This window comes from Nannobrachium achirus (assembly GCF_963921795.1).
Source record: "Nannobrachium achirus genome assembly, chromosome: 2".
Classification (NCBI taxonomy): domain Eukaryota; kingdom Metazoa; phylum Chordata; class Actinopteri; order Myctophiformes; family Myctophidae; genus Nannobrachium; species Nannobrachium achirus.
In genome coordinates this window covers 31,604,574-31,663,203 of record NC_137811.1, presented here as the reverse complement: position 1 = coordinate 31,663,203, position 58,630 = coordinate 31,604,574, and the positions used below count along the sequence as shown (strand labels likewise).

The following is a 58,630-nucleotide window of genomic DNA, read 5'->3' as shown; positions in this document are numbered from 1 at the left end:
TAAATATGCAGTTTTTTCCAAAATGCTAAATAGTGTAAATGGCAATCAATCCATCCATCCATCCATCCATCCATCCACATCCATCCATCCATCCACATCCATCCACATCCATCCATCCACATCCATCCATCCATCCATCCATCCATCCACATCCATCCATCCATCCACATCCATCCATCCATCCATCCATCCATCCACATCCATCCACATCCATCCATCATCCATCCACATCCATCCATCCATCCACATCCATCCATCCATACATCCATCCATCCATCCATCCATCCACATCCATCCATCCACATCCATCCATCCATCCACATCCATCCATCCACATCCATCCACATCCATCCATCCATCCATCCATCCACATCCATCCATCCATCCATCCACATCCATCCATCCACATCCATCCATCCACATCCATCCATCCATCCATCCATCCATCCATCCATCCATCCACATCCATCCATCCATATCCATCCATCCACATCCATCCATCCACATCCATCCATCCATCCATCCATCCATCCACATCCATCCATCCATCCACATCCATCCATCCATCCATCCATCCATCCATCCATCCATCCATCCATCCACATCCATCCATCCACATCCATCCATCCATCCACATCCATCCATCCATCCACATCCATCCATCCATCCATCCATCCATCCATCCATCCATTCATACTCTACTGTACCTTACTGTAATCTACTTTACCTTACTGTACTGTACTTTTCTGTACTGTACTGTACCTTGCTGTACTGTACTGTACCTTACTGTACTTTACTGTACCCCCCCCCCCCTCTCTCTCTCTCTCTCTCTCTCTCTCTCTCTCTCTCTCTGTGTGTGTGTGTGTGCATCTGACCCCCCCCCCTTCCCTCTTGTAACCTGAGACGTTGGTGATGATAATGACACTCCACTCCCAACTAAGGATTGCGCAATATATGCCGCCTACAGGCCAAAATGTGGGGAAAAATTGTAAACATTTTGGGATTATGAGAAGTAGAGACACATCTGAATGTGATAAAGTTGATGTTGGGCAAGGTACATGCGTTATTGATTTTTGTATTATGTTTTTTAGACAAACTGCTGAACGTGGAGTTACAGATGGAAACACACACACACACACACACACACACACACACACACACACACACACACACACACACACAAACACACACTATTTTTTGGTGCAGTTCTGATTATGTAGTGGGATTATATTATATTTATATTATATGAAACATTTGGGGTAGAGGTTCTGCTCTGGACACACACACACACACACACACACACACACACACACACACACACACACACACACACACACACACACACACACACACACACACGAAAATCCAGGGAGTGCGTTTGCACAGCCAGGGTGCAAAACGTCTCGGCCATGCCTTTCGGCCTGGTGGAGACAATCAGGAGTCTCCTGCTAAAAATCTATCTAGCCTGACTGGCCTTGCTGGAAATAGTATTTTACATCACTTTCTCAATGACTATGATCCATTCCCTTATTTTTTATTATTTTCCTCTACACATAAGGATAGACTTGAGACATATCACTAATTCAGGGAAATTATATAGGCTTCTAGAAATTATGTATTTATTTTACATTTCTTGTATGTGACATAAAATATGTATAATAAATTATGATTATTATAATTATTATTATAATATCATTAAGACAACATGCATCCATTAATGCATCCATCCATTCATTATAAAGAAAACTCCCTTCCTGGATGAAGCCAAAGCAGAACTTAGAACAATAGAAGAAAAAGGAAAAGAAAAAAAGCAGTCACACAGTGACAGAATCATAGGACAGAAGAATGCATTGGAGAGCATTCTGTGCGAGCTGCGTTGCTGTGGTTACAGACAGAACAGATCTAAAGATCTACAACGCTGCGCAATTCGACGCGTTGTGAGCTTGTAGATCTGTTCTTTTTTTGCACGCGACACGCCCGGTGCATTCTAGGTTGCTTATCCGAGAGGAGGCGCCAAGATTCGCTCGCGCTGCTCTGCTGTCTCTAGTCATTGTTAACAGAGTTGTGATGTTGCGTTGCGCTGCTGGATGCAATAAACACAGCAATAAACCGGATTCAGAGAAGATAGAAGAAAGGAGAACAGAAGCGGACATCTTAAGGTGAGTTTTGACACACAGAAATACTATTAATATAGCCCTGAAACATGACGGTCAGTCAGTGCAGAACCCCTTTTTTCGCTAGCATAAAGCGCTAGCGCGATGCTAACGGGAGTTCGTAAAAGGGGCTACAATGCTGGACCTATAGACCCCTTTCTGGGCCCGCCCCTTTCCCCCCTCCCCCTGAGCGGCAGCCATGATGGAGTTACTGCTGCAGCAGTGTGTGTCTATGTCTATGTCTATGGAGATGGGACTTTTAATGAAATTAGTCATTACCAGTCCCATCTCCATGATATTTAGATCTAATTCCTTCGCCAGTTCCATCCGCATGATTTGTAGATCTAATTCTATGAGTCCCATCCACATGATTTGTAGGTCTAATACCATCGCCAGTCCCATCCTTATGATTCGTAGATCTAATTCTATCTGTTCCATCTCAATTATGTTTAGGTGTAATTCCATCGCCAGTTCCATCCAAATGATTTGTAAATCTAATTCTATGAGTCCCATCTCCATGATTTGTAGGTCTAATTCCATCGCCAGTCCCATCCTTATGATTTGTAGATCTAATTCTGTCTGTTCCATCTCAATTATGTTTAGGTCTAATTCCATCGCCAGTTCTATCTGCATGATTTGTTGATCTAATTTTATCAGATCCATCCCAATGACTTTTAGATCTAATTTCACCACCAGTTCTATCCTTATGATTTGTAGATCTAATTCCATCAGTCCCATCTCAATTATGTGTAGGTCTAATTCCATCGCCAGTTCCATCCACATGATTTGTTGATCTAATTCTATATAGTTCCATCCTCATGATTTGTAGATCTAATTCCATCGCCAGTCCCATCCTTATGATTTGTAGATCTAATTCTATCAGTCCCATCTCAATTATGTGAAGGTCAAATTCTATAGCTAATTCGATACAGTCCCATCTCCATATTCTTTAGATCTAATTCCCATGATTTGTAGATCTAATTCCATCACCAGTTCCATCCCCATAATGTGTAGGTACAATTCCATCACCAGTTTCGCCAGTTTCATCCGCATGATTTGTAGATCTAATTCTATGAGTCCCATCCACATGATTTGTAGGTCTAATACCATCACCAGTCCCATCCTTATGATTTGTAGATCTAATTCTATTAGTCCCATCTCAATTATTTGTAGGTCTAACTCCATAGCAAGTTCCATCCGCATGATTTGTAGATCTAATTCCATAGGGTCACATCCCCATGATTTGTAGATCTAATTCCATCACCAGTTCCATCCCCATAAAGTGTAGGTCTAATTCCATCACCAGTTCCATCTGCATGATTTGTAGATCTAATTCTATCTGTCCCATCCCCATCATGTGTAGGTCTAATTCCATCACCAGTTCCATCTGCATGATTTGTAGATCTAATTCTATGTATCCCATCCCCATGATTTGTTGGTCTAATTCCATAGCCAGTCCCATCCTTATGATTTGTAGATCTAATTCCATCACCAGTCCCATCCCTATCATTTGTATGTCTAATTCTATTGCTAGTTCCATCCACATGATTTGTAGATCTAATTCATGTGCCGAATCTGAAGCCGGTGGGACGAACGTTTCTCGAGATAAGTGGATTACATACATACATACATACTCACAGAGATTTGTCACATTTATTGTAAGCAGATGAATTATGTGGATGGGACTGTATCGAATTAGACCTACAAATCATGGGGATGGAACTGGCGATGGAATTAGATCTAAACATAATTGAGATGTGACTGATAGAATTAGATCTACAAATCATGCGGATGAAACTGGCGATAGAATTGGACCTACACATCATGGGGATGGGACTGGTGATGGAATTAGATCTACAAATCATGACGATGGAACTATATAGAATTAGATCTACAAATCATGCGGATAGAACTGGCGATGGAATTAGACCTAAACATAATTGAGATGGAACAGATAGAATTAGATCTACAAATCATAAGGATGGGACTGGCGATGGAATTAGACCTACAAATCATGGAGATGGGACTCATAGAATTAGATTTACAAATCATTTGGATGGAACTGGCGATGGAATTACACCTAAACATAATTGAGATGGAACAGATAGAATTAGATCTATGAATCATAAGGATGGGACTGGCGATGGTATTAGACCTACAAATCATGTGGGTGGGACTCATAAAATTAGATCTACAAATCATGCGGATAGAACTGGCGATGGAATTAGACCTAAACATAATTGAGATGGAACAGACAGAATTAGATCTACAAATCATAAGGATGGGACTGGCGATGGAATTAGACCTACAAATCATGGAGATGGGACTCATAGAATTAGATTTACAAATCATTTGGATGGAACTGGCGATGGAATTACACCTAAACATAATTGAGATGGAACAGATAGAATTAGATCTACGAATCATAAGGATGGGACTGGCGATGGTATTAGACCTACAAATCATGTGGATGGGACTCATAGAATTAGATCTACAAATCATGCGGATGGAACTGGCGAAGGAATTAGATCTAAATATCATGGAGATGGGACTGGTAATGACTAATTTCATTAAAAGTCCCATCTCCATAGACATAGACATAGACACACACTGCTGCAGCAGTAACTCCATCATGGCTGCCGCTCAGGGGGAGGGGGGAAAGGGGCGGGCCCAGAAAGGGGTCTATAGTATAAATAAACTCAAGACAATATTGTCTTGAGTTTATTTATACAATAGGTCTACTTTGAATTACGTGTGTGTGTGTGTGTGTGTGTGTGTGTGTGTGTGTGTGTGTGTGTGTGTGAGAGTGTGTGTGTGAGAGTGAGAGAGAGTGAGAGATACTGCATTTCATCGTGTGGCTTTGATAGCTTGCTCATAATAATAATACACCCATTCTGTTGTGTTTGTTTAGGTCAGGGGTCTTCAACAGGGGGTCCGCGACCCCTAGGGGGTCCGCGGAGGTACTGCAGGGCCAGGGGGTCCGCGAAATTATTGCTTTAAAAAAAAAAAAAAAAAAGATTTAATTTTTTTTTTTTTTTTTTACAATAAATCATGACTATCCATTTTGAATAGCTTGAATACATGACTACTATGCATTTGACAGATTGTTGATATTATTGACATTGGTTCTCAGTATGTTTAGAAATGGTAGTGGTACGGCCCACCCTGCTCGCTGTAACTTGTACATGTTTAAAATAAAATAAAAAATATGGCTCCCTGCTCCATCTCCCCATCAGTTTGGGGGTCCCCGGCCTGAAAACGTTGAAGACCCCTGGTTTAGGTAATACATTATTTGTTTTGTGTTCTTAACTAGGCTATTTAACTGTGTAAAATGACTTGAGTTTCCATAATAAGCCATTTTGTCATGTGTCTGTTTCAGCTAAGTGCCAAGTTTGTCATCCATAAAGTGTCAGTCACGATAGTTTACTTATTTCTAAAAATTCTATTTCATTTCTGATCCACATAGGGTGTGGTGGTGTGGGTTGCATACAAAATATTCCCTCTTTGTCAAGGAGCAAGCGGTGAAATTTTTGGGACAGCTGTCCTGAAAACCACAGGATTTGCTGAAAAACATCAGCTTTCACCCCAACGCAACTGAAACTGAGAGGTATGTTTGGTGAAAAAGTCAGCATTATGATGTTGTCTCGGCTGCACAATATTTCAACCAGAAATACACATTTGCTGCCGAGCCAAACAAACAAAGCTATGACAAAACCGAACGGCAAACGGGTCACAGTGTCACCTTAAAAAAAATAACTACAGCCATGCATAGAAGCCTGTTATTAGTTTGATTAATAATCAGCAGCCGCATAACAGCGTTCTCTCAAGGGCCACGGCATGTAAACACGGTGGTGATTCGGCTCGGAACGAGTCAACGACCATTGAAAATACTAATATGATAAACACCAAATACGAAGAAAGTAACTACCCTAAAATCTAAAGAACTGTCTGACTTGTGACTTGAAGTTGTGAGAGAGAACCAGATAACAGACACCACAGTGAGTGTAACTGCAGGTGGTCTGCTGACGAAGTGTCTGCTCTCTGGCTGCAAGTACAGCGAAACCACGGCCCACTGATACAAATCTATATAAAACAAACATTAATATTAATTAGATATGCCTACATCACGCCACACAAGTAGAATGGAGTGAGCACATATGCAATGAGTGGCTTTCTTTTCTACACAGAAACTGGAAGTACACAGAAATAGTTACAGAAACAGCAGAAAGCTTTGAATCCACAAGCCTATGGGCAAACCATATCATTGCTCCCTTTGCCATGTTTCTATTGTATTATACTTTGGAATGAAGTGAGTGGACGGATGGATGGATGGATGGATGGATGAGGGGTTTCTGTTGCTATTCTTACAGAACGCCTTTGTTGTTTAGAGCAGTGGTTCTCAACCTGTGGGTCGGGACCACCATAATTATTTTGGGGGGGTCCCCAGATGATTAAATTAATGTATATTTCTAATGTGACAATTTAAGGACTTTTTAATACCTCTGAAATTACAAATTAAACATTGGTCAAATTGTAAAATATAAGAGGCTGAAATTTTCTCTGCTATTTTCACATACAAAATGTAATTCCTCAACTCTTAGTGCTTGTCAGGATGAGGGGTCCCCAGGTAAATTATATGATTATTTGGGGGTCGCGGCCTGAAAAGTTTGGGAACCACTGGTTTAGAGGGCTCCTTTGATAAAACAATCACGTTGCTCTGTGTGCGTGCGCGCACGCACGCACGCACGCACGCACGCACGCACGCACGCACACACACACACACACACACACACACACACACAGTATATGTTGTAGCTTGAAATGAAAGCGCTGATTCTCTCTGCTTAGGAACTTTAAGACCCAGGACGGGGCCCTTATCGATGGAGGCAGGAGTCAGAGATGGTTGGAGGAGGAGGTTCCACCCAAGAAACCACAGGTGAGAAGAATGGAACAGAAACTTTACTTGTGAACACTTGGCTTTCGCTTCACATTGGAAGAATAAGTGAAATAAAAATAGACAATAAAACGCAACATGACCATGGACAAAAACATTGCTAACCATCCAGTATATATTCTAGCCCATAAATACTATACAGAACGTCAAAATCACCCCCAGTGTGAAGTGCGTTAATTTCATTAAGCGTCCCGCGAACCTTGGCCAATTTGACCTTGGCCATACAAACGGACACCAATTGACCAATGACAGTCCGGACAGACACAGGACAAACAGACAAAGCCATGTGTACTAAAGCGTATTTAAAACCCCTGCCAGATGGAAGACAGGCCTCTGCTGCCCAGCATGGATGGAGGAGAGAGTGGACGCTGCAGCAAGGCAAGGCTGCTGACCTCTTCCTCACCCGACCTCAGGCCGACCTGGACTCAGATTGTCTGGGTGTCAATGTCAAAGGACCAGGTATGGCTTATTGTTTTGACTGCTTCTTTTGTGTGTGTGTGTGTGTGTGTGTGTGTGTGTGTGTGTGTGTGTGTGTGTGTGAGTGTGAGTGAGTGTGAGACTGTGAGTGTGTGATTCATATTTTATTGGATTTTTGAACAACACAACATAACCAAATACCTACACAAGAGTCCAAAACAAAAACAGCTAAAAATAAAAAGGGAAGGAGGATTTCTATGCTATGCTATCCATACAAATAGAAACACTTGTCATTACAATCCATTAACATGGAGAAGAAATCTTTCCCACATCAGGTGGAACTGGTCTATTCTGCCCCCTTTTTTTATTTCTTCTTCACTGTTGTTCTTCTCTCGGTCTAATACGGCCATTTACAAAAGAATACACATTTAGTAAGGATATTGTCAGCACTTTGGATGTTGGTTGGTTTTAATACAGTTGGCTCAATCGCCATGAACTTGAATTTGTTTTTGGATAGTTCATTTTATTGTAAATTTGGGTGTCCGACACACTGACTAAAGCAAGGGGTAAACTACATGCCTCTCAGCACTCCCACCTTGCTGGTTGGGGCACCAGTTCAGAGAGGAGTAGAATCATGAGGGATAGCATCCGTTATGCACACCTCACTGACAGGTGAAAATAAACGATCAGTGACTCCATGTGCATCGGAGGATGCATGTAGTTGTATACGTGCTCCGCAAGACCAACAGTAGGGGTTAGAAGCAACAGGGAGTGTGTAGTGCATACATGGAAAACCAGCGACACATTTTAAATTAAATCAAAGTGTTACAGCTCAAAATGTGTTGCAGCACGACGCGTTTTGAGCTTGTAGATCGGCTATTTTTGCTTCTTTTGTATGAGATACTAGAATGACAAAGTAGGACGTAGCAATATGCAATGTGGCCCTCTGGAGTGACAGTGGAAATATAGTGGCCCTCTCAATCATCAAAGTTGCCCACCCCTGGTGTAGTGCATAGTTCAAAGGGAACTGGGAGAATGACTCCCAATTCGTCAATTGGGGAGAACAGAATAGTTTACATTTTGAAGGTTTGGAAATAAATAGAAAATGTACTGTAAAGCTGGTTGCACACTGCTGCGTTTTTTCTTTGCGAAATACTTTTTTTCAGGGCAAAGACAGAGAGAGAGAGCAAGGGACCCTGTGGTCGAAAAATAAATACGAATTGGGCGGGAGTGTGCAATCGTGATTAACATAACGTGAGGTTGATTTCTTTAAGTGCTCTGAAATTCGCTCCTATATTCGGCAGAAAAAACACAGCAGTGTGTAACGACCTTAACTCCTCCAGATGAACCCCGGCTGAACCATGTATCCCTCTGTTATCCTCTCCCCCAGACAGCATCATCCCGCTGATGCTGGCGTCTCTGCGTACCGGAGGAAGCTCAGAGTGCGGCCTGCACGGCGAGGAGGAGAGCGGAGGCGACGAGCCGGGCCCCAGCATCATCTCGGACCTCATCACCCAGAGTGCCACGCTGGCGGTGCAGACCGACCACACGGGAGAGCGCAGATGCCGCCAAGAGGCTGCTGGACCACATGGGCAGAACCCCGCTGCACGTCGCCGTGTCCGCCGACGCATGCAGGGAGTCTTCCAGGTGAGAGAATAGCATAGGAATTCCATGTTGAACTAACATCGTGATTACAGTTTTATTATGCAAAACCGCTTATGCTTACTAGATCAGGGGTCTTCAACGTTTTCAGGCCAAGGGCCCCTTAGTTGAGGGAGAGATGAAGCAGGGACCCCCCCAAACCTTTTCATAGATTCCATATAGTTTCATAATTTGACAGCACAATCATCAGTGTATTTTGGATTCATGTAAAACATTTTTTTTTTTTAGATATTTAACCACTTGAGCCTGCTATTGTAGATATGCTATTTTTGCTTCTTTTGAATTGGAATCGTGAAATGTAACACTTTGATTTAGTTTAAAATGTGTTTAGTTATACTCATGTTAACTTAACGAAGTTAAATACAAATATGTTGGACATTAAAAAAAACTACACTTTTTCATGGGCAGATGTGACTTATAGACCTACAAACGCTTGCACTTTTTCAGACCTGTAATTAATTTGCTCTGTGATCTCTTCCTTTGGGTACATTGGGCACACTGTGCGTGTACTGCTACCTGTGAATTGCAAACTAGTTTATTATTTAGTGTACACTTTGTATTTTTGGAGTTTTTAGGTATCTGTTTGTGTATCATGGATGTTCTATTTTTGTTGTGATGTCTTGTAAGTTGTATGTAAGCAAGGATTGTGTAATTTTTTATTTCTGCCTCTTGGCCAGGTCACACTCGAAAAAGAGATCATGTCTCAATGTGTTTTTATCTGGTTAAATAAAATAAAAAATAAAATAAAAATAGGTGCTGGTGTAAATAGTAACAAAGAAATTGACAGCTTATTGTGTCTAAAATTACATATTTAGCCACTTGTACGCACTAAAATCGATAAAACAATAGAGGTAAATGAAAACATTTTAATACTCATCTTTTCTTTCCTCTAATTATATATTTTTTTGTTGGTGGGGATTGTTGTTTGTTTTCTTTCAGACTGATTCCAGTGGTAGCTGCAGGAGAAGACCATTAATGCAGAAGATCTTACAAGAGGAAGACGGCTATGGGGAGATTCATTTCAGAAAAAAGGACATCTAAAGAAAGGACAATAGACAAAAGATGTAGAGGCGCTGCAGATATCTCACCCTGGACAATGGCAATGGTTGCGTTATCACCGCAAAGTTCAATGAACTACAGAGAGAATGCAGACTGCAGCAGGCCTGGGCCAGAACTATCCACCCACAAACACAACTGGGCCGCAACTATCCACACACAAACTCATGTATGTGACTTAACGCTCATAGCTACTTCTATGAATGCAAAATGCTACAGATCCATGGGAAAAAAAGGGAGAGTCCTCATTTACTTGCTGTGGAAGTAACTCCCGATGGAATAATCATTGGTCATAACTGCTCATGTACTGCTGGGTAGTAACTTAAAGGAGTAGTTTAAAGATAAAACGACAAATGTATGTGAAGATGCTGCTCCATAAAGCTTTAACCCATTCAGGCCGGGTACACATTTTAGTGTATGGGAGGGGCTTACAGTACATGTACAGTATGTTGCAACATATTTGTTTTTGTAGGCTAATTTCTGATTTAGGAGGTTAGGCCTAAATGGGTTAAACCAAATTAGGTATGAAATTTGACGAGCACAACTGTTCTCACAGATCTTGAAGTTTATGTATTTATTTGTTATTTATTTATGAATGTTGTTTTTGAGGTTCTTTGTAAGCTGTGTTAAATAAATGTATGTATGTATGAAATTGATATATGATTTTGCTCACTTTTATATACTGTTTTTATATGGCATGTGCTGTGAGAACCTGGCTGAAATTCACCATGACCATGCATCCTTTCCAGGCAAAGTTAATGTACCTACCAGCTTAAACCAGCCTAGACCAGCTACCAGCTAATAATACCAGTTTAAACCATCTACCAGCATAGACCAGCTAAACCTGAACCATCTTAGACCAGCTAATAATACCAGCTATACCAGCTACCAGCTTTAACCAGCTTTGACCAGCTAAACCTAAACCAGCTTTGACCAGCTAATAATACCAGCTTAAACCAGCTACCAGCTAAACCAAAACCAGCTAATAACACCAGCTTAAACCAGCATAGACCAGCTAAACCTACCAGCATAAAGCTGGTCAAAAAGCAAGATGGCGGTGAAAACCTACCCTTAAGCTGGTCCAGCTAAGACCAGCAAAAAGTAGCTGGTTTTAGCTGGACCAGCTTAAGCTGGTCTTAGCTGGTTTTTTCAGCAGGGAGAGCAGTGATTCTCAAACGTTTTCATTAAGGACCCCCATTTGAAAAGATATGCCAGGGCCCCCCATAATAAGAGATGTTTTTTTTTTTTTTTTACGGTTCTAGCAGTTATTCCCAACCATTTTATTTCAAGGACCCCCAGTTTGACATGGTATTAGGCTGCTACGTACCCCCATTTAATTGTATTTCTATCTCTGCGACCCAATTTATAGCCTAATTAATGTATGTTACCAAATGGACCCATTTCCACCTGGTTCCATTTGTACACTCTCTCTGAGTTACAGACCTATGAGGGTTCATTTCCAAACTATCATTTAACCCCCTCATTGAACTCCAAGAAAGAACCCCTGGGGGTCCCCGGCCGGAGAGTGTGGCTGTGGCAGTATGTTGGTTGCCTGGCGGGGCCCGACGTTATCTGTGTTCATTCCTTCCACAGTATATTGTTATTATACTGTGGAAGGAATGAGTGAGTGAACGCAGATGACGTCGGGCCCCGCCAGGCTAGTATGTTGGGACTACAACTCCCACCACAACAAGGTGCTATAGTTTAGACTCTTCTACCCAGCATGCACTTTGGGTTTAGAACATGAAGCAAGATGGCGGCTAAAACAACCAGAGAAACCGCTCCACCTTTTGATTGCCCATCATGGTGAGCAAATCAAACATGCACGTCATCCCAAGTTGTGTTATGCCGAATGCATTCAGCGTCATTTACCGCAAGCAAATGGTCGTTAAGGTTACTTGTTGATATGGACTGACCGAGGAGCCATTGTTGCACTAGTCTTCTTGTAGGCAGAGAGACGTGCAGCTAGCTATAGCCAAGCCCACTAGCCGTTAACCCAGTAACCTAGTGATATCCCTGGCTGTAACTGATACTACCAAATGTAACGCAAAATGCAACACAACCATTTGATTTTTTTTTTTTTTTTTTTTTCATATTATAATGTTCCGTCCTGATCTGATCGCATCAGGATCCACCCAGCAGTAACTAAGACGACGCTGACGCTACTGTAGTAACTGTACGCTTCTCTGTGCAAGCATTCACTCAAAGGCCAGATAGACACCACCAGTGGTGGAAAAAGTGTCTCAGATGTTTTACTTAAGACAGTAAAAAGTATCAATATGCTGCAATGAAGAAATAGGCCTACTCTGTTGCAAGTGAAAGTCAGGAATTCTAAATTGACTTGGGAAAAAGTACAAAAGTATTGGTATCAAAATGTACTTAAAGTACCAAAAGTAGAAAATACTTATTATGCATAATGTCTACATTTCACAAGTTTTCAAATAAATAAAATGTATAAAAGATATTCTGAAAATAGCAGATCTACAAGCTCACTTTTGAGCTTGTAGATCTGCTATTTTCAAATGGTCAAAATGTAGGCTGAACTGGTTAATGTATGTTTCGAAATAATAGTCATAATATACAAAATAACTAGTAACTAATGTCAAATAATTGTAGTGGAGTAAAAGTACGGTACAATATTTCTCTGAGATGTAGTGGAGTGGAAGTAAAAGTTCTGGAAATTGAAAATACCAAGTTAAACGAATGCCTCAACATTTTAAGTACAGTACTTAAAGTAAATGTAATTAGTTACTTTACACCACTGCCAGACACGCAGACTAAAACGAGACATTTTACACTGATGTTAGTATAAGAAATAATGTAATCGTGAACCCGCTATCCATAGAGCTTGTGGCTGACATTCAGGTTGATGATGTTTTTTCCGTGTGGAAAGGGTTCAGTTATGGTTGCTTTGTTTTCAGGGCAGGCAAGCCGCCCCCAGGGCTCCATTTAGACGTGATGAAGGGGGATAAGCTCATAGAGGTAAGTAAAACATTTTACTCTGCTATTACAGACTGGCATTTTATAGTATTTGTGTAGAACTGCTCAAAGGTCATGTAAGTTACATATTTTTGTTATAAATAAGTGTTAAATGCGTCTATATTCTGATAGCAATCATTTAGAGTAGATGTTTGTTCTGTAGCCAATTAACCGGGGTCTCACTGTGTCTCCAGCTCTTTGAGTAAACAGAAAAGGTCAGGATACCAATTTCATATCAGGAGAGGGAACTCATATAGGATACAGGATAAACAAGTGATTTGGAAGAGAACAGAATTAGAATTGTAACACTGTCAATTTTAAGCTGATAAATGGTCACTGTCCTGATTGCCTGAAAATTGGCATCCCACCTGAAAATGTTGTTTTCTCTTTTTAACCCATTTAGGCCTAACCTATAGAATAGGGCTAAATCAGAAACTAGCCTACAAAACAAATATGTTGCTACATACTGTACATGTACTGTAAAGCCCCTCCCAAACAGCAAAATGTGTTCCCGGCCTGAGAGCTGGAGAGAGACGGGAAGATGTTACTATCAAAATATAGAGCTTTATTTTAAACAATGTGCCAGGTAGATTCGTATGGAACAAGTCATTGTGTGAGCCGCACCAGATACTCACCTGACAGTCCTCATTCCCAGTGCGGGGATGAGCTCTATGGCTGTCCAGGTTTCCAAAGGGTGCCACAACAAAGTCAGCCCTGATCTTTAAGCTTTTCAGTGGGAAGCGACACTGTTGAGTTATGACTCAGAGGCACAGAGAAACAGTTGCATATCGTCACTGTCTAGTGTCTGGTAGAAATCTACAAGCTCACAAGGTGTGAGCTTGTCTGCAATTCTACTATTTTTAAAGAGATTTTCAAGTGAAAGTGGTTAGTGGGACTGTCTGTTTTAATATTGAACCAATGAAACAAGAGGTTGTGAGTAATTGATAACTAAATTGGATCCATCTGAGAAAAATACATCCATTTCCTAAACAGTTTTAGACATAAAAGTTTTCCACACGACAGTGACGATATTTTAATGCCATATTTTCTGAATTGTTTGAAGAATTGAACTCTCTCTCTCTCTTTCTGTGTAGAAACTTATCATAGACGAGAAGAAATACTACCTGATTGGTAGGAACCCAGATTGGTGTGACTTTACCATTGACCATCAGTCATGCTCTCGCGCCCATGCTGCCCTGGTCTACCACAAGCACCTGAAGAGGCTGTTCCTCATAGACCTCAACAGTAGTAAGAAAGCATTCAAAATTCCATTGTAACTCAGCTGTTGATATGCCGCTTTTAAAGGGATATTTCACTTTCAAACAAGTTTCAGCTTTTTTAAGTTGCTTGATTCAGTATTTAATATTTGATATTCATTTGATCAGACACGCCCCCCTCCTATACAAACCCATTGTAACTTCAAACTCTATTTTAACCATGTTTTTTATCATACTTTTATCATAACTTTTTTTTTATATTTTTTGGAAAATGAAAGAAATTAATGAAATAAGATAAGATCAATTAAAAGGAAAACAAGAAAAACACACTCCGGAAATAAGGACAGAGGGTTTTCGATGAATCTTACATGGCTAATATTGAGTTTGAAGTTAACAATGGTTTTGATAAAATGAATATCAAATATCTAGTAAATACTGAATCAAGCAACATACAAACTGTCTGGGGTAATCATAATAAAGGCCCAAACAGATGTTAAAATCACCCCAAACATGTTTGAAAGTGAAATATCTCTTTAAATCTATGCCCATCTTGAATACAGATTCATTCAATACAATATTCTAAGCACTGTATGACAAATAAAACTGCTGTTGTTGCCACCTGCAGACAGTGTCAGAAATCAGTGAAGAAACCTGTCCAGACATTATTTAAATAATTTATTTATTGTGCCCATCTTAGCACATGGCACCTTCCTTGGACATATTCGCCTGGAGGCCCACAAGCCTCAGCAGGTTCCCATAGACTCCACCATATCTTTTGGGGCCTCGACACGGACCTACACCATCAGAGAGAAACCCCAGACCCAGGGATCAACCACAGCAGGAGACAGTAAAACAGGAGAAGATGAGGAGCTGAAAGGATTGCTGGGGCTCCCAGAGGAAGAGACAGAGTTAGAAGTACGTTTGTTGGAGTTACTTGTGAAATACCACTATTAGTCAAATGGTAGCCTGGGATGATGGGATCACTTCCAATTTCGGGTTTCTGATCGGGTCGGGAGCAGAAACAGCCTACGTCATTTTGTAGTCATCATATGGACTACACTTTGGCTGGAACTACCAAACTGGAGTCAGTTTTAAGCCCAAATAATTCCACGTGCTCTCATGCAGCATAGTTTTGCATATTCTTTGAAAAGTTTGTTTGGTATATCCATCTTTTAGTCCAACATATAGCGACTGGCAAGACTACACTTCTCGAGCATTTAAATAGGGATTGGGAAAAAAAAAAGGGGGGACCAAAACACGCTGCTTCTTCTGCCTGTTGCCGCTTTAGGCCATCGCCCGTTTAAAACAAATACCAGCCTTTCCTCCAATGTGGAAAGTCTGGTGACGCGAGGTTAGTACAATGGTAAATGGTACATTTATACTTGGAGCACCTTTCTCCAAATTGCTTTGCTTTGCTTTGTGTTTGATTGGCTTGGCAGCAGATTTGAACGGGAAGTACAAATGACACCTTCATGTTTGTTTCCTGTCAAGCCAATAATATTTGGTACAAATGTAACCGCATGGAACAGGTCCCGCACACGGGTATGCCACCTTCTGGAAACCCGGGACTACAGCTATGCACAGAGCCTTATTGTATCCAGAAAGGTTGACAATGACCACGTTAATGTTATTTCACCCCTACATTGTGTCTACATTCGAACAGAATCTGACAGAGTTCAACACAGCCCACAACAAACGCATCTCCACTCTGACCATCGAGGAGGGAAACCTAGAGATCGTGAGGCCCAAGAGGAAGAGGAAGAACTCCAGGGTGACCTTCAGCGAGGACGATGACATCATCAACCCAGGTATGGCACGCTTAAGTGACCGTTTCCCACCTCTACCCAGCCACAAAACTCTCTATGCTTGTAACAATTAATGGAAATTTTTTCTGGGACTGGTTTGTATTCCGATTGAGGTATTTACGCAATGTATTTTTATTTTCAGTGGGCTTTCATTCTGATCATTAGTGGAATATTAGGGTCACATGTAAATGCAGTCATTGAGACATATTGAAGCCCATGCAAAATGTCAAACATGAGTAAACTGTAAATGATGTGACTGGTAGTTGATATATTTTGGTGTATAACTTTACAAATTCAACAGGTCAACATTTAACTTGAATAACATATGGATTGAAATGTATATATGTTTGTCATAGCTTCCTATCAAGAATTGTCTGGTGAACACATTTCTCCAGATGTGCATTTGGTAAGGATGACATCACGGCAAAAACATTGATTATTTTCTTCTTTTTTTTCCTCTTCACATTAAAATGATTACAGAGGATGTGGACCCCTCCGTTGGTCGCTTCAGGAATATGGTGCAGACTGCTGTTGTCCCTATCAAGGTAGGAGTTGATTCTCTTATATGCTTAGTTTAACGTAAAGCTGCATTGTTCTATATGTGATGTGACCCCTTCCAAAAACAAGGCGAATGGCATTTACTCTACCGTACAGTACTCTCTACTTATTTGTGTAATATGAAATAACTTTGTTACTTTGTTACTACAAGCAGTTTGCCTATGTGGCAATGCCCTATGTGGTATGCGCCTGGACCTGTAGGCCAGCGGGCGCCCCAGCATTCGGTGAAATTAACTGTTTAGATGACCTACGTGATTCATGCAGATAGATGAGATGAGAAAAGAGTTTGTCTTGTTTCCTTTTTTTTGGTGGGGGGTACTGAAAGCAAAAGAGTTATGTGTGCCTACTGAAAGTGAAAGAGTGTTGCTTTACATAAGTAAAGGAAGGAACTAACTTTATGCTTTCTTTTGTGTCAACTGCTTTGGGTGGTCGTTTTGAGTTTGGCCAAAACATAATTTCTTATTTAAAACGTTTTGGGCGAAATAGTAATGCATACCTATTGACCAGATAAAATGTATACCTTAATCTAAAATGCATACTAATTGGCTGATACGTTTATGGTCGAATGAGCATGTAAAGTAGACCACATTTTATGAATCTATATCCTTCAAACCTAATAATATAATAGATATTAAATATAATATACTTTCATCTATGACATTTAGTAAGCTAATACATTTACTGAGAAATGTAGACCGTATGAATGTATGGCTGTTTCATCTTTCTTGTCGTCTTCAGAAACGGAGAGTCGAGGGACAAAACACCTTAGGACTCGACGACGTCGCCTCAAAACGCATGCACTATGGCCTGAACAGCGGTTTGTACGGCGACCTGCCCCCCACCAGCCACGAGAACCAGCCCACCGGAGCCCCCTCGGGGGCCACCATCCTGGGAGGGCTCCCGCACCTCTTCCCCAACCCGGCCCCGGAGGTGGACATTGCCCCAGGGGCCCCCCAGCCACCCGTCAAGCTCAACCCCACGCCCGTCATGGGCCCCTACCTCCCCGACAGCCACAACAACGAGCCACGCAAGAAGAAGTACGCCAAAGAGGCGTGGCCGGGCAAGAAACCCACCCCCTCCCTACTTATCTGATCCCTCCCACTCCCCCCCCCCACACCCACACAGGGGGCTGACTCAGGTTACCAGCTGTGACATCAGGGACTGTGACCTGATGAGAGGTGGAGTCATTCACCTCTCAGATTTTCTTTTATATAGTTCTCTCTTTGTTCGGTTGTGTGTGTTTGTTTTTTTGTTTCGTTACTCCATCATCACAATAAATAAATATACATTGTTCAAAAGGCATTCCACCAGACCAGAACGTTGTGGAATCTTGTCCATGGCGTTGGGAGAAACTTCTAAGAGTTGGCAGGCAGCAAGCATTTGTGTCCCGGAGCATTGGTTTGGCGTACTCGCCATTGTCAAGCGTCATGAATATAGTGTCACTCACAGAGTTACAAATCCTTTTATACTGTATGGTTTTGTTTTGTTTTTTTCCAACTAAACTTTTCTTTTTTTTTTTTCTTCACTCACTACCTTTTATTTTGATGTATTTTGATAAACTATTGAGCAAGGATAAAACACTTTTATACGAGATGTAGGAATTGTCAACGACTGAAGCATCTGGATATGAAATGAGTTCAGTTTTAATCAAAAGAGGAACTTTATTTTGTTATCAAGACGTTATAAGAAATAATGTGGGCATCATCTTGGTTTTCAATGTTAGGCCAGTGTTAGGCCAACATGTCCTAATTTAGGAAGTGGGTATATTGGAGTTTATCCTGCTAGCCACTAGATGGTGACTTGTGCACAGAAACGAAAGATAGAAATGTTTTCTGTTGAAACAAGCTACAGTATGTATTCTCATCCAAATTGTGTGCGCGCTTCCTGCTAGTAAGCTGTGTTGGTATACTGAATGTGAAATAGTTATGTAGGCATTCAAAACAGCATTTTGCTGTGCACTACATAATACTGTACATTTAACATTAAGTTTGTACCGTATGTGTACAAAGGCTAATTTGGATATAAAAGTTTATGAAGAGATTGAAGACCCACTGACAGTTTGTCAGTTTTGGAAATTGACACAAATGGTACTCCTTTCTGGGAATCAAAGGGTTTTCATCTTCTGCAAGAGATGCTATGGTCTCTGAAAGCCAAATTAAAAAGAGGGGGTTTTACTTTGTCAATAAAACTTATTGTATTTGTAACAGCTTTGCATTGATGTTGTGCCCCAAACGTTAGGCCTACAATTGGACGAGTGGATTTTGTAATAACTGACTGTAAATAATTTTAAAAAAATGAAACTTTGACTCGTAGCTCCTTGACTTTGAATATTTTCATTCCTGGTTAAAGTGAGACTTTCAGATGTATTGATTCACTGTGTGGGACAGACCCTGACAGAAAGCCTATATTTCTAAGTCCTTGTTTTATAGTTATATTTTCACTCAGTTTATTCCACTGACACCTTTGACCTTCTAAAGGTTTTCAAGTAGTGTTGCAACACTGGTGAAGAATACAATGCTGCTAATGGAGATCAGTGGTAAACATTGACAGGTGTCTTGTGAGGACTTTGGAAGTCTGTTTTTAAGTGTTGGTGCTTCTCTGGGGTAAAGGCAAAGCAATGACAAACCAATCGGTAAATCACCACCACCATGACTCTACCAGGAAAACCTGTTGGTGGTCTGACATTGTTGGCAGCTGGTGTTTGAGTTCCATGGAGATGAGTGATGATAACACATCGTCACTGTCGGGCAGAAACCTCGTATCTCCAATTTCAAATTTTGTATGTTTTTTCGCAAAGTAAAGCCCTGCTTCCTCATACGAGGCTGTTGCACAAAAGTAATGAAAACAGCAGATCTACAAGCACACGGCGTTGTGTGCTTGTAGATCGGCTGTTTTCTCTAGTTTAAATCATTTTTTAAATGATAAATACAAAACAAACGTTTTTGGACATACAAGGTCTCCACCCGACAATGACGACATAAACGAACAGCTTCACTGTTTAAACAAGCAACAAGTTGCTCCTCCTGAAACACGGTTGGCAGGATAAATCATAGATTCACTGAAGAATAAGTCTAACAAAAAGCTTTTAATCAAGTCAAAATTATATTAATAATGTGCAAGTATAACCCATCAAAAACATACAGTGTAAGTCAAGACAGAATATAGTGTTAAATTCCATTTCAATTATTGTATTTCTCTAAAAGAACCTTGGCACTATGTGTTATTACAATAATAAAATAGACTTGATCATAATCCACATAAGCACATGGCAAATATTTAAACCTAACACATTTCTCGGATGGCCAAGCACAATTTTAAGAGTGACTTCAAACTAAATATAAACAATCATCAGCTAAAATAATATATGTATTTTATGTCTATGTCAGATATGGTTATCTCTGCCACCCGAGCATCCCTATATGACTGGTTAGTTGAATTTCCCATAAAGGTGCTACTGCGAGGGCCCCGGCTCCATGGGGCCCCCGGAAGCTGTTTTTGATTTTACATTTTCATTATTAGATTTTTTTTCAATGATGATGTACCGACTAAAAAAATAAAATAAAAATTAAAGAATTGCCAGTAGCATATGGGAAAATACGCTCAATGGATCTGAGCTTGAATTACTTATTTTACCAACTTATGCGCAGCTAGTAAAGTTCTTGTCTATCAGCGTGGAGACCTGGGTTTGAATCCTCCATGGCGCTGGGACACAGCGTGCATCGCCTGTCACTCCAATCAGCGTTGATACCGAACCATTCGCCAATCCTTGCATGTAGATTGTAGAGCAAAATGTGCCATCCTTGATTTGTATGGCAAGCCGTTTTCTTTCCTGTGACTTCAGAACAAGCTTGTCTTGCGGCTTGCTTGGCTCAATTGAGTGTCAATTTGTCCATGATAGGATATCTGCTACACTACTTTACTGGAAACAGTCATGAATTCTGAAATGAAATCAGAAGGGTCCCTTGCTCTCTGCCCCCTGGTTACACAGGTTTGATCCTAATGTGGATGCCGTTGAGAGAGCGAAGCACAAGTCTCGGGAGAATTTTGGGCTTCTGGGTGGGGTCTTCTATCAGCTCATACCTCCGCAGGGTCTGTGCCACCACCACTTTCATCTCATTCATGGCAAAATTCTGTCCAATGCAGTTCCTATGGAAAGAAGAACAAATAAAAGGAATGAGAACAATGTGAGCTGCTAAATAATATTTCCTACTATCAGTAATGAAAAGCAATAATACTGGTGGTATTTATTGCTTCACTCAATAGCACACAGCCTTGAGAGAAGCAAAGTATTTATGGACAAGTGTGGGCATGCAAATGGGAATAGGAACAGAAACAACTGAGTTTGTAGGGCCGGACTCACGCAGATGTGCGATGTGTCGGATACAGGGTGGGGCGCTTCTGTTTAAATTAATTTCCTATGGAAGTCACATGGTTTTCAACCGTACGACGTGCCCCGGGTGGGGGGAGGTGGATGGTGTGTAGTGTATGGGGAAAACCCTTGCTGCACGCGACTGTGTGAGTCCGGTATTTGAATGATAAGCACAGGCTTCATTCTGTAAGACCTTGTTTAACCTGTAACACAATCACCATAATTACTGCCCTCTGGGTACAGATTGTTCATACCTGTCCTCACTGGGAACGGGGTCCCCTATTTTGTGTGGAAGTTTTCTTCCCTTTCTTTTTCCTTCAACAGTTTTAAGTTCCCATAACTTTTTTAAAGCAGTTTTTCTTTGCCTAATTCTTTTTGAAAAACATTTATAATAAATTAGAGAAATTGTGAAAATATTTGAAATGTTTAACCTACAATGACCCAAATATAGATGCCAGGGTTGAAAATAGTTAATGCTACTGACATGATTAGGAGGTATTTCCTGACTGTAATCTTTATATTTTTAAAGGTATACCTTAATTTACTCTCTAGTGAAAAAATTGTTTTATTTATTTTTATTTTTGGATCACTGTTTTCACATACTTCATAACTTGCATTGTTTATGATAACCTGTAATGGAAACCAAACAACTTCTTTGTTGTTTAGCGTCATTGAAGAAGGGACAGCATCTTGGCACATGGACTCCATCAAGGTAAATGAATAGCCAGTCAATGCTGAAGTTAGTAATATGAGAACCTGTCTGTCCAGCCAAACCACAAGTTACTCTAATATAGTATATGAGTTACAGGGTGTTGTGGAGACAAACCTCGGGCCAGCAGAGAAGGGCACAAAGGCATGCGGTGACCTTTTGGAGGTGTTCTCGGGCAGGAAACGGAGTGGGTCAAACACCTTTGAGAATGCAAGATAAGGGAAAAGTGGTCAACAGTGTACACAATTAACTCATTGAGTGCCTATCCCGAATTAGTTCGGGATATATTATCGCATCCCAGAGTGCCTATCCCGAACTAGTTCGGGATATTAAAAAAAAATAATTTTGAAACATTTTTTTTTGAATTTTTTTTTTGGACCCCATCAAATCTAGTGAACATGATTTCAATCGCGATTTTGCATGTTCCACCCCCATACAACCCCATCTAACATACAGGGCAGCCATGTTTGTTTACATAACATGTAAAACATAATGGCGATTATCTCAAGAATGCCTGAACGGATTTCCAATCGGATTTTTTTGTTTGAAAGCTGTGAACAAACTGCACAAATCCACTCCAATGCAATCCAGGATTGCATTGGATTTTTTAGAGCTCATTCTTCTCTGTTTTTTTCCCATGCATGAGGTGTGCAAGGTTTAATCATGGCTAAGTTGACGAAAATAAGGCTTCTAAAATGCTTGGTAGCCAATAGCTAACTTCAAGCTAACTTCATCCTCTTCCTGTACATGCACAAAGGAAAGTGTTCAGGCAAGTCATGGCTGCAGGGCTTCTGCATATACCAGCATATCTCTATGGGATTTTCTATGGCCACTGGGCGCCCTCTAGTGGTGACTAGGGTGGCACTAAATGAGTTAAATGTATGAATGTAACCCCAAAGAGTGTACAAGAGTTAGAACGGCTTGCTGTTTGTCTTAAAACAGTGTAAAATAAGATGACATTTTGGTGAACTGGTCATAAAAGAAAACAAAGGAGAGGGTGCGCTTACATGAGGGTTTTCCCAGACAGTTGGATTCCTACATATTCCATAGACACTGGTGCCGACGAGACAACCTATAAAAGAAAGGAAAAAAAGTTACTACAGGGGGTCCTCCAAATCTTTGTGTGATAGATGCATGTTTTTCTCCTTTTCTATTTATAACCACTTGAGCGTCCATATTCTGAGAACTTTAGCCAAAAATAGCAGATCTACAAGCTCACAACGCCTTGCGCTTGCGAGGCGTTGTGAGCTTGTAGATCGGTAATTTTCGACAAATAGCTTTGGTGTAGAGGGGAAAAAGAGCAGACTAAGTACAGAGTGAAAGGTTAAGTTTATTAAGTATTGACGGTTCATAAATATATGAAAACACAAATTGACATAAATCCCAAATACATTGATGATTGTGCTGTCAAACAATGAAACTATAAGGAATCTATGATAAGGTTGTGGGGGTCCCTGCTTCATCTCTCGCTCAACTAAGGGGTCCTTGGCCTGTTGAAGACCCCTGGAATAAAGGATATTATGTTTGGCGAGCAAACAATGAACTGTAAAATATGAACCTCCCTGCTGCATGGTATGTTGGCTAACTTGTCATTACAGTACACACTGATATATACTGATATTTTAATGTAATTATTGCAATATTTAAATTATGCAATATTGCAATGGAATTGCTAGTAGTTTGCTTGTATGTAGTACAAAACTGACATGGTGCAATACAATGAAAACTAGGTCATTGAACCATAATGTGGCACCGCCAACAGAGAAAACAAATACAAGTTAATATTTAATCTTAAGAACTTATACAATAGGTGAGCTAAGAGATAAGTAACAGAGGTTAGCAAGCAGTATGACAAAGACCATACTTTTAATTGGCTCCAGCAAACAGCAATCTGGACTGACTCATTACATTCTGCGTGTTCATTAGTTTGTAATTTGCCGCAAACACTCCACTTACCTTCCGGCACACTCCTTCCATCAAAGAAGGTCATAGGCTTGGTTAGCTTTCGTGCCATTCCCGGTACAGGAGGGTAAAGACGGAGGGATTCTTTTATGCACATGGTGGTGTACGGGATTTTACTGAGATCCTCCCTGAGAACAAGGCAGATACCTATTATAAAAGTGCCAGAGACCACTTTTGCTATCCACAAGAAAGTGAAAATAACAATCTATGCCTGGTGCACCTAGTCTCGTAAAGCCAGAGAAACATAGATCTCTGAAGTTGCCCAGTGATGCATCTGGTATCAATAGCTGGAGCAGTGGTGGAAAAAGTACTCACATTCTTTACTCAAGTAAAAGTACTCAAGTATCAAAATGTACTTAAATTACCAACCAAAGGTTGGCATGTAGCCTCGTAACATCACTGCTTAACAGCTGTCATACTGGTAAACCTGGACATTTGTTGTTACAGCGACAACTCACCAATACTAGACATGGCTATGCCACCATACAGACTTTGGGTGTTCACTTTATTGCCTTCAGCTCAATCTAGAGCAATTCACTTATGGCCTACTCTGGTCATTGCATGTATTTTAACTTCTGTTAAATTGTATTGCTTTATGTTCTTTTAATTGTGCTGTATTTGTATGAGGTATTGCTTTTATGTTTCTTTTACTATGTTGTATTGTATGAGGTCTTTGAGTATCTGTGCGTGGACGCATGTGATTTCTTCATTTGACCACCTGAGAGTAATGTGCTTAAGTAATCATTTATAGAATCTTAGTGGAGTTATGAAAAGACATAAACCTTCAATAATTTGTGTTGTTTTGTTTTGCTTTAGCTATGTAATTGTGGAATTCCATTTGAGTGTTAAGTTGATTGTTTGATTGTGAATGGGTATCCGTAATGGGGATCCGTAATAAACAATCTGGTGATATGTAAAATTCAATGCATGGGCTAAAACTGGTTGCGAACACAATTTGGAAATTCAAGTTACAACTAAATTGCCGAACCAATGAAAAAACTAGCTCGGTACATCATCCATTCTCGCCATTCTCGCCGCTGTTCTAGACACTACTGATTTCCCCTGACATATCAGTAGGCGCCGGTGGAGATAACTGAACATCTGGCTAAGCGAGACTGGGTGCAAATGAGGTTATCTGCAAAAATATCCGATAATCAGATGATCATTGACTTCCACAATCTGGTGACAGTCTTAACACAGTGACCATACCACTCTACTGTGTCCTTGCCATCCAGGGCATGTGTGATCTCGTCCCTGCAGATCTGCTGGTGCTCCGGGTTGCAGGCCAGGCAGTAGAGGGTGAAAGAGATGCCACTGGCTGTGGTGTCGTGGCCCTCGAACATGAAGGTGTCAACCTCTGCCCGGAGGTCCTCATCCGACAGACCCTGCTGTGCCTCATCCTGTGAAAAAGATGGGAAGAACGTAGGTTGAAATAGTGCCTGACGTTAGGCGGTTATAGGAAGTTATATATTTGTATAAAATGTCATATGGCTTGTGGTTCTTTGCTGATACACATACAAATCCTGGCTGATAGTTTAACTCGGTTCATGAATGAATGTGTACTGTATAATAGAGTTTAATGTGTTGTAAAATCAAAGGGACTGAGGATGTGACATACTCTGGCACACAGAAGGATATCCAGAAAGTCCTTGTGTTTCTTGGTTTGGGTTCTGCCCTGGTTCTTTTCATCCTGAAGAGCTTCTTTCCTCTTTCGTATGACTTCCTCTGCAACGCAATGAATCATGAGAGTGTTATTAGAAATGTGCTTATCTCAGGTGTGCATTAGTTGGACATGATTGGGTGAAGTCACACATGTGGTGAAATACACAAGTAAACGGTTGCTTTTACATTTTGCTGATTGTGCCTTCCTGTTTAGACTTGTTCTGTGTTTCTTACTTCTCTATTACTGTATCTCTTCACTATTCTTTGTATCTATTTTGTATCTACTGTATTCTAACTATTCCTGTAACTGCAATGTTGAGAGCCTGCACAACAAAACAATAATCCCACTCTTTTACACCTGTAATTGTGTGATGTGGCAAAAAAGGTGATTGGTAGTAAAGAAGTAAAGCTGATTCTTTGCATCAGTGCACTGAAAATATCCACACTGTAAAAAGAATTACTTCCTTTTGCATTAATTTGAAACAAACTAAAATTAAAAACAACATCCCATTTATTACAGAAATGTAGAAAGATGGAATTCAGGGAACAGCTCACCCCCCCAAATTGAAGTGCATCATTATGGAAAACAAGTCCTCATCGGATGGAGATCAGCCTACCTGTATGACTATGAGCCACCTTGCAAGCTTTCCTATATCTGAAGCCATGTGGGCTGAGGTGGAAAATAATGTCGATGTGGTATGGAAAGGTCCGGAAACGCAGATTCACCAGGTGGCTGAGCTCATACACCGCCTTGATGTATGCATTTGTTCCACTGTAACCATGTTAGAAACACAAGTCAATTTTTTCTCCATCGTGCAATAAACCATCTTATAAGCATCAAAACTGTATATCAAAAGTTAAGTGTGGAAAATATCACAGTGTTCAAGTTGGAGACAAATTGAGAAATGTTTTCCGTGTAGGAAACAAAATACATCCTTGCAGGAGTAAAAAAAAAAGTACAGAAAACATCAGCCACATTACATGAAGATATTAAGCACTTAAACCTGACACAGCATCATTCTGCGAATAACGGAAAGAAAAACAACCTACAAGCACACAATGTGTCGGTATTCGATGTGACGGGAGCTTGTAGATTAGCTATTTTTGTGGGTTTTTCTTTTAAATGTATAATTTAACTGTGTTAAGTTTTTATTTTTATTTGTATGTGTCCAAAATAGGGACACCAGGTTTAATGTAGTTATCGGTTAACCACATAAACTCTCCAGTCCTAGAGAACCGGACTTGTGTTACAACTGTGCTTTGAACGCTTTCGTCCGTCTACAACACCAAATCTCTTCGCCTAAAAATAGCCGATCTACAAGCTCACTTGTCGCAATTGTGAGTATTTTTGGCGAATGTTCCTGTCACGGGCAGGTTCCATACAGAGATTCCAGAGTAATATCCAGGGTTTCCTGCAGCACTTTATAGGCCAGGGGGGCCCCCTGGCCTAAAATCTGTCCCCCCTGGCCAAGAGACAAGAGTCAACCTCTCCTTTTATGTTGAGGGCAAAAATAAGAATTAGTCTAAAATAAGGGAATTAATTTAGTTGTGTTTTCCGTCATCATGGGCACATTTATGCGTTTTTTATAGGGCAAAATTAAGAATGAATATTACAAATTAAGTGAATTAATTACTTGAATTAATTAATTAATTATCAAAAAATGTCTCGCCATGAGATCCCCCCTGGTCAAGACTTTTTCCTGCAGGAAACCCTGATATCTATGCAGTGATATTAGTTTGGCCATGCCAGGCTATGTTTGTCTTGCAAGTACTATTTTCATATGCCTATTTTTGGACAGTCCAGCACTGTAAATATTATTGCACTGACATGTTTTTTTTCCGAGAGTTTTCGTTGTTGTACTAATTCTTGGAGCCTTGGCCGTTGCTTAAGCGTTACAGTTCCCAAGTGGTTAAAGATGCATGAAGTCAACAATAAGGTCAGAACATGACCACAGAAGTGTCTTCACCGACTGACTGACCTCTCTGTTTGACAGTTGCTTTCACAGCTGAAGGCACACTTCATTATGCTGTCCAGTGTCATGAGACTGACATGTTCAAACAACTCAAACGACTCGTTGGTCATGGCGTAACCCTCCCACTTGTCCTGGAAGGGGGAAAGAAACAGATGTCATCTCTACAGGAGCTGGACAAAAGGGCATACATTAACATAAACAAATGCCTCTTATCCCACATGTAGTTATTCAGCCACTCAACTCCACCCAAAGTGTGTAAGAAATTCTGTTCTGTAATAAATTAAATAAATATTATTTATGAACTAGTTAATAAGTTATTATTAAATATTACAATAATTACAATTATATTTTTTCACGCATGTTACATAATGTATGCACATACAATATACTATTATGTCTTTTCTTTATTTTTACTGTTAGATAATAATCTAAAAGAAACAGGAGAAAAATGTAATGTGTGAATGTTGCTATTATTTATATTTCCATTTATAGATTACATGATTGATTTCATCTTTGATCTGGAGCTTTGACTGTAACCATACCAGCATTGTTATGGTAGAATCTGACATCAGCTTTACATATGGCTTCAGAACATCATAATGGAAGCCTGGAGTCAGCAGCCTTCTGTGGCGAAACCACTTCTGACCTTGGGACACCAGTAAACCCTCTCCTGGACAGCAAGAAACATGAAGAAGTGTCCAGCTCACATACAGTCAAACCCTCAATGTTAACCACTTATGCCCTATCTTATACTTCGTTGTAGTGGTACAATTTCTTTTTTTTTTTTTTTGTTCCTGGTGTCCAGGTTGAAAGCAGTTACTTTGGATTTTACAGTGCACTCATAAAATAACACACGTCGTCAAGTCCAAGGCAAAACATTGCATAAAAGGCACATCATTACAGTGTGTGACTATCATTCAGATTCCCAGTCAAGCTCTGATAGTTGTGGAAATATGTGGAGAAGGTGAGATTTTCTTACCGATCCATGGGAGAAGAAACTTATATGCAATATCATCTTTGGGCTCTATTGAGAAAATAAATAAAAACAACATTCTTTTCAGCTATAAAAAATGTGATTAATGTATTGCATTGGACACTGGTTTGATCAAATATCATAGGGTGTGTAATAACGAAGAACATTAAAACAATGTATCTCTCTCTCTCTCTCACACACACACACACACACACACACACACACACACACACACACACACACACACACACACACACACAGACAGACAGACAGACAGACAGACAGACGCACGCACGCACCTGTTGTTGCTAGTATGGTTTTCACATAATCTGGATGATGGATATTGAGGAAGGCAACAAAGGGACCAAACCACATGGGGAAGGCAAAGGGATACTCTTTCCCCCACACCTCCAGCTTCTCCATGTCTGTCCCATCTTGTTTAAACTGCAAGAGAAGCAAGGAAATGTAATGTACCCAATTTAAATGAGCCTGCTCTAATATTAGCACTGATATTATTGTCACTTGTTAGGGTAATGTTGATAAAGAATCAATTATTTTAGAATGTTACCCTCTCTTTGTGATTTAATATATATATGCCACAGCACAGCCTACCCATCCTCTGCCAGGAGAGATATTGAGCTGAGCTCCAGGCAGGCAGTACCACTTGTCCACCAGTAGGTGACCGGTGAACCCTAGCCAACCAAACAGCATGATGTGATGCCAAGTTCTCAATGGAAGAGTAGGGAAACCAAACCACGTACCACCCCACTGCAGATGTGCATTATTTAGTAATAACATAGGCTACACTACAATAAAGATTGGTTAAAAATAAAGCTATTCATCAGGATTGCATCTTTGACATTCACAGCTGCAAATTCGACATCTGTGTATTCATGAAGTTCTACAGACTCTCTCGCTCTCTCAGAGTGATACAATATTTCCATTTGAGGGGCATTGGCTATGATAAACTCCGTGACGCATCTTTCCTGCACCGCACACTCTGTGTCAGTGAAAGTCATTGAAGTCAACATCCCTTATTGGACCAGAAACAACCTCGCCTCTAGCAACCATCCATGTGTTTCCGCTGTTCTGTGAGTGAGTTATATTATATTTACCTCCTTCACGTGCCCGAGCAGCCAGTGTCCAGGCGGTCCGGGGAAAGGTTCCAAATGGCGAACCCACTGTCTTTTCTTGATGATCAGTTGCGTGAGTTTGAAAGCGATGACAGCCAGAGAAACTAGTGCAAACAGATGATGCAAACGAGGCAATTCCAACTGAAACCATGCCGCTCTGTTGACATTCTCAATCAGTCCCATTTCTGCTTTGATGAAAAGTGCACGCACAAAACCTGGCTCACAGTCTGCTAGTGTGAAAGTTGTTTGCAAAGTAAAAGGTCGCCTTGAAAGCAACAGGCTGCAGGACAATGCACCAGTGACACCAGTAGGCGAGAATCACGTCATGCTGCTGGATACTGTGGGTGGAGCCTGTGTGACCATGGACTCCAGTCAAGAATTAGTCCAGTAAAAATAAAGCTGAGGTTGGAAAAAATTGGGTTATTTAGTTTTTCAACTGATTCTGACAGGAAATTAGGTCTACTAGCCAGGATAGAAAATCTACCATAATCTGCTCACTGCAAATACCCACAGTGGCCAAATCAAGTTGGGCTCCCATCGACTTTCTATACAGGATGAAAATACCCAGAAAAAGAATCTGCTTTAAGTAGGATGTGAGGGGTCTAACTAGGGGTTTGTCATGATGCTGAATCCATTGCAAGCATTTGTTTTGCACAAAAAACATTCATTGGCCCCAGAAAACGCCCAAAAAACTGATGAAAAGTGACGACTCATCACTTTTCATCACTAAACCATCATTTTCTGGGGCCATTTTTAGCCCAGGGAATGTTTTTTGTGCAAAACAAATGCTTGCAATGGATTCAGCATCATGACAAACCCCTAGTTAGACCCCTCACATCCTACTTAAAGCAGATTTTTTTCTGGGTATTTTCCTCCAGTATAGAAAGTCGATGGGAGCCCAACTTGATTTGGCCACTGTGGGTATTTGCAGTGAGCAGATTATGGTAGATTTTTTATCCTGGCTAGTAGACCTAATTTCCTGTCAGAATCAGTTGAGAAACTAAATAACACAATTTTTTCCAACCTGAGTGGATTTTTTTCCTAGAATTACTAGACTAAATCTTTATCTTGGGCTATGCTATCTGACAAACGTAATGGCAAATATTATTTCCTATTATACACATAGACATAACCTATAACACCCATGAATTAATCATACAAAATAAATTAAAGGTAGTGAATTTTGTTTTGTTAAAACAAAAAGTATTTTGTTATTTTTAGGTGGGTTTGCTTCAAAAAAATACAAATATGGAGTGCAGTTTTCAATTTTGCCTGCTGGGAAATGCACTCTCTTTCTAAGACCAGGTGAGTGCTACTACATTGTATTAAAGGGATAGTTCACCCCAAATGACTTTTTTCTAATGATATAGGCTACTCACCCCTTGGAGACTTGAATTGATCAATATCTTTTTTGTTTTTGTCACATTCCTATTAGCCAGTAATTTGAGGTAGACTAAGTAGGAACTGTATTATATATTATATTTGACCCCAGTGCCTGAGCAAAGGTTGGGGGTGCATTTTATGATGAGTTGTTTTTATACAATGTCACTGTTGTTGAATTAGGAGGAGTTGCTCATCTGATGTTGATTTGGTTCTCTTGTCTTCATCTGTGGTCCATTTCAGTGGTTTCCAGTCATGCTGCAGTCTTTGTCTACGACAAGTCTCTTCAGGACAGGACGACAATATCTTCTGGCAGAGGGGATCCTGGTCATTTTATCGTCTAATCAGGCTTTTGGGAACACCCTGAACAGATTTTAATTTGCTTGATTCAATATTTAGACATTTGATGTAAATGTTATCAGGCCCTCCCCGTCCAGGGCCTCTCCCGATACACAACCAACTTCAAACTTCATTGTAACCATGATAGATTCACCATATTTCTTCTGGTGACTCATACTACCCTCCTAATAAGTGAGCTGTCCTAGTTTTTTCGATAACTTTTTTCATTTCTTTTTAATAATTCTTTGGGAAAATGGAAACATTTTAATACAATAAGAAATTATTAAAAATGAATGCCTAGAATATCTTAAAAGTCATTGTAAAGAAATCTAAGTCAATACGGTTTCCTACATCATCGAAAGGCATATAGATGTAGGAAACTCTGACAGGAAGAGGTTTAACAGACCCAAAGCCACAACGAGTTCTGAGAATCAGCCTCTTCATTGGTTGTGTGACACTTATGTCAAGCATGGATCCAGAGTCCAGAGATCCACAGTGACTGGGACCCTGAATCAAATGGGCTATTTGGAGTGCCTAGCAATACCCTCAGAGGTTCATTCTACATCAAGATAATGACCCAAAACATGCCTCCAAACTATGGCAGAAAGACCTTAGAAGGAAAGGAATGAGACAATAGACTTCAAATCATTAAATGTCCAGACCAGTCTCATACCTGACACCCATGGAGCTGGTTTGGGATGCGCTAGGAAGATGGGTGAAAGCAAATCAACCTACAACAATATTTGTGGAATATTTGGTTTCCATAGAAGTGTTTTGGTTGTTATACAGTTACAGTAGTTCCACACATTTTTTTGTAATCTCCACTTGTTTATTGTCCCACACTTTAATTTCAGACATTGAGACATTCAATTAAATATAATAAAATCTTTTGACATTTAGGATAAATGAACAAAAACATCATAATGTGGTGTCTTGTTATTGTTTCCAGTGTTTTACGTAATCTACAAGTTCACAGAAATTAGGCATTTTCTTTTGAAAGTGGAAGAACATTCTGTACAAGACCTTTTCACACTTGACAACATTAGTATTCTAAATGGGTCCAAGTTTATTTCCTGTTGCAGTGTTTGTGTGAATGTCTGTAGCTGAAATAAACTTGGACACAAACTGTTCCCTAGTAACGCGACAGTATTCCACTGAGAAGGTCTATTGAAATTAAGAAGTTACACATTTAGCCAATGAGAGCACTTTATGCTCAACGTAAGACATCTAAAAGATAGAAATATATTGTATGCGAGTCTTCCACCATGGCCTGAAGACTCACCTATTCAGACTACACCTAGGCCCAGCACTTACCGTGGCACTCGCCTTCCCCCAATGACCTTAAATGAAAGCTAGATAGCATTTTTTTTTTTTTTTTTTAGGTTTTTATATTAAGCTTTTTTATTGATTAGGTGCTCGGTCTACCTACATTATTTTTCCTAGATTGATATTCCTATGTACCGTATTTGATGTTGATGCTTATTGTTTTGATGTATTACCTTACTTATTGTAAATTGCTCTGGATTAAGAGTGCTAAATGCCTAATTGTAAATTGTATGCATTGTTCTTACTAAGCATTAATGGCCTGCGTGGGTTCTCCATGTCAGGGAAAAAAAGAAGTGAAGGACCGCTTGCTATCTATCTATCTATACCGTCTCGAAGCTCCCCAAATATTTATTATAAACAGTCAGCGGAATAAAACACAACGTTTCGGCCTACATTGGCCTTCTTCAGGTGTAAAACTGAACAGTGAATCATTCTCCATGTCAGGGCACATATTTTAGTGCACATCTCGACTTACATCTCAAGTTTCCTGTGTGGTCTAAAGGAAAACAACAATAAAGTGCATTTACATCATTCTTTCTGGTGATGCATTATAATGACATCTGTGGAATGAGTAATGAGTCTGATGGAGTAAATGCAAACTTGGGTGTTATATAGCACCAACATCACCAACACCCTAACTGTTAGCCTACTCAACTGCTTGTCGAGGTTCCACGGTCAGGAAACATGATGTACTGACATATATTTGATAAAAAAAAAAAAAAATCACACTTATGCACATGCACGCACACACACATACATAAGCAACTGTGAAACCAAAGCGTATACCCAGAGTCAAGATGTTGGCTATGAGTGGGTGTGTTTTTTTCTTTTTTCTTTTACATATGAATTAGCTGACTTCCCATGTGTCATTATGAACTTGGTAATTAGGCCTACAGAAGCTTCAGAAAACAAACTCCCTGCTTTGGCCAGGTTAATATAGTAATATTGCCCATAAATTAATATTGTCTTTATTTTTGACAGATTTTCAATTTTTTAAGCCACAATGAAAACAGCCTTTGTTTTCCTATTGATTATTTGGAATGCACTCTCATCCGCCTCAAGAAATGGTGAGTATCACTGACTGAATGACAACAAATATTTTATGAATATTGCTTAACATTTCAGTAAATAATTAAGCTCTACCTTAAGTTCTTCATTCAATGCTTCTAAACATAAAAAAATTAACATTTTATTTTGTCTACTGAGGAATTAATTGTCTCCTATCCTTTACAAATTTGAAAAAAACAAAACTATGATTTAAGAAAATAAAACCTTTTCAACAATGGTAGATGTAATCTGTGGATTGTTTTTGGATAGCTTGTTTTAAAATGGAATTCGCTTAATAATGTTTAAACCCCTAGGTCGTACTGTCTTTTCTGGAATGGAGAAATTGAGTATCTCAGAAGCTGCACATCATCTTCGCTTCACAAAGGGGTGCGGGGTTGTGATACCGTGTCCACGTTCTCATCTGGACTCTTTCAAGTGGCTATACAGCAGTTATGGAGATGATGAACCAATTTTGATATTAGGCAAGGACACTAAAGGAGTGCAGTTGTATGGCACTCTCCCACAACACAGAATGACAAGAATGAGGGCTATGAAAAATGGTTCATTGGCCATCGATTCTATGACAGAGGAGGATCAAGGCATATACACATGTGAAGTCTGTCACAACAATAATTGCAAATATGCAAACAAGACATATTTTAGTCTGGAGAAAGGTGAGTCTGAGTTCATATCCATTATGTTTTATTTTGTCTCTGTCTCCTTCTCCATCTTCCTAGGTTTAAGCCTAAGTATTCTATCATTGTCTCTCTCTCGTTCTTCCTATCACTGTCTGTCAGTATCACTGTCAATCTCTCTCAATTCATTTGTAGTTTCAAACATATTCTGCAGGCCTTCTCTCCACCTCTCAATCCTGTCCCATTTACAGAAAAGATTACAGAAGTTACAAAGACATTCTACATTGTTGCTGGCAGCACGTTTACGCATGCATGTCCAGGTGAATTTGCTGAATCAACATGGACATTTAAGCCAATCAACAACACAGCAGAAGCAAACTTCTCAGATTGGGCCCTAAATCCAAAAAACAACTCCATACAGTTGTTCAATGTCAATGGTTCAAATGCGGGACGATATACCTGTTGGGTACGCAGATGTGATGGGCACAAACAGAAGCTGCTCTCTGTCAACTTGTGTGTTGTAACTGGTATGTATATGGGGAATACATATATCAGTACAAATGAAAGCAGCATTTACCAACAATATTTTATTGTCTTATATTATGTCTAACTATGCTCTATTACAGTTTCACATCACAATGTGAATCCCTCATGTTCTGTGATATGTGACATAGCAGCTACATGGAACATATCTGCTATAGTAGAAGCATTTGGGGCATCGAAATGCAATGCAACCAGTATGGTTAAAAGCACTGACCCACCCTTTACCACAAACAACAAAAACGGTTGGTATGCCATGTCCCAAAATTATAATAATTTTCAAATTTTGGAATAATTCAATAGAACAATGAAGAACAATTAACAATGCTTGGTCATTTTTGGTTTATAGATAGAATGACACTGCAAGATCAATACCTGAAATCAGTCATATGGAGAATATCAGCAGCCTTGGCCACAATGGTGTTATTGGCAATCTTTATATATTATCTACTACGGAAAAGAAAATGCACAGGTAAGATCCAGCTATTGGTCATTGAAACAACCCAGTAATTAGGCTATTTGTTAATAACTGTAGTGTAGATCCATTGACTTGAGCATATCACATAATACTTCAAAGATCAGAAATGGGTAATTTCCAAATGGGAAGACTTCAATCTCACTAAAATCTTTTTTCAAATCTTTCTCCAAAGCTTCTGAGTATCACCTGTCTTGCTGTGGCCAGGATGGCAGTGTAAGTGTTTGATCATGATGATGAAAAACAATAGCCATGGTGATTATAACATCATCTCATACAATAGGCTATTATTTAGTCTTCATTGTATTTTTCTAAATAAATGACACTTGAACCATTTCAAATAAAGCCATTGCTATCTTATGCCTTTACAGATGGAAGATCCCCCTGTATACTATGCATCTATTGTCATCAGGACACTTGACAAGCCAAAAAACATTATTGTGAATGACACTAGCTGTGTGTATAGTCAGATCGATATTTAGAGAAATGTATAATTATGAATGTATGTATGTGTGTGTGTGTGTGTGTGTGTGTGTGTGTGTGTGTGTGTGTGTGTGTGTGTGTGTGTGTGTGTGTGTGTGTGTGTGTGTGTGTGTGTGTGTGTGTGTGTGTGTGTGTGTGTGTGCGCGTGCTGCATGCGTGTGTGTGTGTGTGTGTGTGTATGTATTGTAAAGATTTTGCAATAAATCTTCCAAAATCTTCTAGACTTTGTATTTCTGAAACTATATAGCTTCATAGTAGTAATCATGGCTCACACTTTGTGACTTTAAAGGGGAGAAGAACAACCCATTTTCAATATTGAACTATGTCAAATATACATTTGAGTTATCTGCTTCTGACTTTCACTCTGCCACCATCATCGGGACACAGATTCGGGGACTATGGGGTCAATGAGACGTCTACTGTACATCAGGTTGTTTGACTGAGACCAACTGATGGCTGAACACACAGCGCCAGCGTCAACAGCATCGACAGGGTCATCCAAGGACACGTGGCACATTCAGCCTTTGCCTACAATGGAAAGCTGTACATATTTGGTGGGTGCGGTAATCAGGACTTCAATGATCTGTGGGAGTTCGTTCCAGAAACCTTCTCCTGGACAAAGGTTGAGCCCAAGGGGAAAGGCCCTTGTTCATGACTGGAGATCATATTGTGATCTTTGGAGGATGTAAAACTGAAACACTGGATGACCTGTATTTCTTAGATTTTAGTCCTCCTATGAAGACATTATGCAAGTTAGCAGTTATTCAGTACAGTTTGGTGCAATCTGAACTTCCATACAACATCAGGTTGCAACAACTAGAAAGGTGCAATTCTGGGAAATTGCAAGTGTGGTTGCCTATATTAGGCTATACGTGATGTCATGTGATGTCAGCTTGGGATTTTGGGGTTACTTTATAAAGAACGTTGGGTTTGGGGTTAGGCCTACTCTATAAAGTTGGTCAAGGGGTTACTCTAACCGAGAACGCTGTTTCCTCATTGGCTAAAAATTACTTCTTCTGTCTGTAAAGAATAAAGTTGGGCGAGTAGGCCTACTAATAGTGTGGTGCCCATGGCAACCACACTAACTACAAAGATTCAATTCTGGGAAATTTCAAGTGTGGTTGCACTGTCTTACTATTAGGCTATAATTAGCCTACATATTGTGATGTCACTCTTGTCTAATTAGTCATTATATTGTCCAATCAGAGATCAGAAAAAGGTTAACAACGAATTATTTATTGTGATGTCAAAGCAAAGCATGACCAGTCAGTGTCTAATTGGACATTACATTGGACATTAGGCCTACAATGTCCATGACACATCCGGGGCGGAACGGAGGCCTACCTGGCTGTGGCTGGTTGATCCTGCCAGTAGCATGCTTGTCTCAAAGATTAAGCCATGCATGTCTAATATAAGTACAAACGGCTTGTAGGCCTGCAGTGTAACCGCCATCACTCAAAAAGTTGACACAACACAGGTTCACTTTGCCAGCAAATGATTCAAAAGAAATCATCATCATCATCATCATCATCATCATCATCATCATCATCATAGCCTAATATTTGTATTTTATTTTGTATAAAGTGTGTAGTTTTCCACCCATTCAGGCATGCATTTAATTCTAGGATCAGAGTGGCCAGTTCAGCAGTAGGCAGGCCTATAGGTGAGGCCGACCAGCGGCTCTTGATTGAGCCCAGTGCCTCTTGTAGGACCAGAGGTGACCGAGCTTTTGCTGTTGCTGGTCCCAAGTTATGGAATTCCCTGCCTTTTAATATTCGCTGTGCTCAGTCCCTTAGTATTTTTAAATCTCTATTAAAGACTCATTTTTTCTCCCTTGCTTTTAATTAACACAGTTTGACCATTTTAGCCATGTATATTCTTATTCTTACTTCCAATTTACTCTGTTATGTGGTATTTCTCTTTGCTTTTGTTTTGATTGCTGTTTCCCTTTTTTCTTGTTTTAAACGTATACTTGTACAGCACTTTGGTTCAATCTGGTTGATGTAAATGTGCTATATAAATAAAGTTTGATTTGATTTGATTTGATTGTGTGAGCATTATTATGATAGTATTATTTTGTTGCTATAAAAAATGATATGTATTTTTCATAATTTGCCTCTTGAGCTTTTATTTTATTATTTTATTTTCCTTTTTTTGTCATTCCAAATAACGTCCTTGCTTGCACTCACTTGCGGTTAGAACATTAGAAGTGTGAGGGCTCCCCCTACTGGCGCCTAAATATATTTGATCTCTACTTGGCTTGATTAACATTTCCCTTGTAATTTGTACTGTGTTCAACTTCTTCATTGCGCTTCTGCAACAAGCCCAGCCCAGCAAGGTCTGGAACATCAAGTTTGTAGGGCGGTTTAATGTATTTATTTGTTTTTATTTATTATTATGTTTTGTGGTGGTCGAGCATTGAGTTAATTGTATATAAGGGGTGGAGCCTTGGGGGTGGAGCAAGGAGTTGCTTTTCTCTGCCTGAAAACGTTTTGTCGCAAAAACGGCTTCGTTGTTTATTTTTAACCACCGGTGTTTTAACCCATAGAGCGCACTAGGTGTGCAGTAGTATTAGCTTTTTAGCATTAGTATAGATTTAGGTTTTAACTTCTTTCCCAGGTTCTTTTGACCCTTTTTACGCCCAGTCTATGATTTGACCACCAGGCGAAGGCAGTGCTCTACCGTGGTTACGGGGGCTTGGCTTATTTTAACCTCTGTCTATTAGACATTTATATAACAGCAGCAGTTACTTAGTTGAGCATAGTTAGTTTGTTTTTGTTAGTTGTCTCTGTAATCTGTACAGAACATGTGCCGTTTATACTTATTTTTACTCGGGATTATAATCTCCTGTTACTCTGTTGGTGGTTATGGTAAGTATAATGTCTAGATAACATATTACAAAGATTTAAATAGAATGGGGAAACCCGGTGATTTCAAATCATTTTACCCACATTTCACTGCTAAAATGTTATTGTAATGAATCCTGCACAGTGCAGGATTCATCTGCACTCGAATACCAGCCCGCTCGCCCAAAATCTCACTCGCCCTCGCTCCAGAGGTGCGGTCCGGTCTGCGTGCGCGTGCGTGTGTGCGTGCGCGTGCGTGTGTGCGTGCGTGCGTGTGTGTGTGTGTGTGTGTGTGTGTGTTGCTTGCTGCTCTGACTGTCAAGAGCATGCAGTGTGTTCACATCAAACAAGTTGCACTGACTATTCTGACAGTCAGAAGTAATAGTAGGCCTACACTTTTGAGTTAGACGGTATGAAGATATGTTGAGAAGTGGTGAAGTCATCCTTTAATTCCATACTTTAATGATTTTTACTTTATCCATTTCATATACAGCGCAGAAACGCTTTTTGGACGGCGTAGAGGGCCAGGACCTCCAGATCATCAATTTTAGGATGAAGACGATGGACCCCGATGGGTTCGACCTGACGTTTAATCCAACTGATGATCCTGAACCAGTGCTGTTGATGAAGGCAGGTGACCTGCTGACGGACTACACTGAGTGGGAGTCAGAGGAGGGAATGTTTGCTGGTAGAATCCAGAAGATAGACGTACCCACGCTGCAGATTACCATTGTGGACCTCCGACCGTCAGACTCCGGTCAATATAAGCTCATAGACCAGAAGGGCAACCTGGCCCTCATTGTGGAAGTGAGCGTAGAGCGTGAGTTATGCTGTATTGATCCTGGGGGCAAATAGTCAACGAAATGAACACTGATCAGAACCTTTGATGAGATTAAAAACAGACAAAACATTTTAATAGAATACCTTTTTTTCACAGACAAAAACGAAATAAAAACTAAGCTATGATAACTAAAGCTAAATGACTAAATATATTGACAATTTCGTCAACAAATGAAAACTAGACTAAAATGTTGGGGAGGGACTAGTGGAGAAGAGATCCAGTAGAACTAAATGACAATCATTTTATGTTATGGTTTGCTTGTGCTCGGCTGTAGCGCTCTGAAAATAGCAGCTCTACAAGCTGAACATTTTATCAAAAGACTATGACTAAAACTAAATCAAGATTTGCTGTCAAAATTAACACTGGCTGTGATTCACTTAAACAATCTAAGACGCTTTCTTTCTTTGTTCTTAGTTGCAGAGTGGGATCCTCCTGATTATGTGTACATCGGTTTAGCTGTTGCCGTTTCATTGGTGGTGGTCTGCTGCTGTTATTGTTGTAAGAGAAAGTGCTGCTCGAAGACCACTAGAAAGAATGACTCTGCTCATCAGACTGAAGCAGCGCCAGCTGCATATTACTATGATGTAAGCACCAACACAAACACACTCTATCACAGGGGTCTTCAAACCTTTTTGACTCGGGGCAGCCCTGTAAATAACCTTTTCATCAACGGCACCCCTGAAATACACTGTTAATCTTTAGAATCTTACATCATATAGGAGAAATATCCGTTTCCATCAGAACCGACTGAAAATAACGTTATACTGATGTTTAACCACTTGAACCCATAGCATGCCTATTCTGGGAGGAAGGTTCACCAAAAATAGCCGATCACAACGACGCGTTGTGAGCTTGTAGATCTGCTATTTTTGGTGAAGAGTGTTGTCATAGATAGAAAAAGAACTCATCAAGTACAGTGAGAATCAGATCTGTTTTACTAACATAGTGAAGTGATATTGATGTACTGATATTGATGAATTCCAACTATTATCAAATGATCTCGCGGCACCCCTGGACTGGCATCACGGCACCACAGGGTGCCCCGTCATCCAGACTCGTTTTCAAAGTATTTTTGTTTGAAGCTCTGTGTTTTCGTTCCAGGACGCCACTCAACCTTCCACTTCAGCTCATCCTAGTTCATCATATGGACCAACATACTCTGCCCCAGTCTTCCCCAAAGAGCCTGCATCCACTTACCACCAACCTCTGGTAGGTTCTTTATTCATCATAATTGTCCACCTCAAATGTTTTTATTTATACCCTGACTGATAAGGATTGCTTCATCTTACAGGTTTCTGGTCCTGAAAACCTTCATGTCAGCTCATCTCAACCTCAGGTACAGTATGGACCCACTCAGAGTCCTAAATACAATTTACCATGTGTGCATTTAGCAGATGCTCTTCGCCAGAGAGCGAAGTGTGAGATCAGAATAGATCAGAGAGAACAGCGTTGTTCCTCACAGAAACTAAGATACCAGATGAACAAGGAGCATAGCGGTTGTCAAAATATTAGGCCAGCTGCCTTGTGCGTAATTAATGGATAGTGTATAGAGCCAAGATGGGGCCCCCATGGCACAAGTTAAGACCATTCGCCATGGTGCATAGTTCTGCAATTAAAATAGGGCCCTCTGTGTAAAGTGCAGTTGAGTACCCTGGAAAGCACTCTAAACAAAGTTAGTATTGACATAGTCAAGCAACTGATCTGAATGAATTCTACTGTTATTTGGCACACAATTAAAATGTTTCTATTGGCATGAGAAAACATACGTTTTCTGCACGCAAAGCATACAGGCTTTGACAAATCCATCGTAATAGTTCTATTGATTCAACATACTCGACAAATAATAGAGAAAGGAGGAAGGATGAGTTTCACAAACACATGGGAAATCACAGAGGTTCCCTATTTCCTTGGGAGTGAATGGACTAAATGGAGTGAGGGACATCACAGAGAGCTTAGTGGAAACCAGGCGTTTTCACTAAGCTCTAAATACAGACTCAAGTAGTTTCTCATGTTGTGATGGTGTTATTAAGTGCATTAAAGTATCATGCAGAGTGATTTGGCGGTGGTATTCCATGAGGTTGGTTCTGGTTCTTCCTTCTCCAGGTGGTGGCCTCTACAGCATCACATGAGCCTGCTTCGACTGCATTTCTGGGCGTAGACACTCTCTCTTCTGATGCTGGACCCCAGTTTGAGCTGAAAGGAATGCTGTTCCCCTCTGCTCCACCCCTCAGTTCCCACACATCTTTCAGTGATGTTTACACCTCAGACAAACTCAACTTTCTCTAGAAAACGAACTCAAAATAATAAAAACACCTTCAACATACACGCACGTCGCATGCACACACACACACACACACACACACACACACACACACACACACACACACACACACACACACACACACACACACACACACACACACACAGTACATCAAAAATGAAATACATTTTTTACATGATTCTGTTCATGTAATGTTTTCATATTTCTGATTTATTTATTTTAATCAATTCTGGTGTGTCATAATAGGCCATTATTCTACTACAACTACAACGTGTGGCGTTGACTGTTGAGACATGTTGCAAACGTGTTGTGATGCGTTGTAGATCGCCTATAGACTGTTGTAGATCAGGGAATTTTCAGGAGAAGATTTGTTTGTTAATACTACCCTTTTTCACTGACAAAAACTACATAAAGACTAAATATAATTGACAATTTTGCCAACAAATAAAAATGTGACTAAAATGTTAGGGACTAAAACTTTTATGACTAGTTATGTCTAAAACTAAATTACTGTATGACTCAAACTAAATGAAATTATATTCAAAAGACTATATGTGACAAACCAGTAACACTGGTGTAGAGGACAATAAGGAGGAAACCAGGTATAGACCCCTGGTAGTATAGTTATGTAAACACTATATACTTTGCACTTGTAAGTCACTCTGGATAAGAGCGGCTGATGGTAAATTGTTACAAAATAACTTTTTTTTATTTACGTTTTGATCTAGTTGATCTTCATCAGGTCCTGATGAATGACCTGCTGTAGGCCTGCTAGATCTTCTTGTACCTACCTTGGTATGCAGGCTTTATCCATTCTGTGTACTGAAGCCTCTTAGCCCAGCATCCACCGGTCGATGTGCGCAGGTTTCTTACAAAATAACCTTTAACTGTTTTTATTTTGTTTATTAAGCTACCTTGATCGGGTGGTCGTGCACTTTTTTTTTTTTTTTTTTATTATATAAGGTGTTTTTTGTTTCGTTTTTTGTTCTTGGGGTTATTGATTAAATGTAGGGTTTCATTATGTATCTCACAAGACTATTACCATCTGGTTTGTAGACCATTTGAGGTAGAGAGAAGGGTGGATCCTGGTTCCATGGATCCCTGGGCTGGGACTGCCTCAGGGCCACAATGTGAACCCTAACGAATCATATCAGGGATGTGGCACAGTGTGAATTAACACTAGCCTGGCTTAGCCAGGCTATATACTAATGCTGCTAACTAACTGCATCCCATCCTTGTTTTAACATGGGTGGATGGTCTAGCTGAGGTAGGCTAAATTAACACAGGAATGAGCCTGCTATCTTATGCCTTTACAGATGAAAAAAAAATGCATCTATTGTCATCAGGATACTTGACATGCCCAAAAACATTATTGTGAAAGACACTAGCTGTGTGAATAGTCAGATTAACATTTAGAGAAATGTCTAACTAACTAATGATGTATGTACAGTGTGTATATCTGTAAAGATTTTGCAATAAACCTTTCAATCTGATGCCTTCTAGACTTTGTGTTTTACTCTTTTTTCTGAAGTAGCTTCATATAGTACCGTACAGTATACAGTACAGTACAATAAAAATGGAGCATACTCCTCTGTATGAAATGAACAAAGAACAGTATAGTGCAAAATGGTATCAAAAGAGAGATCCGTGATGTAACTACTACTACATATAAGTACATATACTCAAGTACTGTATAAGTATAATTTGGAGGATTTCTTTACTGGAGAAGCTGTTTCCATTTTTCTATACTTATACTCCACCACTACTACCACAGAAATATAGTACTTTTACTCCACTACAGTCAGGTGCGTGCACTGACATTTTGAGGGGGGTGCTCAAGTGAAAAAAAGGGCACCTTGTGTGGCGCGTGGAACCGTCGACTGCCTAGTAATTAGGGATGGGCAGTGGTGCATTTGTGATTCAATGTTTGGGGGGACGCGATTTTGAATGTCACCTACACCTATATTACAGGAGTTAACAGGTTCAGACAGTCTATTGATATGCATACATGCCCTGCTGTGACATATCTAATGTATATGCATGCATCAATTAATTGAACTAGAGTTATGCATAGTTGAGCTGTTTGGATCATAGTCTTTCATTCCGCTTAAGCATGGCCGGAATGGTCAGTGCCATCTGGTAGACAACTCTGTTGGTTTAGTGTGGAGATGGAGGTTTGTCATCAGAATATCCCACAACCTTAATTAGAATCGCCCTGTGTGTGTGTGTGTGTGTGTGTGTGTGTGTTTCCATCTGTAACTCCACGTTCAGCAGTTGTTCAATTGTCTAAAAAACATAATACAAAAATCAATAACGCATGTACCTTGCCCAACATCAACTTTATCACCTTCAAATGTGTCTCTACTTCTCATAATCCCCAAATGTTTAAAATATTTCCCAAAATTTTGGCCTGTAGGCGGCTTTGTCCTGTGATGCGATTTACATCACAAATGGGCGTCGACAAGCAGCGCACTCCCAGTCCGGGGGCACTTCCAGAGAGAGCCACATCACAGTCTGTCTGCTTCACACCAAGGGGGACTAACAGGCACACACACAAAGGGGCCAGGCCCCCGCAGGGGGCTGTAGGCTAGTTATTATTATTATTACTGTGCACACTCCAAGTTCATACGTGTGTGTGTGTGTGTGTGTGTGTTTCCATCTGTAACTCCACGTTCAGCAGTTGTTCAATTGTCTAAAAAACATAATACAAAAATCAATAACGCATGTACCTTGCCCAACATCAACTTTATCACCTTCAAATGTGTCTCTACTTCTCATAATCCCCAAATGTTTAAAATATTTCCCAAAATTTTGGCCTGTAGGCGGCTTTGTCCTGTGATGCGATTTACATCACAAATGGGCGTCGACAAGCAGCGCACTCCCAGTCCGGGGGCACTTCCAGAGAGAGCCACATCACAGTCTGTCTGCTTCACACCAAGGGGGACTAACAGGCACACACACAAAGGGGCCAGGCCCCCGCAGGGGGCTGTAGGCTAGTCTAATTGATTGAAGCTCTTATAAGGTGTGGCTGGTGTCTCTCCAGGTTACTTAACACACTGAAACTCTTGTCACACTGTTTACACACAAAGGGTTTTTCTCCACTGTGGATATGCTGGTGCCTCTATGTACCTTGCCCAACATCAACTTTATCACCTTCAAATGTGTCTCTACTTCTCATAATCCCCAAATGTTTAAAATATTTCCCAAAATTTTGGCCTGTAGGCGGCTTTGTCCTGTGATGCGATTTACATCACAAATGGGCGTCGACAAGCAGCGCACTCCCAGTCCGGGGGCACTTCCAGAGAGAGCCACATCACAGTCTGTCTGCTTCACACCAAGGGGGACTAACAGGCACACACACAAAGGGGCCAGGCCCCCGCAGGGGGCTGTAGGCTAGTTATTATTATTATTACTGTGCACACTCCAAGTTCATACGTGTGTGTGTGTGTGTGTGTGTGTGTTTCCATCTGTAACTCCACGTTCAGCAGTTGTTCAATTGTCTAAAAAACATAATACAAAAATCAATAACGCATGTACCTTGCCCAACATCAACTTTATCACCTTCAAATGTGTCTCTACTTCTCATAATCCCCAAATGTTTAAAATATTTCCCAAAATTTTGGCCTGTAGGCGGCTTTGTCCTGTGATGCGATTTACATCACAAATGGGCGTCGACAAGCAGCGCACTCCCAGTCCGGGGGCACTTCCAGAGAGAGCCACATCACAGTCTGTCTGCTTCACACCAAGGGGGACTAACAGGCACACACACAAAGGGGCCAGGCCCCCGCAGGGGGCTGTAGGCTAGTCTAATTGATTGAAGCTCTTATAAGGTGTGGCTGGTGTCTCTCCAGGTTACTTAACACACTGAAACTCTTGTCACACTGTTTACACACAAAGGGTTTTTCTCCACTGTGGATATGCTGGTGCCTCTTCAGAGAATCTAACACACTGAAACTCTTGTCACACTCTTTACACACAAAGGGTTTTTCTCCAGTGTGGATACGCTGGTGCCCTTGCTGACTGAAACCCTTATCACATTGTTTACAGTGAAAGGGCTCTCCCCCCATGTGGAGACGCTGATGTGACATCAGTTTATTTAACTGACTGAAACTCTTATCACACTGTTTGCACTGGAAAGGTGTTTCTTTGGTGTGGACATGCTGGTGTTTCTTCAGAGTCGATACCTCAATGAAGCTTTTATTTTCTTTTAAGTCATCCAAGGTTTCCTTACTTCTGGCTGAGATGATGTCCTCGCAAGATCTTGGTTGGTCTGTGTCTCCGTGTTTCTGTCCGGTTACACAGCTGGTGATTTTCCTACAGGAAGATGAGTGGAGCTGTCCATTGCTTATCATTTGACAGTAGAGGTTGTTGTGGCTCCTCTTCGTGGAGGAGGACCCGAGACATATCCCTGACTCTCTGATTCTCATGGTCCACTCTACCAGTAAATTATTTCTCCTGGTCGCACTCAGACTAAATGTGATGTTTAAAAAATTGTGTCACACAACACAAACCGTTAGCATCATTCCTAATAACACCGATATGCACATCTGACAGTTACAATTCATTCATCAGTGAATGTTGTTGAATCATTGAATAAAGTTAATGACAAATCTGGAAGACATGTCCAAAACTTAGGGAAAGTCTAGGAACTATCCGTCCTAAAAAATAACCCCACATACTGGACTTTGCCTGAACTTCATATACTAAAAGCATACACAATCTTACTTAGTCTGACCAGGCCTCTAGTCTGACATCATACACAACAAAAATATATTGCCATGCGTTCCTATCAACACTGATTTGCGCAGGCGCCCTTTCAGTTACTGGAATAGTTGATCTACAAGCTTAACATGTTTCACAGCCCAACGTTGAGAAGTAGTGATTAATACTAACAGAAAGCTAACACCTTGATCTCATGTATGGAGATCCAAATGTATTAGCCAAAACAAAATAGCCAAAAGAAATTAGCACAGAACTCCATGTATGGAGATCCAAATGTATTAGCCAAAAAAGAGCAACGCTGCTAGCCACACAACATACACAGTATTAAGGAGAAAGTAAAAATATATGGAGCCCAGGACTCCACTTATAAAAAACCCAATAAATACACCAAGCAAACAGGTTCTTTAAACCAGGGTTGAGCAGAATTAAGAAACTAAACCAAGAGCACAAGTAAACAGGGTTTAATGTAATAAAGCAGAATACATGACCTCAAATGACCAGTCTGTAATGTCTATCATTGTCCAGTACATAATAATGTCCTAATTCGTGGGCAGTCAATCCATTGAGGGCGGCTTCCTTGAGGAATCAGAGAACAAATAATCAGGCTTAATAATCAGTTACTTCACTCTTACAAGTTACAATCTATAGCCCTAATGCACACACTTAAATAGACACAGTACTCATGCACTACACAATGACAGCACTCAAAATTAAGAACTTGTAGGTACTATTAAAATACATCATGCCATGCAACTTTCCACAAAGGCCTAGTGAGCTAAAAGGTGACTGGATTAATAAAAGACTGGCTAAAATGTCTAGTTAAAGGGGACCTGTCACCTAAAGGGTTACTGTCACTTTAAGAATCATCTTAAAAAACAAGTTAATATTTTTATGATGTCATTGTGGGGATGCGCAATTATAAGCCAATCAAATTAATTGTCTGTATAGACTGTATGACTACTTACTGTGCTGGTCAGCTGCTGTTGGGGGGCGAGGGGCAGATTACACTGTGACAGTTTCAGACTGTTTCAGGATCCACACTGGAGAGAGGCCACATGACCTACTGTATCATACTATTATAATTTCGGGGCGTGTCAGCGGGCCTTTAAGGGCTGGGTAATAATCAGAGTAAAACTAATAACATGGTTAAAAAAGGACGAGGGGATCCGAGCACTCAGAGTCAGGAGGAGAGGAATTTAAAGTTAAAACAAAGTTTATTTCTTTAAAACCTTCGTCCTTTTGTAACAGTGTTTACCCACTGATCCTGGCAGCACCACTTACTTTTTAAGACGTTTTTTATCTCCATTGAGCACCCGGTTGTTTTCTGTTTTTGCCTAAAACTGATAACAGTTGAGAGAGAGAGGTTACTTATCTCGGAAGAGGGGCAAGTCTCAACTTAACCCCTCTCCTGATATCCACACGCCTCCCCTCTGCTCCAGGGATCCACCATTGGTCACCTTGTCCTAATAGCTGGTTGGTCTCTCCTGGGCCTTCCCTCTTTTGGCTTCCTCTCCCAGCACACCCACAGACAAATCCGCTATGGGCAGACAGGACACCCCCACATATATGGGTGCCTGATTAACCGTTTCTCCCTATGGGTGTCCCTGTCCTGAATTCGGTCCTGGCACCTGTCCATTATCGCTTTTCTCTCTCGCCGGCCAGGTCTCTCTCCTCTGCCCCTAATCTCTCTAACTCAGCTCCTTTCTGGCTTGGTTAAATGGTCTGGCTTGGTTAAATGGTCGTCTCACTTCGAGTCCATACTGGACTCGCAGAAACTATGATACCAGATAAAGGTAAAAGATAAATCAGCACATAAGGGAGACAGTATAATTTATTGCGGGTAGCGCCACCGTATGATAGCATTTTGGGGGGCAACGCTAGCTGCCTTTTGCGTAATTAACAGGTGGTGTATAGCGCCAAGGCATAACACGGCGACCAAGATAGGGCCCTTTGTGTCGGACTCAATAGCGCCCATGTGTCCAATAAATAGCACCACTGCACTGGACACACCGCCGTGGCGCAAGTTAAGACCATTCGCCATGGCGCATAGTTCTGCCATTAAAATAGGGCCCTCTGTGTAAAGTGCAGTTGACTACCCTGGAAAGCGCTCTAATAAATGTATTATTAACACAGTCAAGCAACTGACCTTAATGAATTAGTGTCTTCTGCTGTTTCTTGGCACACAAATCATACAGGCTCTGCCAAATCCGTAGTAAAAGTTCAAGTTCAAGCAACGTACGTACGTACGTACGTACGTACGTACGTACGTACGTACGTACGTACGTACGTATACGTACGTACGTACGTGACAAATAATAAAGAAAGGAAGGAAGGAGGAGTTTCACAAACACATGGGAAATCACAGAGGTTCCCTATTTCCTTGGGAGTGAATGGACACAGAGAGCTTAGTGTAAACCAGGCGTAAAGTTCTAAATAGACTCAAGTAGTTTCTCATGTTGTGATGGTGTTATTAAGTGCATTAAAGTATCATGCAGAGTGATTTGGCGGTGGTATTCCATGAGGTTACTAGTTCTGGTTCTTCCTTCTCCAGGTGGTGGCCTCCACAGCATCACATGAACCTGCTTCCACTGCATTTCTGGGCGTAGACACTCTCTCTTCTGATGCTGGACCCCAGTTTGAGCTGAAAGGAATGCTGTTCCCCTCTGCTCCACCCCTCAGTTCACACACATCTTTCAGTGATGTTTACACTTCAGACAAACTCAACTTTCTCTAGAAAACGAACTCAAAATATTAAAAACATCTACAACGATGGATGCTTTGCGTGACTCAAAGCTCAACAACTTAGATACACGCACACACGTCACGCGCACGCACGCACGCACGCACGCACGCACGCACGCACACACACACACACACACACACACACACACACACACACACAGTACACCAAAAATGAAATTGTATTTTTATATGATTCTGTTCATGTAATGTTTTCATATTTCAGATTTTACTCAATTCCCTATTCTGGGTGTGTCACTCATAATAGGCCCGCATTCTGCAAGAATCGCTGATCTACAACGTGTCGCATTGATACATGTTGCAAACATGTTGTGATGCGTTTTGTATCGGCTAGACAAGATGTGATGGTTTTAATAATTAACTCCGACCTAAAAAAACAAAGTTGTCCTTTAATAATTTTGTTAAAAATCTACAAAAATATTGAAAGAGACACAGTATTTTCACACCTTGGTGCACTGGGAAAGAAACACAGGCCACTAAAGGTGTATTTTAAGGAAAGGGACACGTTGCTTATAGGAGCAGCTATCACCTAATGTAGCCTACACATTTAAGGAGACCACAACAACAACAACCTTGTCATCCATAATCACCATATTTTGGCACAAACATGGGGATGAATTCATTCTACTATTATGCCACCAAAATGTGGAATGCCCTACCTCCAGCCATCACAAAGTGTGACTCCCCCTCTACCCTCCTTAAAAGCCGCCATAAAAGAGTGTCTGTCTGCAACTGGATCTAGACTTCTAGATTGCCAAAATAAATTACCCACAACTGTTTTACTATATATATACTTTACTGCTCCTAGTATTTCTTGTATGGTATTGTACGTATGTCTTTATATGTCTTGATGAATTGAATACATAGGACCACAATGGAAACAAGCCCTCGGGGCTTTTAGGATTCTTGAAATAAACTAAACCAGCTGCTTTACATTAAATGATACGCAGTTGATTAATTGATTGATTGCTTCCTGCTTGCTTGACTGGCTGACTGATTGACTGATGAGACAAAACCAGAGTGCAGTAGGCCTCTTAAATTCATAAGGTGCAAAATGTTGTTCATGGATACTGCCTTTCCCTCATTATATTACATGGAATGTCAATACATTTATTTTTGTAAGAATACATTGTTTTAAAATACAAAAAAGGTTGCTTTTCGACTGTGAGGCCATGAGGGCCGGGGCTATAACCCCTCATGGGCCCTTTTTACCCACAAGCCTTTGATCCACATAGCCTACTACACACCTAAAGATTTTTGGAAAGCTGAGGCACAGACAGTGACACTGATATTCAAACAGAGCTAACTGTCAGCTACAAAACCCAGCACAGGACAATACTTCCAGTAGTACCGACTTTCGTCTTGACACAACGTCCATTTCATCACAAAACGCAACACTTCAGACAGGCACAGGAAGAGGAACCTCTCAAGATATGCAGACTCACAGCCATATGTACGGTGTAGCCTACACTCGGAAACCTACAGGATATCCTGTACGCAGACTACGCACAGCTATGCCGAGAAACCGTCAAATGACCATATGACTTCCCTTTTTGCAGAGAACGTAGATGGAGGGAAATTGGGTTGGGAACTGGAGCCCCCGTCTTTAACAATGACACTAGCAATGTGGTTTGTGTCATTGAATGCAGCCAGGTGCAGGGGTTTGAAGTATGTAGCCTATAGGTGATATTGCGATATTGGTACATTCTGGTATAGCTGGTTTCAGCTACCAGAATGTACCAATATCGCAAAAGGGCAATAAATAAAAACTGTATAGTTCAATAACACAAAATCGAGCGGTTCAAATACAGAGTGGAGAGAAAGAAGTGTTGGTTTGCTTCAAACCGTGGAGCCTGGTGGTCTGGATAGTTACATTAGTCTCATATAGCCTCATTTATGTGCAAGTTTCAAGTAGATTATAACTGATTCCCATCTAGTAGACTAGGCTACTACTATTTTTCAACCACAGATGAGACGAAACACATACAATGAATGAATTATGATTTATTCATTTGGAAAGGGATAGGCTATGTATTTGTCTCGTGAGTAACAACAATGCAGCAATGGTGAAGAAAGGGAACATGGAAAGACAAACCTCGAATTACAAGGAACTATACGGGACTACTATATGAAAGAGATTAAAATTTCGATGATTAATAAATAATAATAGTTATCGGGATTCGGGGCGCCTGCTGGCCAACCGGTCCAAGCGCATACCACATAGTCTTAGGCTCTGATGCCTGACAGCGTGTCGCAGGTTTGAGTCCCGATCCTCAGGTTTGAGTCCCGACCTTTCCTGCGTGTCACTCCCCATCTCTCTCCCCATTTCCTGTCAGTCTACTTTCCTATCAATAAGGCATAAAAGCCCCAAAAAACGAAATCTTAAAAATAATAATAATAATAAGTATAATGCTAATAGTAATAATAATATAATATTTTTGTATAACTGAGTAGTTTTCCATTCACAGTTATGCATCTAATTGGGGTGTGAGTGAGCCAGTTTAGCAGTAGTTGGGTGAGGTAATAATTATGTGAGCATTATTATGAGATTGTGCTCTTGTTGTTGCTGTATAAACCTGTAATATGTTTTTTCATAATTTGCCTGTTGAGCCTTTTCATTAAATAACATCATCCTTGCTTTGTGTGATTTAGAAGTGTGAGGGCTCTCCCTACTGGCTGCTAAATATAATTGATCTCTGCCAGTCTGCCTTGGAAGCCATGCCTTGTTTCCCCTGGCTTGTGTTCAACTTCTTCATTGCGTTTCTGCAACTAACCCGGCCTGACCTTTCAGTATTACCGGAGGGGCGTGGTCTGGAACATCAAGTGAGGTTGTGTGATGTTTATTTATTTATTTATGATATGTTATGGGGGTGGAGTCAAGGAAGCTAATAGAAGGAAAGGACACTGACTGACGTCCTTGGCTTGGTCGGAGCGAGGTTTGCTTTTTTTTCTCTGCCTGAAAGTGTTTGGTCGCAATTTATTTTTAACCCATAGATGCACTCACAGAGGGCGGACTGCATCGTTTTAACTGCTATCCCAGGTTTGACCACCAGGCGAAGACTGCTTCAATTTTCAACGCTCTACCGTGGTTGTTTTAACCTCTGTCTCCATTAGATTATAGACATTATTATTAACAGCAAGTTAAGTTTGTATTTTTCATTATTTAGTTAGTTGTTTTCTGTCTCTGTACAAAAGTAGCCTATACAACATGTGCCTTTTATACTTATTTTTACTCAGGATCATTATCTGCTGTTACTCTGTTGGTGGTTACAGTACCGGTAAGTAGCATAATATCGTTGTTAAATGGTAACATATTAAATAGATTTAAATAGAATGCAAAACGTGGAGATTGTATTAATTGTACCCCCATTTCAATGCCAAATTGTTATTGTAATCAATCCTGCACTCTGCTGCTTTCAGCATGTTTACGCCACACATTCTCAACTCCCCTGGCTGTGATGTTTCCCTATGGATGTTTCAGGTCCATTGTGTAACCTTATTTCTCTGTCTGTGTTTTAAGGTTCGTTTGGGGCAAATAAAGAGGCATGCTTTGGAGATGATTTTTCCATGCCTTTAAGTGATCTGGGCTATCGCCAAAACGTGTTCTTCACTTCAAAACGAGGCAACGAGAAACAGGTTCTGTGGGCCAATGGGACAGTAAGTCAGACATGTATTATGTTCTACATTACCATAAAAAAACATTATTTTATTTTTTCACATTTGTTTCATATTAAACCAGGGTTATTCAACGTGTTCAGGCCAAGGACCCCTTAGCTGAGAGAGAGATGAAGCAGAGACCCCCAGATTCCATAATAGTTTCATCGTTTGACAGCACAATCATCAGTGTATTTTGGAATAAGTCAATTTGTGTTTTTAACCACTTGAACCGTCAATACTTAATAAACTTGACCTTTCTTTCACTCTGTACTTAGTCTGCTCTTTTTCCACTCTACACCAGAGCTCTTTGCCGAAAATAGCCGATCTACAAGCTTACAATGCTTGTAGATCTGCTATTTTTGGCTAAAGTTCTATAAAATATGGTTCAAGTGGTTAATATAGAAAAGGAGAAAAAAGTTTCTATCGCACAAAGATTTGGAGGACCCCCTGTAGTAACTCTGAGGAGTCCCCTAGGGTTCCCGGACCCTTGTCGAAGACCCCTGTATTAAACTGATTATAGTCTGATTAACCACCGCTTTATACTATCTCCCAACAAGTGAGTCACATTGTGAAGCATTGGCCAAATTACAATTGGACTTGTGACGTCACGTGTACTTCTGTTCTCTGCACTTCCAGTCGTTGGAGCCACATTATGAGATAACGACTACTCGGTTTATCATACGGAAGGTGACAGAGAGAGATGAGGGGGAGTTTTCTTATAGTATGTATGGCCTCACATTTAAGGCCCTGAGACTGAAAATCAAAGGTGAGATCATTTGACACTTTCATCTTGTCTGTTGTTGTAACCACCAACAAATAACGTAAAAATATAAAACATACAATTGTATTGTATTGTATGGTATTCATCTTATTTATTACCAGCAGGATGGTTGATTGATTCTCCCCCCTCCCTCTGTATTTGTTTCTTTTTTGAAGATTGTTCAAACAAAGTGACAAAGGATTATGGAAGTGACTCCTATTTCAGGGTTCAAGATGCTGCATATTCTCTGGAATTCACCCCTCTGGAAAGGGCAAATGATCCACCGGTGCTGCTGTGGAATCGCACCATCAACCCCCGAGCCAGTGAGGGAGGAGGCAGGGGAAGGCTGGTGTACAACGAGTGGCGGATGGAGAAACTCACCCAGGAATACAACGGCTACTACACCTTCAGGGACAAAAACCACAAGTTTATTTCCAGGAACAAGATGACAGTTGAAGGTTGTGATGTGATGTAGAATTAGCTGCCATTGTTTCACAAAATAATGCTTAGAAACTTAAAGGACAACTTCAATACTTTTCAAACTATCTTCATATAATTGGTCCTCACTAGTCTTCGCAATAAAATAGCACAATTATTTTCAGGAATAGAAAGCCTGCATTTTCTATTTAGCTTGGATTCCCCATGGATGATGTTACTGGTAGACGGGTTTCTGAACTGACCAGACCGAGTAGAAATAAAATTGCCCTAATTAGCAGGCATTGACACTTAAGCCCGGATCAGAGTCTACGGTGGAGACCTATCCACCGCAAATTTGAGGTGGAAAGCTTTCCACCTCAAGTCAGAAAATAAGTGCAGGCCATCATAGTCACAGCCCACGGTTCGGTCCTTTACCCCGTCTAGACCGGTTCAGGTCGACCAATCAGTGAACGGGGTGTAGAGCCTGCCTGTCTGATGGTAAAAACAGAGAGATGTGTTGGGACTCACGGTGGAAAGCTCTCCAAGGCTTGCCCACTCTCCAAGGCTTGCCCACCTGCCCCTGGCAGGTAAATAAAACGCTCGGGCAGGTGAAGTTGGCTTTAAGGTTGCCCGACCGGGCAAGGGCTCATTTGAGTGGGGACACAACCGTCTAACACAACACATCTGTCTAAACACCTGAACGTGGCTAAATCTCTCTGTCTTCTGGTCTGTGGAATGTAAAATAAGAGCACTGATTACCTATAATGTGCTGTTTTCACTGTTGCAACACTTAAAAATATAAAATAGGTGTGAACCCGTAGTCATATTCAATCACAGCTATGTAGGTATTTGGATAAAAATGTAGGTATGACATTTATCGCACAGCCCCAGGGGGTAAAAAAGTGTTAAATTGAGCGGTAATTAAAATTTTACCTATCATTTTATAATGGAAGATTTACTTTTCGGGCAAGTGGGCATGACCTTTGGGCAAGTAGAACATGACCTATACTTGCCCGATGGGCAAGTGCCTCTGAGACCTTAGTGTCAACCCCTGATTAGTGAGGACCAATTATATGAAGATATGTTGAAAAGTGGTGAAGTCATCCTTTAATTCCATACTTTAATGAGTTTTACTTTCTCCATTTCATATACAGCACAGAAACGCTTTTTGGACGGCGTAGCGGGCCAGGACCTCCAGATCATCAATTTTAGGATGAAGACGATGGACCCTGATGGGTTCGACCTGACGTTTAATCCAACTGATGATCCTGAACCAGTGGTGTTGATGAAGGCAGGTGACCTGCTGACGGACTACACTGAGTGGGAGTCAGAGGAGGGAATGTTTGCTGGTAGAATCCAGAAGATAGACGTACCCACGCTGCAGATTATCATTGAGGACCTCCGACCGTCAGACTCCGGTCAATTTAAGCTCATAGACCAGAAGGGCAACCTGGCCCTCATTGTGGAAGTGAACGTAGAGAGTGAGTTATAATCTCATCAAAGGTTACTTTTGATCAGTGTTCATTTCGTTGGCTAAAACTATGACGAAGAATGTTCGTTGACTACGTTTTTTCACTGATGAAAACAAAATAAAAACTAAGCTATGATGACTAAAGCTAAGACTAAAATGTTGGGGAGGGAATGTGGAGATGGGGTGTGCACATGCTGGGGTGATCACTGTCTGCCTCCTGTGAATTGTTTTATTTTAATTTTTGTTTATTTTCTTTTTATTTCGTTCATATTTTCACCCACATAAGAGACAAGTCATTTTATGTTTGGTTTGGTTGCGCTCGGGTGTAGCGCTCTGAAAATAGCAGATCTACAAGCTCACGTGACGGGTTGTGAGCTTGTAGATCTGCTATTTTCGGCATGCAACCAAGTGTAAAACCAGGCATTACGACAACATCATGGCCTGCCAAAATACATTTTTTGTAGACAAAATTAACTGTAGATTTAGTCGACTAAAATCTAATGATAGTTGACTAAAACTACACAAATATTTCAGATGACTAAAATGTGACTAAAACCTAATGACATTTTAATCAAAAGACTAACTAAAACTTGATTCTGATTCACGTAAACACTTTCTTTCTTTGTTCTTTGTTACAGAGAAGGAGCTTCCTAATTTTGTGTATATAGGTTTTGCCGTTGCCATTTTATTTGTGTTGGTCTGCTCCCGTTGTTGTGTGAAAAAGTGGTACAAGAAGACCACTAGAAAGAATGCTCGTCAGACTGAAGCAGCACCAGCTGCATATTACTATGACGTAAGCACCAACACAAACACTCTATCATACTCATTTCAGAGTAGTTTAGTTTGAAGCAGCTCTGTGTTTTCGTCTCATTTCAACATCCTTGGTCCAATTCCAGGACACCACTCAACCTTCCACTTCAGCTCATCCTAGTTCATCATATGGACCAACATACTCTGCCCCAGTCTTCCCCAAAGAGCCTGCATCCACTTACCACCAACCTCTGGTAGGTTCTTTATTCATCATAATTTGTCCACTTCAAATGTTTTTTATTTATACCCTGTCCCTGACTGATAAGGATTGTTTCATCTTACAGGTTTCTGGTCCTGAAAACCTTCATGTCAGCTCATCTCAACCTCAGGTACAGTATGGACCCACTCAGAGTCCTAAATACAATTTACAATGTGTGTATTTAGCAGATGCTCTTAGCCAGAGCGATGTAAGTGTGAGATCAGAATGGATCAGAGAGAACAACAGCGTTGTGCCTCACATAAACTATGATACCAGATCAAGGAGGAGCTTAGTGTCTGTCTCAATAACGTGCTATCTACAGTAACAATAGCATATGAAACTATAGGATACCAAGTAAACAATGAACCTACCAACTGTCTAAATAACATTCTGAATCTAAATCACATTCCTAACATTTGTGTTTGAGGAAAAACTAAACAAAAACATGAGTAACCAAGATAGTTACAAAGATTTGTCTGTAGTGATAGTAGCTAGCCTATATGGGTATATCTTGGTCAATCGCTAGCATCAATTGAAAGAGAAGCTGGCAAGAATGGGTGAAGGGAGAGTGAAGTGCAAGGGAGTGAGATGGGCCGAGTGCAACCTGGTTCTTAAAGGTGATGGCACCTGACACTGGTTTTAAATAATGCAACCCAAAACACACCCATGATTAATTCAGGGCCCACAGGGCCCTATTTTGCACTTGTTGCAAGGGGGCGTTCCCGAGTTGCTATTTTGCGCCACCAGCCTTATACCAGCGACCAAGATAAGGCCCTTTGTGTCGGACTCAACACATAGCGCCCATGTGTCCAGTAAATAGCACCATTGCACTGGACACACTGCCGTGGCACAAGTTAAGACCATTCGCCATAATGCATATTTCTGCCATTAAAATAGGGCCCTATCTGTGTAAAGTGCACTTGACTACCCTGGAAAGCGCTCTAATAAAGTTATCATTAACACAGTCAAGCAACTGAGCTTAATGAATTGGTGTCTTCTGCTGGTTTTTGGCACATAAATCATACAGGCTCTGCCAAATCCGTAGTAAAAGTTCAAGCAACATACTTGACAAATAATAAAGAAAGGAAGGAAGGAGGAGTTTCACAAACACATGGGAAATCACAGAGGTTCCCCATTTCCTTGGGAGTGAATGGACACAGAGAGCTTATATTAGTGTAAACCAGGCGTAAAGTTCTAAATAGACTAAAGTAGTTTGATGGTGTTATTAAGTGCATTAAAGTATCATGCAGAGTGATTTGGCGGTGGTATTCCATGAGGTTAGTTCTGGTTCTTCCTTCTCCAGGTGGTGGCCTCCACAGCATCACATGAACCTGCTTCCACTGCATTTCTGGGCGTAGACACTCTCTCTTCTGATGCTGGACCCCAGTTTGAGCTGAAAGGAATGCTGTTCCCCTCTGCTCCACCCCTCAGTTCCCACACATCTTTCAGTGATGTTTACACCTCAGACAAACTCAACTTTCTCTAGAAAATGAACTCAAAATAATAAAAACATCTACAACAATGGATGCTTTGCATGACTCAAAGCTCAACACACACACACGCACGCACGCATGCACGCACGCACGCACGCACGCACACACACGCACACACACACACACACACACACACCAAAAATGAAATGGTATTTTTATATGATTCTGTTCATGTAATGTTTTCATATTACTGATATATTTTACTCAATTCCCTATTCTGGGTGTGTCATAATAGGCCCGCATTCTGCAAGAATCGCGTTGATACATGTTGCAAACATGTGATGCGTTTTATATAGGCTACTACAGGATTGTTGTAGATCAGGCAGTTTTCAGAAAAAGATGTGGTGTAGAGCAGTGTTCATTTTGTCTACTAGAACATCACATTGTTTCATTATGTATCTCACAAGACTATTACCATCTGGTTTGTAGACCTTTTGAGGTATAGAGAGAGGGGCGGATCCTGGTCCATGGGTCCCTGTACCTGAGACTGCCTCAGGGCCCCAATGTGAACCCATATGGCACAGTGTTAATTAACACAGGAATGAGTCTGCCAACATATCAATTGT

General features: G+C 40.6%; 4 protein-coding genes across 4 annotated transcripts; 3 read left to right on the top strand and 1 right to left on the bottom strand.

The window, feature by feature from the left end:
* Nucleotides 1-2,069: 2,069 nt before the first annotated feature.
* LOC308303772 (neurogenic locus notch homolog protein 2-like) lies at nt 2,070-10,898 on the top strand. The gene is made up of 6 exons (XM_080748267.1): nt 2,070-2,159; nt 5,666-5,760; nt 7,002-7,089; nt 7,426-7,566; nt 8,915-9,171; nt 10,126-10,898. The coding sequence occupies exons 3-6, from the start codon at nt 7,053-7,055 to the stop codon at nt 10,225-10,227; spliced, it is 537 nt and encodes a 178-aa protein (XP_080604393.1). The 5' UTR covers nt 2,070-2,159; nt 5,666-5,760; nt 7,002-7,052; the 3' UTR covers nt 10,228-10,898.
* Nucleotides 10,899-11,980: 1,082 nt separating this feature from the next.
* ppp1r8b (protein phosphatase 1, regulatory subunit 8b) lies at nt 11,981-19,035 on the top strand. Its single transcript, XM_080749194.1, has 7 exons — nt 11,981-12,048; nt 13,164-13,224; nt 14,316-14,469; nt 15,136-15,353; nt 16,102-16,246; nt 16,724-16,788; nt 17,540-19,035. Exons 1-7 carry the CDS (start codon nt 11,996-11,998, stop codon nt 17,891-17,893), a joined length of 1,050 nt encoding a protein of 349 aa, XP_080605320.1. The 5' UTR covers nt 11,981-11,995; the 3' UTR covers nt 17,894-19,035.
* An 836-nt stretch (nt 19,036-19,871) lies between these two features.
* cyp4t8 (cytochrome P450, family 4, subfamily T, polypeptide 8) lies at nt 19,872-29,879 on the bottom strand. The gene is made up of 12 exons (XM_080747354.1): nt 29,565-29,879; nt 28,749-28,893; nt 28,456-28,500; nt 28,019-28,146; nt 27,483-27,607; nt 26,121-26,275; nt 25,460-25,566; nt 25,051-25,241; nt 23,836-23,969; nt 22,887-22,951; nt 21,997-22,079; nt 19,872-20,947 (listed from the first exon to the last, which is right to left on the bottom strand). The coding sequence occupies exons 1-12, from the start codon at nt 29,763-29,765 to the stop codon at nt 20,782-20,784; spliced, it is 1,545 nt and encodes a 514-aa protein (XP_080603480.1). The 5' UTR covers nt 29,766-29,879; the 3' UTR covers nt 19,872-20,781.
* Nucleotides 29,880-38,484: 8,605 nt separating this feature from the next.
* On the top strand, nt 38,485-58,057 carry LOC308297698 (uncharacterized protein; the record flags this gene model as incomplete). Its single annotated transcript, XM_080741245.1, has 6 exons — nt 38,485-38,677; nt 39,147-39,473; nt 39,909-40,078; nt 56,459-56,566; nt 56,657-56,701; nt 57,875-58,057. The coding sequence occupies exons 1-6, from the start codon at nt 38,614-38,616 to the stop codon at nt 58,055-58,057; spliced, it is 897 nt and encodes a 298-aa protein (XP_080597371.1). The 5' UTR covers nt 38,485-38,613.
* Between the last annotated feature and the right edge of the window lie 573 nt (nt 58,058-58,630).

What these genes read in the sequence shown, in the direction of transcription:
- ppp1r8b (XM_080749194.1), top strand. Translation starts at nt 11,996, where the DNA reads ATGGCGGCTAAAACAACCAGAGAAACCGCTCCACCTTTTGATTGCCCA. An exon ending in CCTTTTGATTGCCCATCATG is followed by an intron (nt 12,049 to 13,163) that starts GTGAGCAAATCA and finishes CTTTGTTTTCAG; the next exon opens with GGCAGGCAAGCCGCCCCCAG. An exon ending in CCTCATAGACCTCAACAGTA is followed by an intron (nt 14,470 to 15,135) that starts GTAAGAAAGCAT and finishes TGCCCATCTTAG; the next exon opens with CACATGGCACCTTCCTTGGA.
- LOC308303772 (XM_080748267.1), top strand. Translation starts at nt 7,053, where the DNA reads ATGGTTGGAGGAGGAGGTTCCACCCAAGAAACCACAG. An exon ending in TTCCACCCAAGAAACCACAG is followed by an intron (nt 7,090 to 7,425) that starts GTGAGAAGAATG and finishes AACCCCTGCCAG; the next exon opens with ATGGAAGACAGGCCTCTGCT. An exon ending in TGTCAATGTCAAAGGACCAG is followed by an intron (nt 7,567 to 8,914) that starts GTATGGCTTATT and finishes CCTCTCCCCCAG; the next exon opens with ACAGCATCATCCCGCTGATG.
- cyp4t8 (XM_080747354.1), bottom strand. Translation starts at nt 29,765, where the DNA reads ATGGGACTGATTGAGAATGTCAACAGAGCGGCATGGTTTCAGTTGGAA. An exon ending in GTTTCTTCTCCCATGGATCG is followed by an intron (nt 28,147 to 28,455) that starts GTAAGAAAATCT and finishes CTTGCTGTCCAG; the next exon opens with GAGAGGGTTTACTGGTGTCC. An exon ending in TGGAAGGAGTGTGCCGGAAG is followed by an intron (nt 22,952 to 23,835) that starts GTAAGTGGAGTG and finishes TTTCTTTTATAG; the next exon opens with GTTGTCTCGTCGGCACCAGT.